General features: G+C 38.5%; 2 protein-coding genes and 1 long non-coding RNA gene across 4 annotated transcripts in view; 1 reads left to right on the top strand and 2 right to left on the bottom strand.

Annotated features, from left to right (window-relative positions):
* LOC110903440 overlaps positions 1-285 on the top strand; it is a 1,410-nt gene extending 1,125 nt beyond the window's left edge. For both annotated transcript variants that reach the window (XR_004864382.1, XR_002571938.2), the window contains one exon: positions 1-285. This exon is cut by the window's left edge. This is a non-coding gene — a long non-coding RNA (uncharacterized LOC110903440).
* Positions 286-40,517: 40,232 nt separating this feature from the next.
* LOC110902060 lies at positions 40,518-41,711 on the bottom strand. The gene has a single exon (XM_022148799.1). The coding sequence runs from the start codon at positions 41,709-41,711 to the stop codon at positions 40,518-40,520; it is 1,194 nt and encodes a 397-aa protein (XP_022004491.1).
* Positions 41,712-46,353: 4,642 nt separating this feature from the next.
* On the bottom strand, positions 46,354-50,049 carry LOC110899908 (leucine-rich repeat receptor-like protein kinase TDR). Its single transcript, XM_022146796.2, has 2 exons — positions 47,192-50,049; positions 46,354-46,951 (listed from the first exon to the last, which is right to left on the bottom strand). Exons 1-2 carry the CDS (start codon positions 49,866-49,868, stop codon positions 46,548-46,550), a joined length of 3,081 nt encoding a protein of 1,026 aa, XP_022002488.1. The 5' UTR covers positions 49,869-50,049; the 3' UTR covers positions 46,354-46,547.
* Positions 50,050-72,089: the final 22,040 nt, after the last annotated feature.

Raw genomic sequence — 72,089 nt, 5'->3', positions numbered from 1 at the left:
TATACACTCCACAAATGGCCATGTAATACCCTTTTCGCCCACTTATTTGATGACCATGAACACAATGCTAGTCATATCTCATGAAGATTGTAGAGGTTCATGAATGCAAGTGGGTTTGTTGTTGTAAGTGCTACTAGGAATGATGCGGGTTCCATTGCAATTGCTACATCATTTGTAGATACCTTTTGTTTAGAAGTTCTGTAGCTTTAATACTCTAATTGAGAACTTATGTATGAATTTTGATATGTTATTATTAATATCATTTGTGTTTTAAGTTTTTTCATGTATAATGTTCTTTTTATTTAACAAAATAATTAAAATAAAATGGATATTACATGAAAATAGCTGTGACCAAAGATAAGACATAGTCACACTTAAATTTCTAAAATTTCATGTGGCTTTATATAACCATGAGTCACATCATCTCCACTTTGATTTTTCTTTGTGTGACGGAATGATACCGGATGTCATGGGAAACAAAATAAGTGTGGCTGAAAGTTAGACAATAGCCACATTTAAAATTACAAAATTTTAGGTGGCTATACATAATCATTAGCCACATGATCGTCACTTTATTTTATTTTGTGTGACTAAATGATAGCAAATGTAATGGAGAAAAAAAAATATGTGACCAAAGATTAAAAGTCACGCTCAAAATTACAAGTTCATGTGGCTATACATAATCATTAGCCACATAATCCTCAGTTTGTTATATTTTGTGTGACAAAATGATAGCATATGTCATGGAAGAAAAAAAATATGTGTGACCAAAGGTTAGAGTATTGCCACACTTAAAGTTACAAAATTTTAAGTGGCTATATATAACCATTAGCCACACAATCGTTACATTGTTTTATTTTGTGTGACGAAATGATAGCAAATGTCATGGAAGAAAAAAAATATGTGTGACCAAAAGTTAGAATATAGCCACACTTAAAGTTACAAAATTTTATGTGGCTATATATAACCATTAGCCTCACAATCATCCTTTTGTTTTATTTTGTGTGACAGAAGGATAGCATATGTCATGGAAGAAAAAAAATATGTGTTACCAAAGGTTAGACAATAGCCATAATTAACAAAATATGTGTGACCAAAGGCTATACATAACCATTGGACAGTAGTTTTTAGCCACACTTACATAAAATACATGTGACTATATAATAGCAACAACCACATGTACAATACATTCATGTGACCTTTGCTACCCTTTAGCCACACTTAATGGACAGAACCCTTGATTAGAACTTTTTTGCCACACTTTTATTTAACCGATGTGGCTAAAACAAGTTTCTTTGGTAAATTCATGTGACTATATCACAGAAATTGTCACACAGAAACTTAATTCAAGTGGGTGTCGCTATCATTTAGCCACACTTAGTAGAGGGCATGCCTGATTCCAACAAAAATGTTGATACCCTTTAGCCACATTTTTAATACCTTTAGCCACTAGACAGTGCATGTGGCCGTATGATACCTATGATGACTAGACCTTTGGTCACACTTGACCGGAAAAAAATTGGTGTGGCGAAAGGCATACGGCCACACTTTTTGGTGTGGCCGTAGCCTATTTTTGACGTAGTGTCATATCGCGCCCTAGCATCGAGTTCACTTGCATTGAACCTTGTGAACTTTGACATCTGAAAGAATACACCAGAAGTTAGTACGAAACAAAGAGATTTTTAAAGAAATTGCAAACAGTGGGCTGGACACGGCCCCGTGTCCAGGCCTCTGTAACCCAAAAAGTTCATTTTTCGTCCCGATTCCGAAAACCTGAAAATTTTTAGCCCAATAGCTGCGGTTTCTCCCGAAAATGAAACCCTAAGTGTCGTTTTTCCCAAAACAAACCGTTTACCCTTCCAATTTTGTCTTTTTCGGTTCAAAAACAAGGGTTTGGGGTTTTAGTGGGAAATCGAACGAATCTATCAACAATACATGTTTATTTACTTTCTACTACACTAATCTAAACTACTTTTAACAGATTGCATCAAAAATTTGAAGTTCGATCCGGATGAACACGAAGAACCCTAGATTTTTCCCCAATTTTTGATGTTTTAACTACATGCAAGTAACTAATCTAACTACTAAAGATGATAGAATCATACCTTGATGTTGTTAAACGTGGTAGTGACGTCGGAAATCTGCGGAAAATCGCCTGGAACCAGAGCGTTTTCGGCAATACGGGGCGTGTGGAATGAGGTAACTGTTATGAAAAGAGGGTTTTATCCCGATAGTTGCCTCGACACGGCCCCGTGTCCAGCGGACACGGCCCCGTGCCGAGCAAGGTTTTTTAAATTTTTTTTTATTTTTTTTTCGTGCTCGTGTGTATGCCCCTTTTTTTCCGAAAATGGTTAGAAGACTTACCGGTTTTTTGACATACACTTGCCTATTCGTAACATGTCGGGTATGATGTTGAGCTTATTCGTTAACCGTTTGAAGTGAGATCTCCTCTTCCTCATCCTCAATGGATCCTCGGTAGAGTTTTAGCCGTTGGCCATTGACTTTAAATGGTATCCCATTTCGAGTTTTAATTTCTACTGCACCGTGAGGAAAAACATGGGTGACGGAAAAAGGTCCTGACCACCTAGATTTTAGTTTACCAGGAAATAATCGAAGTCGTGAATTAAACAATAGAACCTGATCTCCTACCCGAAATTCATTAGACTTAATGTATTTATCATGTAAATTTTTCATTCTTTCCTTATAAATTTCGGAGTTAGAATATGCATAATTCCTTAGTTCGTCTAATTCATTCATGTGAGAAAATCGATTTTTACCGGCAGTTTCTAAGTCTAAGTTTACATTTTTTATTGCCCAGTAGGCTCTGTGAGCTATTTCTACTGGCAAGTGACAACTTTTTCCATAGACGAGCTTATATGGGGTTGTGCGTATAGTGGTTTTATAAGCAGTTCGAAAGGCCCATAAAGCATCGTCTAGTTTGTCGGCCCATTCCTTTTTATTTAGTCCTACGGTTTTTTCAAGTATTCGTTTTAAACCTCGGTTAGTCACTTCGGCTTGCCCATTTGTTTGAGGGTGATACGCTGTTGAGACCCGGTGATAGACCCCATACCTTGTTAATATTTTTTTCGAGTTGATGATTGCAAAAATGGGTACCTCTATCACTTATCAAAGCTTTTGGTGTCCCGAAACGAGAAAATAATTTTTTTCAGAAATTTTACCACTACTCTTCCATCATTTGTTGGAAGAGCTTCGGCCTCCGCCCATTTAGACAAATAATCGACTGCCACAAGTATATATTTGTTTCCTTTTGACGGCGGGAAAGGTCCCATGAAATCGAGTCCCCACACATCAAAGATTTCACAAACGAGGATGCCATTTTGAGGCATTTCGTTTTTGGAAGAAATATTACCTGATCTTTGGCAGGCATCACATGTCTTTACAAGGTTTTGCGCATCCTTGTAAATGGTTGGCCAATAAAACCCTGAATCAAATACCTTTCGTGCGGTACTCGCGGTACCATGATGTCCTCCGTATGGACCTTCATGACAATGACGGAGAATTCTTCGTGCTTCATTACCATGGACACACCTTCGGATGAGCTGGTCGGCACACATTTTGAAAAGATAGGGGTCTTCCCAAAAGTAATGCTTTACATCAGCAAAGAATTTCTTTCTTTGATGATGCGGCCATCCTTTGGTGACTATACCGCTGGCTAGGTAATTAGCATAGTCGGCATACCATGGCTCTTGTCTACTCTCCATCATCTCCAAGGATTCTGTGGGAAATTTCTCGTTGATTTGCTCGTCCCTGGTCGTTTCCAAAGCTGGGTCTTCTAGGTGCGAGAGATGATCTGCAGCAGTGTTTTCTGCTCCTCTTTTGTCCTTGATTTCGATGTCGAATTCTTGGATGAGTAGAATCCATCTGATCAAACGGGGTTTTGCGTCTTGTTTCTTGAAGAGGTACCTGATGGCTGCATGGTCTGTATAGACTACAGTTTTAGAAAGAACAAGGTAAGAACGGAATTTGTCAAAAGCAAACACCACTGCTAGTAATTCTTTTTCTGTAGTTGTATAATTTTCTTGTGCATCATTAAGAGTTTTACTAGCATAATAAATTGGGTGAAAATGCTTTTCTTTTCTTTGTCCCAAGACTGCTCCAACAGCAAAGTCACTTGCATCACACATGATTTCGAAAGGAAATTTCCAATCGGGCGCTATCATGATAGGTGCATTGACTAGCATTTCCTTGAGGGTTAGAAATGCTTGATTGCATTCCTTGTCAAAGATGAAGGGTGCATCTTTTTCAAGTAATTTTGTTAGAGGTCTTGAAATTTTTGAAAAGTCCTTGATAAACCTTCTATAAAATCCGGCATGCCCTAAGAAACTTCTGATTGCTCTTACGGAGGATGGTGGAGGTAATCGAGAAATAGTTTCTATTTTTCTTGATCAACTTCCATTCCTTCGCTTGAGATTTTGTGACCGAGTACTATTCCCTCTGTTACCATGAAAATGCATTTTTCCCAGTTAAGGGCGAGGTTAGTTTCCTCACATCGGGATAGCATTCGTTCAAGATTATCGAGGCATTAGTCATATGAGTCTCCAAAGATGGAAAAGTCGTCCATGAAGACTTCCATTGTCTTTTCTATCATATCATGGAAAATGGCTACCATACAACCTTGGAATGTTGCAGGCGCATTACATAGACCGAATGGCATGCGTCGATATGCGAAAGTTCCGTAGGGACATGTGAAAGTTGTTTTCTCTTGGTCTTCAGGTGCTATCGGTATTTTAAAGTAACCTGAAAAACCATCTAAGAAACAATAAAATTTATGACCGGATAGTCGTTCTAACATTTGATCAATGAAAGGCAAAGGAAAGTGGTCTTTCCTTGTTGCTTCATTCAATCGCCTATAATCTATACAAACTCTCCACCCTGTGACGGTTCTTGTTGGTATTAACTCATTTTTCTCATTAGTTATTACCGTCATACCTCCTTTCTTTGGGACTACTTGGACGGGACTTACCCACGGACTATCGGAGATAGGGTAGATTAGTCCGGCGTCAAGCAGCTTGATGACTTCATTTTTAACCACTTCTTGCACATTAGGATTTACTCTTCGTTGTGGTTGAATTACTGTTTTGTAGTCATCATTCATTAAAATTTTGTGTGTGCACATGGAAGGGCTTATTCCTTTAATATCTACAAGTTTCCAAGCGATCGCATTTTTGTGTTTTTTAAGTAGATTAACTAATTTCTCTTTTTCTATGTTACTTAATTTAGAAGAAATAATTACAGGTAAACTACCATCTTTGCCTAGAAAAGCATATTCCAAACCTTTAGGAAGTTCTTTGAGCTCAATGGGTGGGTCTTTAGAAGACACCTTATTTTGTGGCTCATCTAGATTAAGAACCTTAAAGGTTTGTTCTATGGCTATCTCTTCTTCGACAAAGTGGTCATCTTCTTTAGTTGTATCGGGTGGTTCAGCTTCATCTTCAATTAGGGGGTCATTATTGCCAAAAGGATATTTCATTGAACGCTCAAGATCTATGCTCCTTTTGAATGCCCCTAACTGAAGAGGTAGATTGTTGAATTTCCGGTTTTTCAAAGCTTTATGAGTTTGTACAAAAGGTTTTCCCAAGACTAGAGGGGCGTCATCAAGGATGACGAAGTCGGTTGGGATCACCATTTGATTTGTGTGAACCAAAACATCTTCAACTACACCGATTGATCTTATCACTTTTCGATCGGATAGAAAAATGGGTATTTGAAGTGGAGTAAAGTCACTAATACTTAATTTTTCAAAAATGTAGTTAGGCATTATGTTAACACAAAGATCTTTATCAATGGTGATATTACTAATAAATGAATTTTGAAAGAAACATGGAACCGGTGTAACGTTAATTTCAAAAGGATCTTCTTTTATTAGCGAAGTTTGATCATTAGTTAACTTAACACTCACTATTTCTTTGATTTTAGCACTAGTGTTTAACTCTTTTAAAAACTTGGCATGAGGGGTTATTAAACAATGATTTTCGAAAGTAGGTGACAAGAGATCAATTTCTTCAAAATTAGACTCTTCTTGTAATTTAACGTTATCGGACTCACCTTTTTCATTGTTTAACCCATGTGCTAGTTTTTCACTTTCTTGTTCTTCCATTTTTACATTTTCAACTATCTCTACGTTATTATTACAATTTAATTCTTCTCTTGCGCGGGATTCCTCTTCCCTTGCGCGAGATTCTTTCATGTAACGTTCGATAGTTTTAATGTGTTCCAATATCCTATTGGTCACTTTGGTGAGAGAAAAAGAATTTGGATCCTCTAAGCTTGAATCCGGCTGTTCGATCCTTGGCTCCTCATAGTACTCATATGAAGTAGATGGTTCACACCATTGTTCTTCATTGTAAGTATATGATGGATAAGGGTCGAAACTTTGTTCTTTATAGTACTCATATGAGGTGGGTTGTTCACGCCATGGTTCCTCATAATAAGAGTATGAAGGTGGTGGCTCATATCTTGAATCTTCAAAGTATGAGTACGAAGGTTCATACCTTGGTTCATCAAAATATGAGTATGAGGGAGGAGGTTCATACCTTTGGTCTTCATAGGATGTATATGAAGTTGATGGCTCGTACCTGGGCTCCTCATAATGGTTGTATGAATTGGATGGTTGATATGAGTTATTATATTGAACCGAGCGTGTGTTACGACAATTAGTGCAATAATTACCCCTATAATCATCCTCATCATAGGTGTAGTTGTAACCTCTTGAGTATTGATCCATAAGAACCACTCAACAGACCGCAACTGAGTCTCGGGACCAGAAAACAAAAATAAAATGGAAACAGAAGCTGGACACGGCCCCGTGTCTGGTGAGCACGGGGGCGTGTTGAGTGAGCACGGCCCCGTGTTCAGACTCTGTATCTGGGTATCTAACTAAAAATATGCAGCACGGGGGCGTGTTCAGCGAGCACGGCCCCGTGTTCAGGCTACTGTAAATGCAAACTAAACTAAAATGCAGAAAAATGTGCGCGCGTTTTAAAAAAGTTTTGAAAAACTGATTAGGCCGTTGATTCCTAACTTTCTTAAAATCCTTGCATCCCCGGCAACGGCGCCAAAAACTTGATGCGTGTGTAGTGTAATATATTTTTAATATATAATTAAGCCCTTTTTACACCTTTAGCCAAGTTTTAAATTTATAAAACACGATATTCACTAACACTAAACACACATATGGGCAAGTGCACCCATCGTGGACGTAGTATAGTGTTGGTAAGATACCGAGGTCGTCCAAGGACACAAGAGCTTTTAATACCGGTTTATCCTCAACATCTAATCAAATCAAAAAGTGAGAGAAATGTTTTTAAACTAAGAAAATAAAAACTAACTAAATGCTGAAAAATAAAATAAAAATAAAAACAGATAGACAAGATGAATCACTTGGATCCGACTCGTGTATTAGTATAACCTTTGATTATTTTCGCACTTTTGCACTTGTTTAAGAGATTATCTTAGTTATTGTAGTAGGCCCCTCTTTTGAAGGCGACGTTACCCTCAACCCAGTAGTTTGAGTCAGCAAGGATACAATCCTAAAGGGTTGGATTATTGGAAGATAATGAATTAAGTTATTAATGCAAATTATGGTAGGCCCCGCTTTTGGCGGTGACGTTACCCTCGGCTAAGTAGTCTGAGTCAGCAGGGATACAGTCCTAAATAGCCGGGTTATAGTATTAATAGTAGTTAACTTATGAGGGGGTCAAAGAGTTTGGATCCCCGCCATCCAATACCTATGGGCATTGAAGGAGATCCTACTAAATTTGACCCAGGTCCCAAGCAGGACCTCTAAACGCTGAACAAGGGCAAGACCCTTACCAAACCGTTCCCTTAACCCCCGACCAGGTAGCCAACATACCTCCATATAGACCGTGGAGATATGAATGGTGAAAATCTTTTATTTTATATAGACAGTAAAATAATGCCAAGACACCACGGACAAACGATAAGGAAAGATCACCTTCAACATAAGCAACTAGTTATTAAAGTCATTAATACAAAACCAAATAAAAAGTGCAAAAGATTAAAAATAAAAAATATTATACTAAACACTTGTCTTCACCAAGTGATGTAAGAGACTTAGGCAAACATGGCCTTGATTGTCAAGAACTCTTACTATCAATCTTGGATCCCGAGACGACTCACACACTCTACGATGGACAATGGATGATGGTGGTGGATGATGGTGTTATGGTAGTGGTGGGTGGTGGATGAAGTGTGAGAGAGGTGGTGTGCCAAGGGATGAGATGGAATGAAACCAAGCACTCCTATTTATAGGCTGAACAGAAGGCTGGGCACGGCCCCGTGTCCGCTGGACACGCCTCGTGCCCGTCTGACACTCTCTCTCCTCATTAATTGTAATTCGCAATTACAATTAATGCGCCTGCTGTACTTTCACCACGCCCCCGTGCTCACTGGACACGGCCCCGTGGTGGGCAATAGAAGCTTCTACAAGTTTGTCTTTTCTGCTGCTTCTTGGGCACGGCCCCGTGCTGGCTGAGCACGGGGCATGTTCAGACTTCTGTTTTCTCTTCTTTGCTTTGGGGGATGTCGTTGAGGGTTCGGGCAGTCTACTTTTATTCCTTTTCTTGTATTTATGCTAGAATTAGTTGTCTTTTTGCTTCTTTTATGAATTTGAGCTCATTTCATCCTGAAAATACAAAAGGAAGACAAAAACACTCTTTTTCCAACATTAGTACTTAAAAAGGGTTAGTTTTATGCCTTAATTGATGTAATTTATATGTTGCATTTTACACACGTCACCCGACCAGGTAGCCAACATATCTCCATATAGACCGTGGAGATATGAATGGTGAAAATCTTTTATTTTATATAGACAGTAAAATAATGCCAAGACACCACGGACAAACGATAAGGAAGAATCACCTTTAACATAAGAAACTAGTTATTAAAGTCATTAATACATAACCAAATAAAAAGTGCGAAAAGATTAAAAATAAAAAGTATTACACTAAACACTTGTCTTCACCAAGTGATGTAAGAGACTTAGGCAAACATGGCCTTTGATTGTCAAGAACTCTTACGATCAATCTTGGATCCCGAGACGACTCACACACTCTATGATGGACAATGGATGATGGTGGTGGATGATGGTGTTGTCACACCCCAACCGATGGCGGAAACATCGAGATGAGACGTACAAACTGTTCAAAGACATCATAACACTAGTGGTGACAATAATTAAAGTTTATTTCATTGATATTCATAAGTTTCATACAATACATAGAAAAGTTCAAATACATAACATAGATTTGGAAATTTAAATAGTTGATGGGTTTCTAAGCCATCCTAGTCTTTTCTTGTTTTTTTTTCTTGGATCCTCAACCTGCAGTATGCATTTAAAATACAATCAACAAATAATTGCTGGCGAGTATACAGGTTTGATATAGCATAATAGAGTTAATAGTTTATCAAATCTAATCCATGTGAACAACTGATATTCAATTAACTGTCATACTCGTAACGATGAAATCCACATGTCCAAACCATAGTTACGCAATTAACATAGCCTAACCCTCGAAAGGGTGGTAATAGAGTTAATAGATTAAACCTAACAATACCCGTATATACGGGAGGGGCGTTACAACCTACAGCGCTGCCATTGTTAGGGGAGGCTTGCAAAGTTAATGAACATGTAGCCATAGATGTTAACATCAGCACAACATAGATAATCAATGATCAAGTAGTTTCACAATAGTATGGATAGATTGTGCAATGAAAGTGTTTATCATTGTGTTTTTGATATAGGAAAATGCATACTACACCCAAAAGTGTGAAAAGAAAATGGGTCAAGTATACTCACCTTAGGTTGCGTTGCGTATATTGGAAAAAGATAATAGAATCAGGGATTTTCCAAGAAGATCGTGCACAAGAGAATTACCCTATTAATTTGAGGATTTGATTAATTATTTGGGAATTTATAGAATAATTTAGATAATAAGACATAAATAATACAAAATTCCTAAAGTGTTGGAACAATAAAATAAATAGGAATTTAAATAGATAAATAATTATTTTAACTATCTAAAATAATTACCACAACATTAGTTAATAATCTTATAAACAAATAACTTATTTATAAAGTTTCTAGTTTATAAAACAAATAAATAAATCTGAAAATAAAATAAATAAAATTTCTAGATTTTTATTAAATAAACAATAATTCTGATTTAAAGAATATAAATCCTGAAATTAATAAATATGATCAAATAATAATTAAATAGTAATTCAGAATTAATTTATAATTTAAACAATATTTAAAATAAATATTCTGAATTAATAAAAACAATATATCTGATTTTTATGATAATAATTCTGAAATACATAAATAATTCTGATTTATAGATTCTGAAAATAAATAAATAACCTGATTTTAAAATATAATTCTGAAATAAAATTCTGATAAAAAATATACAAAAATATGATTTCTAAATATTATTAAATAATAATTCTGATTTGTAAATTCTGAAATAAATAAATAGATAAAATCTGATTTTATTAAATTTCAGAAATAAATTCCGAAATAAATAAATAAATAAAATCTTATTTTATTAAATTTCAGAAATAAATTCTGAAATAAATAAATAAATAAAATCTGATTTTATTAAATTTCAGAAATAAATTCTGAAATAAATAAATAAATAAAAACTGATTTTTAATAAATCTGATTTTATAAAACTGAAATAATTAAATAAAAATTCTGAAATATAATATATCTAATTTCTAAATAATTATCACTGATTTTATATAAATTTTCAGAACTAATAAACATAAACCTGATTTTAATAAATTTCTGATTTAAATAAATCAGAAAATAATATATCTGATTATATGTATTTATATACTATAATTCTGATTTATATAATAATATTAATATTAATAACAATATAATAGTATTAATAATAATAATAATAATAATAATAATAATAATAATAATAACAATAATATTAATAATAATAATAATATATACAGTAAAGAGAATGATCGGAAAAACGAAACGAGTCGGACAGAAGGTTTACCGGTGTGACGACGACCAGACGGTGTCTGATGGTCCCGGCGGCACGGTGGTGGCTCCGTGGTTACGGTGCGGTGGACTTCCGGCGAAGAGAAGGTTTCCGGCGGCGTGAACGAAGTCGAACGATCGGGTTTGTTTCGTTTTGTTTCGGGTTGATTCGAGTTGCGAAGGAACAAGATTACAGGATGAAGCATGTATTTATAGGGAGTTGCAGGTCGGTTACGGAGATGAGGGGTTGCCGGAATTTAAACGTAGAAGACGAAGAAGAACAGTCCTTCGGCGGTTTTTTTTTTATTTGAATTTAGTATTAAATGCTGTGTTAAATATAATACAATCCAAGATTAATCACAACTGAGCATGCAGCCCAGTTGGTTGGATGCCCGTGTTTGGGAACAAGAGGTCCCGAGTTCGAGTCTGTTCCCACGCGGTTCCACCCCTTTTTTGTTAACTATTAGACTAACTAACTGGGTTAGGCTGCCCTTTAATAAAACTAACCAGGTTAGGCTGATTTAACCTGGTTTTTACTAACGGGGTTAGATTCGCTAACGGAATTGCTTAAAAATCAATAAAAATTTAGAAAATAATTATTTATTTAATTTAAATTGTTATTTTATTCATTTAAAATAATAATAAAATAATAGGATAATCAAATTTAACCCAAACTTCAATATTTTTACCGAATTAGCGTATAAATTCCCAATTTTGTACGGTTTAGGGTAATCTCTTGGCAACGATGAATTAAAGAGTCGAAATTAAGATGGAATTCCTCTGTTTTTACGTGTTTAACATAGTTTCAACGTGTTTAACATAGTTTCAACGTGTTTAACATAGTTTCAACGTGTTTAACATAGTTTCATAGTTTCAATGATTCTTAGTATTCAAACACAAAATATGGATAAAATCATGCAATTTCATTATGATTTCAAGTCTCGAGTACAATTTTGGAATTTGAATCAAGTACAACAAAGGTACAACTTACAAAAGTAGAAAGTACAAGTAGACTTTCCAAAAATGGAAAGTTTGAAAATACGAAATGTTACAGGTGTTGTGATGGTGGTGGGTGGTGGGTGAAGTGTGAGAGAGGTGGTGTGCCAAGGGATGAGTTGCAAGTGAACTAAGCACTCCTATTTATAGGCTGAACAGAAGCTCGGGCACGGCCCCGTGTCCATTCTCCTCTCTTTCTTCATTAATTGCAGTTTGTCTGCATTAGTTGACCACGCCCCCGTGTCCGCTGAGCACGACCCCGTGTGCAGAAGCATATCTGTACTATCAAGATTTGCCTGGATTTCGCGAATCTTATAGTTGACCACGGCCCCGTGGTGGGCGATGGAAGCTTCTACAACTTTGTCTTTTCTGCTGACACTTGGGCACGCCCCCGTGCTTAGTGAGCACGGGGCGTGTTCAGCCTTCTGTTCTTTTGTTTTGCTTGGGAAGATGTTGTCCGAGGGTCGGACATGCCACGTTTGTTCCTTTTCTTGTATTTGTGTTAGATTTAGCTGCCTTTTTGCTTCTTTTGTTTATTTGAGCTCATTTAATCCTGAAAATACAAAAGGAAGACAAAAGTACACTTTTTCCAACATTAGTACTAAAAAAAGGTTAGTTTTATGCCACAATTGATGTAATTTATATGTTGCATTTTGTTCACATCATTACCATATTATTAGCCTCAACCGAGAAATTATATATTCCTACGGTAAGCATTATTATGACTAATATATAGATTGAACCGAATTATTTGTGAATGACTTGTGAGATCTTTTCTTCTTTCATGATTCCGGTTCAAGTCACCCCGTTGATTTTCATGACTTATCACCTACATTGAAAACACCAAAAATATTAGCTTTTGCTAGGTGAGGACTCATAATATGATTTTGTATCAAACATAACGGAGTATTCAATGCTCATAATGCCCAACGAAACAATATCGAGCCACCACTTCATTATCTCGAGTCACGCATTTCGTGACTTTCTCCATTCTAATTTGGGCGCTCTTTTTTTTATATCTCATGTATGTCCCTGCTAATATAGAATCAAGGAAACTTCAAAGTAAATCATTATCAAACCGCTTCCGTCAATATAAATAAATGGTAAACTGCCACATATCTATGTTGTAATTCGTTAGACAATATATACGATTATCAACAATCATTATTACCTAACATACTCTTAATAATTCATACATGTATTCATAACATACTCAAATACGTTATATAGTTTTAACGACACAAGTGTCATTCATTCATAAGCACTACTAAATGAACACATGTTTTTGCACATATAGTTTACAACACCCGTGACTTTTTAATTTAGCATACGCATCCATATTCAAGGAATCACTCACTTCAACTCATGTAAATATATATAACTACATAGAGGTTTAAAACAACAACATAATCACATCCGAATTCCCTAAGATTATGCAAGTACTATAAAATTTATGATGTTCACTCAACTTTACACAGCTGTAGTAATTCAGTATTTTCCCCTCTTTGTATTGAGTATTTCACTTCAAACGAAAACTCTTATTAACGGTGACCCCGAGACCTTTCCGTGGATATAAAATACACCCCGAACGGACATTCGGTTGATTTTCTATGAATTTTTAAAGACTAGCAAAAATCTGGAAATAAGCTGAATTTTCAGCATTTGGGTATCTCGACTCATCAACATTGTGTACTCTTTCTTGATGGGTTAAAACCCCCAAAACATCACTAAAACAATACGTTATTGTTAAGTTAAACCATATTCAATAAGTTGTATTAAGCCACCTTAACTAATAAAACTAAAGTCAACAATAAGTCTATTTAAATCAATACGACTCCAAACACATTCGAGTCACTCACCTTCGCCCGTAGGAGTGTTGTTGCTTTATCATTCGTTTGACCCGTTGCAATCCAAACTTTTTGTCACCTATCTTGACAACAAATCAAACTTTCTGGATTTTTAATACCACGAAAAATCGGGATGTTACACCCCTCCCCCAGATTTTTAAACGGTCATAACTTTCTGGTACGTTATTTTTTTTTAAATTACACCATAAAACGAGTATTTTATTCTCTTTAATTTGAGAATAACATTTTAGTAGTTCTTTTTAATAAAAAAAATTGATATGTTACATGATTAACAATGTCTAAGGGTGAGTAAAAACTGAATCGTTAACCGAAACCGACCAAAATCAACCAAAAATTGAGTTAACTGAATACTGGTTAACTGAAACCCGAATTAACCAAAAACGGTTATCAACTTTTTTGTACCATTCATATTTTCATATATTTCTAGCTTCTATACCATTAGTTCATGTATTTCGTAGGGTAAATTACACTTTTCGTCCTTTATGTTTGTACCGGATAGCCTTTAACTTCAATAATTACGTTCACAATCTTTTATATGCAAAACCCGTTACACTCTACGTCCTTTAGTACTAACCAGGTTAAAATTTTCAGTTAAGTTTATTCGCTTAAGGGTAATTTGGTCAATTCATGTTTTTATTTAAGTGTTTAATAAATAAAACCAAAAAAATTGCATATACACTACATCTTCCCCAATTTCCTAACCCTAAAACCCTAACCACCACATCTTGCCAGCACCACCTCATCCTGCCGCCACCACCACCACATCCTATCGCCACCACTCCGGCCACACCCACCTGAAAATTCACTAGCACGATTCCTGAAAATTTTGGCAACAATTTAGCATTAAAACACCACAATCTCTATTTCAATCACCTCGAGGGACGTGTCCCCGACACCAAACTCTTCAAAAACTCTAGCGCGGTCGGATTGCTTGGAACTTGGAAGTCCGTCTCTATGTGTTCCCAACGACACCAAATCTTGTGCTTTCTCAACCCAACCCAACCCAACCCAATCAAATCATTCCTATCAAATATCGAGAAAAACGGTATTTATTTTCGCGATACCACCAGGATCTCTAGCTTTGCTTCTTGTCTTAATTTTGGGAGTTTATGTTATTGTCATGTTCAAAAACTGAAAGATAAGGAATCTGGTGAACCAGAATACACCTGATGCGTGTGTAGCGTTATATGTTTTTAGTTAATATTTTAAGCCATTTTTAACACTTTAGACAAGTTTTAAATTTATAAAACACGATATTCTACTAACACTAAACACACATATGGGCAAGTTCACCCATCGTAAGCGTAGTATAGCATTGGTAAGATACCGAGGTCATCCAAGGAGACAAGAGCTTTTAGTACCGGTTTATCCTCAACGTCTAATCAAATCAACATTTTAGAAAAGGTTTTAAACATGAAAATAAAAACTAAAAATGCTGAAAACTAAAAGAAAATAAAAACAGATAGATAAGATGAATCACTTGGATCCGACTCGCCTTTAGTGTAACCTTTGATGATTTCCGCACTTTTGCACTTTTTAAGAGATTATCTTAGTTATAGTAGTAGGCCCCTCTTTTGAAGGTGACGTTACCCTCAACCCAGTAGTTTGAGTCAGCAAGGATACAATCCTAAAGGGTCGGAATATTGAAAGATAATTAATTAAGTTATTAATGCGTAATGCGGTAGGCCCCTCTTTTGAAGGTGACGTTACCCTCGGCAAAGTGGTTTGAGTCAGCAGGGATACAATCCCATGTAGCGGGGTTAATGTATTAATAGTAGTTTACATATGAGGGGATCAAGCCATTCGCACCCCCGCCATCCAATACCAGTGGATATTGAAGGAGGTCCTAGTAAGCTTGACCCAGGCCCTTGCAAGATCTATACACTGAACAGGGCAAGAACCTTACCAAACCATTCCTTTAACCCCCGACCAGGTAGCCAACATATCTCTATATAAACCGTAGAGATATGAATGGTGAAAATCTTTTATTTTATATAGACAGTAAAATAATGCCAAGACACCGTGGACAAATGATAAGGAAGTTTCACCTTCAACATAAGAAACTAGTTATTAATGTCATTATTACAAAACCAAATAAAAAGTGTGAAAAGATTAAAAATCAAAAGTATTACACTAAATGCTTGTCTTCACCAAGTGATGTAAGAGACTTAGGCAAACATGGCCTTTGATTGTCAAGAACTCTTAATATCAATCTTGGATCCCGAGACTACTACACACACTCTAAGATGGATGATGGATGATGGATGATGGTGGTGGATTTGGGTTGTAGTGGTGGTGGAGTGTGGGTGAAATGGGAGAGAGGTGGTTTGCCAAGGGATGCCTTTGAAGGGAACCAAGCACCTCTATTTATAGCCTGCACAGATGCCCGGACACGGCCCCGTGTCCATTGGGCACGACCCCGTGTCCATTCTCTTTCTCTTTCTTCATTAATTGCAATTTGCCTGCATTAGCTGGACACGGGGACGTGTGCAGAAGCGCATCTGTACTATCAAGATTTGCAAGATTCTGCAAATCTTAGCGTTGACCACAGCCCGTGTGGAGCTGGGCAGGCCCCTCGTGCTGGGAATAGAAGCTTGTACAACTTTGTCTTTTCTGTAGACACTTGGCCACGCCCCCGTGTCCGCTGGGCATGGGGCGGTGGTCAGCCTTCCGTTTCTTTGTTTTTGCTTAGGAAGATGTTGTCGAGGGGTCGGGCATGCCACGTTTATTCCTTTTCTTGTATTTAGGTTAGATTTTGCTGCATATTTGTTCCTTTTGTTCATTTATGCTCATTTAATCCTGAAAATACAAAAGGAAGACAAAAGTATACTTTTTCCAACATTAGTACTAAAAAAGGGTTAGTTTTATGCCTCAATTGATGTATTTTATATGTTGCATTTTACACACATCAAATACCCCCACACTTGAATCTTTGCTTGTCCTCAAGCAAAACTCTTTATAATGTGGCTTACACTCCCAAATGGAATGGGTAGAAGAGAAGTTTTGGGCTTGTCTTAAGTGTCGGGAATCCGAGATCTTTTATTAGGCTATATTTTTACGTTATTTACAATCCTATTCGTTATGATTTATTTAGAACATTTTACAAGAGAAATTACTTAATTGGGCATAACATGCCTCTTTAAAATTCCATTTATATACAAGTTCACATGCTTCACGGGAGATCACTCAACACTCGGTCGAAGATGTATTTTTGTGAAACACTCGAGACCGACATGGAACTTACTTCTACCATATGCTTGCCAAGCAATCAATCCTTCTCCTTTTTAACTATAAACCTTTGTAAATATCAAGAGGACTTGGGGAAGGGTTAGGCTTGGGTTAAAGGTAGGTGGTTTTGGGTTAGTGGTTAGTAAAAAGCGTAAAAAGCGTCGGTCGTCGTAAAACTTTTTGTTTTTGTGACTTTTATTCAAACAAAGCATTTTCAAACAAAGTTTTTTTGAGGAACTTGTTTGTTTTATTGCTAGACTTTTATTTTGTACGGGATGTCACATGAAGACCGAGCTTTTTACTAAAATAAAGGGTTTAAAAATAAAAAGGGTTTTGGTGGGCAAATGTGTTTGTTTTGTGGGTTTAGAAACGAAAAGGTTTAGGCTCAAAGGGGTTAACTAAGGGGATTTTGGGTAGATGATAAAAAAATGAAAAATAATGGTGTTGAAAAGAAAAATGGTTAGTCCTAATGCCTCCATCATTTACTTACTTGGGTTTAAGTTGGTAAGGACCGGGAATGTATCGTCATGGCAAGTTCTAGACTCGTAAGAACCAAGCGGTTATTCACACAAGAAACGAAAAATGAGCATTTAATTTAAAGATGTATGCTTTTATGCTCAATAAAGGCTCAAAACTCACTTTTTGTGGGAAAGGGTATATAATGTGATCGAGTATATATAATCAAATTTTAACTAGATTTGTCATGCCGTTTCATAATTTTCTTATGTTGGTTCTTTTTATCACGACGCTATCGGTTGTAAATTTGTAAAAATATAACCTTTTTAGAACTTGTTATTCCCAAATTAAACCAACACAAGTAAAAAAATGAAAAGTTTTTGAAAAAATTTGGGGTGATTAGCGGTTCCAATAGAGTTTTGTGTAAGGCTTGTTATTTAGGACTTGCAAAATTCAAGGTTTTAGCACCCCCCCCCCCCAATTAAATTACACATTGTCCTCAATGTGTCCCAAAAATAAGTTTTTAGGTTGAGTGAATGTGTAAAAAGGTGTTTAAAAACAAAAATTTATGTTACTGGATGTCTGGGCACGGGCCCGTGTTGGTCCGGGCACGGCCTCGTGTTCAGATCACCAGTATCATAGTTTACAAAAGGTTGGGCACGGGGGCGTGTTCAGTGAACATGGCCCCGTGTCCAGTTACCTGAACTGAGCGTTTTCTGCAGAACCTCGGGCACGGGGCGTGTTGGACTGAGCAAAGCCCCGTGCTAAACTTGCTATAATGAAGAAAAAATTGTCGGGAGGCTCTGTTTTTGTGCATGGGGTGTGGGTTCAAGTTTCCCTTAGTAACCTCCACCATTCCGAGTGTGTTTTATCCATTACAACATCATCCAAACACCATTTAATACTTAAAATCATCATTCATTGAAAATAACAAATTACAAAAGATCCTAGAAAATTAAAATTAAAGCTAAAAAATGAAAAACTTAAAAGTTCCTAAGATAGATAGGTCAAGTGATGCAGGAAATCATTCTAAGGAGTTCTACTCTTATTGTAGGAATATCAAAAACCTGGAAATAGCTTTCCTGTATTTAAAGGCGTCGTAGAACTCGTAACCAAGGGATGTCCCTTAGATGTCGTTGAGCCATTCCTCTATCTCCCTTGGGAAGAAGAAGGCGGGCTCATTTTCCACAACATTTTGTGGAAGAGGTACGACGGCAACCGGGACCCCATGTAATATGTCTTGAAGGGGTTCCGCGTGCATGACACACCACTCGGCCGGTATGATGACTTCCGGCACCACATTCCACTCCCTTTGTGTAATGATTGGCACCAAAGGAGGATAAGCGAGAATATTCAACCTTTGGTGCAAAAGGTTGACTTCTCGAAGACATCCCTCTAGTCCCACCATCAAATGATTGATACGGTCGACCAAAGCTTCCTCTACCCCCGTCATTTCATCGATGGCCTCTCTCAAGGCATATACGTAGTTGACGAGAGAGTCTTCTACCGATGACCTTCTTCCTCGTCGGTCATTCCTGGAGTGTGATGAAGATGTTCTGCTATTTCTGCTCGACATTCTAGGAAAACAAACCTAAAGAAACTTCAAATTAATGAAACAGTATCTCAGCCACGGCCCCGTGCTCGCTGAACACGGCCCCGTGGACATCTCTCTGCAGGTTTTTGAAACAAGGAATCTTGAAGCTTTAAATTATTTTTCTGAGTTTTGAAGCATTTTTAAACAGAAATAACTTAAAACGGTATTGTAAACTTATTTTTGACAAGATTCCTTGAATAAAAACCTAACAAATATCACAATAAAGCTTGAAAACCTGGAGATTTCAAACTATAATGGAGGTTTTGAGGAGAAAATGAAGAAGAAGGCAATGGACAAAAGTAGAAAAGACAAGATGTCTGTTGAGAACCTTCTTTAGAATATACCTTTTGTGGTATATGTGAAGATCCCACCAGATCTTTGTCTTTGGAATGGACCCAAGAGTGCAAGAATCTTGCTGTATTTATAGAAAACGACAGCACGCTGGACACAGCCCCGTGTCGGCTGGACACGGCCCCGTGTGCAGACAAAATTCTGACACTTTTTGTCCGTATTCTGACCAAAAGTCAGACGGGAATCTTTAGGTGGACACGGGGGCGTGCTGACCTGGACACGGCCCCGTGGCTTGAGCTTTTATGAAGTTTTGTCTATTTTTAAGGAATTTATCCGGATCGGGTGGTTCCTTATTGGACGGAACAGCACCGAAGTGCCTGAGGTACCTAAGTTGCCCTAGCTTTAGACAAGAACGCAAGAGGTTATCGGAAAGGGTGATTCCTAAGCTAAATACCGGTGGGCAAGACCAACCTTTATTTCCCTTATCCGGGCTCTCATTAAAGAAGGTATATGTCGAGTCGCTCAGGTCTATGTATGCATCGGAAATCGATGGGGAGTTCTTCACGGCAAAATCGACACAGGGACGACTATCGCTCAAGTCCTCACGAGAGTTAGAGGTGATTTCGGGAGCAATGATGTTGTTATAATCCGAATGCGATCTCAATAATTCTCCTTGATCGTTGTCTTGAGATGAATTAGATATTTCCATCTCAAGTTCTTTTATCCATTGGAGAATTAGTTCTTCCATTGAAATGATTCTTCAAGAATCATTTCATCTAGAAGGGATGATTGAGAGCATTTGAGGGAGGGATAGGGATTATTTTTACTTTCGCTCATCTTAAGGCTACAGGAAAACGATGGGTCTATATAGTGGGGAATGTAATTTAAAAAATAACATTTTAAATCTTCATGAGTTCCGCCACATATTTGACACCACGTACCATAAGAGGAGCGAAAGTAAAAAAGATCAGTATCACTCATGTTTGCGTCAGAAATTACCAAGCGTCGGGATCTTACGGTTCTGTTTTCAGTATCTGAAACTTGGGCACGGGGGCGTGTTTAGTGGGCACGGCCCTATGTTCAGCTACTGTCTGACTTAAAACAGGATTGCCAATACCAAAGATTGGGCACGGGGGCGTGTTCAGCGGGCACGACCCCGTGCTGAGCTCTGCAGAAACTGAAAAATTAAGAAAAATCCTAAAAAACAGAAAAATAAGAAAAACAATTAGGTCGTTGATTCCTAGTTTTCTTAAAATCCTTGTGTCCCCGGCAACGGCGCCAGAAACTTTATGCGTGTGTAGCGTCATATGTTTCTAGTTAATATTTTAAGCCCTTTTTAACACTTTATTCAAGTTTTAAATTTATAAAACACGATATTCTACTAACACTAAATATACATATGGGCAAGTGCACCCATCATGAGCGTAGTATAGCGTTGGTAAGATACCGAGGTCGTCCAAGGACACAAGAGCTTTTAGTACCGGTTTATCCTCAACGTCTAATCAAATCAAAATTTTAGAAAATGTTTTAACATAAAAATAAAAACTAAAAATGATGAAAAATAAAATAAAATAAAAACAGATAGACAAGATGAATCACTTGGATCCGACTCGCCTTTAGTGTAACCTTTGATAATTTCCGCACTTTTGCACTTTTTAAGAGATTATCTTACTTATAGTAGTAGGCCCCTCTTTTGAAGGTGACGTTACCCTCAACCCAGTAGTTTGAGTCAACAAGGATACAATCCTAAAGGGTCGGAATATTGAAAGATAATTAATTAAGTTATTAATACGTAATGTGGTAAGCCCCTCTTTTGAAGGTGACGTTACCCTCGGCTAAGTGGTTTGAGTCAGCAGGGATACACTCCCAAGTAGCCGGGTTAATGTATTAATAGTAGTTTACATATGAGGGGATCAAGCCATTCGCACCCCCGCCATCCAATACCAGTGGGTATTGAAGGAGGTCCTAGTAAGGTTGACCCAGGTCCTTGCAGGATCTATACACTGAACAAGGCAAGAACCTTACCAAACCATTCCCTTAACCCCCGACCAGGTAGCCAACATATCTCTATATAGATCCTAGAGATATGAATGGTGAAAATCTTTTATTTTATATTGACAGTAAAATAATGCCAAGACACCACAGACAAATGGTAAGGAAGTTTCACCTTCAACATAAGAAACTAGTTATTAAAGTCATTAATACAAAACCAAATAAAAAGTGCGAAAAGATTAAAAATCAAAAGTATTACACTAAATGTTTGTCTTCACCAAGTGATGTAAGAGACTTAGGCAAACATGGCCTTTGATTGTCAAGAACTCTTACTATCAATCTTGGATCCCGAGACTACTACACACACTCTAAGATGGATGACGGATGATGGTGGTGGATGTGGGTTGTAGTGGTGGTGGAGTGTGGGTGAAGTGGGAGTGAGGTGGTTTGCCAAGGGATGCCTTTGAAGTGAACCAAGCACCTCTATTTATAGCCTGCACAGACGCCCGGACACGGCCCCGTGTCCGTTGGGCACAGCCCGTGTCCATTCTCTTTCTCTTTCTTCATTAATTGCAATTTGCCTGCATTAGCTTCACACGCCCCCGTGTCCGCTGGGCACGGCCCCATGTGCAGAAGCGTATCTGTACTATCAAGATTTGCAAGATTCTGCGAATCTTAGCGTTGATCACAGCCCGTGTGGAGTTGGGCAGGCCCCCGTTCTGGGAATAGAAGCTTCTACAACTTTTTCTTTTCTGCAGACACTTGGCCACGCCCCCGTGTCCGCTGGGCACAGGGCCGTGGTCAGCCTTCTGTGTCTTTGTTTTTGCTTGGGAAGATGCTGTCGAGGGGTCGGGCATGCCACGTTTATTCCTTTTCTTGTATTTAGGTTAGATTTTGCTGCGTATTTGTTCCTTTTGTTCATTTATGCTCATTTAATCCTGAAAATACAAAAGGAAGATAAAAGCATACTTTTTCCAACATTAGTACTAAAAAGGGTTAGTTTTATGGCTCAATTGATGTATTTTATATGTTGCATTTTACACACATCACACCCGAGGGTTTCCTCTCAAAAGATTTGATAGAAAAGAACTGGAGGGTGCTACTGATGGATTCAGTGAAAGTAATATTTTGGGAACAGGCAATTTAAGCACAATGTACAAGGATAAACTAGCAGAAGGAAGGTTGATAACAGTAAAAACTTTGAATTTTGCAGAGGTTTCAGCAGAATTTGATAAGAGTTTCTTCCAAGAAATGAGCACATTAGCAAAACCGAGGCATAGAAATCTAGTGAAAGTGGTTGGTTATACATGGGAGAGTGGGAAATTAAAGGCTTTGGCTCTTGAATACATGGAAAATGGTAATCTGGATAAGATTATACATGACAATGGGATCGATCGAAAAAGATTTGATCTTTCTGAGAGAGTTGTTGTTCTTGTTTCAGTTTCAAGAGGACTGGTTTGTTTACATTCTGGATATGATTTCCCCATAGTTCATTGTGATATAAAGCCGTCTAATATTCTTTTGGATGAAAAATGGGATGCTCATGTTAGCGACTTCGGGACAGCTCGGATACTAGGAGTGGTGGGTGTAGCCGGAGTGGTGGCGGTAGGATGTGGTGGTGGCGGCGGCAGGATGAGGTGGTGGTGGCAAGATGTGGTGGTTAGGGTTTTAGGGTTAGGAAATTTGGGAAGATGAAGTGTATATGCATTTTTTTGGTTTTATTTATTAAACACTTAAATAAAAACATGAATTGACCAAGATACCCTGAAGTGTATAAACTTAACAGAAAATTTTAACCTGGTTAGTACTAAAGGACGTTGAGTGTAACGGGTTTTGCAAATAAAGGATTGTGATTGTAATTATTTAAGTTAAAGGCTATCCGTTGCAATCCAGTACAAACATAAAAAACGAAAAGTGTAATTTACCCTATTTCATATTTATACCCCCATTTTATGTATTATATCTCCATTTCATATACCTATGCATCTATTTCATGTATTTATACCTAAATATCATGTATTTCTAATCAATAGTTTTAGCTCAAGTTTGGTTTTGGCTATTAACCGGAATTAAATGAATTAAACAAAAAAACTGTCAATCTAACCGAATAAACCAAACCGATTAACTGAAAACTGATTGGTTAATAAACTGATTTGTAACAACTCCCCCACTTTCTTTCTTCTCCATTGCAGATCTAGATTCAGGAGGAAGAAGAAGGTGTGATTCTCGCTATTTTAGAGAAAGCGGTCAAATCACTCCAACGGTGATTCCATGTTTCTTCACATATAGGGCTGTAAACGAACCGAACAAACTCGAACTAGGCCTTGTTCGTGTTCGTTCGTTAAGGAAATAAATGTGTTCACGAACGGTTCATGAACACTTATCGAACGAGATTTTATGTTCCTGTTTGTTCATTATGGAAATGAGCATGTTCGCGAACGGTTCACAAACACAAATGAACACAAATAAATTTGGCGAACGCGACAAAGGATAAAGATAGATGGCCCAGAGAGTAGCACTCGAACTTGAATCCCTTATTGTGGAACAGATGTTGATCGTATTCGTGGATGTAAATAATGAGAAATGAAAGGGAAATGATGCATAAAGAAGGTGAAAGTGGGTTTCTTAGTTTAATTGTTAGGGAAATAAAATAAATAAAAGTTTAATAATATAAAAAGTACAAATAAAATATAATAAAGTACAAAAATCTTCAATTAAGACACAAACATACGAACATAAACGAACGCAAATCAACGAATGTTCACGAACACGTTCACCAAACCTTACCAAACGTTCACGAACACAATCGAACGAACGAGACCTCTGTTCATGTTCGTTCATTTAACTAATCGAATGAAATTTCTTGTTCATGTTCGTTCGTTTATTAAACGAACGAACATAAACGAACTTCCCGTCGAACGGTTCACAAACTGTTCGCTGAACATTCGGTTCGTTTACAGCCCTATTCACATAGTATAGCTAAATTTAATCACACCGCAAAAAGTTTATACATATACTTTCTTACTCATAGCATTTTTTTTGAACGGTGACTTTCTTTTTGAGTGACCTAATGTCACACCGCCTAAACGGCGGCACTAGCCAAGATTTGCCTAGACTACGCTGTCTTAACCGGGCCTGCGCTTGGTTGGTTAGACTTGGTTACGACGTTCCCCCGGAAACCGTACTGCCTCCACACGAGATGCTTCGCTGAAGTAACAGCCAGATGAAAACAGGGGTGCGGCTCATGATCAAACCCCCCTCGGTGGGTTTGTTACAATCATTGCCCAATATGCACCCCAATATGACACAAGTAGGAATTGAACTTGAGTCTCCATTAAAAACCAAAGTCTCCAACCACTAGGCCACAAGTGGGGGATTTCTTACTCATAGCTTTATACACTCATAGTCGCTCGTAAGTAACTTGAGTTATTCTTCCTCCCTTGTTAACTTCCAAAAGTCAACATATTCACATCATGTAGCCACTTCTCAATATTGGTTCTTAGGACTCATATATCAACACTTTAATATCTTTACCGGTGGTTTTAAGCGCTGTATCCCAATTCTTGGCCAGATGACCCGCTAGATAGTCTTAAAACATTGTTTCACTCTAGTGGGTTATACACCTTACTCCAACTTTCAAGATTCTGTTAGTTGCATAAGTTAACATCCCTTAAGTTCAACTTTAAACATTTAGACTAGCCTTAACAATAAATATGTTAAAAGGAATATATGAACATATATAATTATGTTTATTTTTTATCATCTTCAATTTAATATCTAATTTATTTTTTAATTTTTATGTTTTACATTTTTTGTTGTTATTGACATATTGGATGGGCTTATAAAATGGACATGGACATGGGCTAAGGAGTGTAGCTGCTTTGGGCTAAAGACTCAAGTTTTGGGCTGAAGACTAAAGATGTTCGTGGGCCTTGAAGACTGTCTTGAAGACTTGAAGAGACCGGGTATCATTCCGGGTTGTTCGCATAATGAGCATGGGCCTGGGTCTAGTATATAAAGACTCTTCAATTATTAGTCATTCACTCTCTATATTTACCGAGTTCACTTTGTTTCTCTCTAGGCGAAATAGGGGTTTGTGATTTTGATTCATCCTGAATCAAGATCTGTTGTATTTCCTGTTAGTTTCTAGAGCAGATTATCACATTGATAATATGTTGAGAGTTGGAGTGATTGTTATTGTATTCTTAGAGTTGTTTTAGTTGTCTGTTATAAATATTGGGAATAAAAGATTTGGTTTGGGTACAATCTTGTTCTAATCTTGTATAATCCATGTGTTTTGACAAGATATCATAGTTAGTCAATTATTTTTGTCTTTTAAAGGAAACCCACCAAAACTCATGTTTAAAACATAGCAAATCCTTAATTAGGTCAAATTTTCCTAAAATCCATCACCATTTGGTAGGCCTGGCCGAACTTGTTTTTTTTTTGAAGGTTAACTTTCATTGAAAACACAAAGGCACCCTATTCCAAGAAGGAATAGGAACCCGAAAACGAGTACATTTACATTACATTACAATTACACCATTTCTCCCAATCTAGATTTCCCCGACGCGTCCTGTATTTATACCAAAGAAAACCCAAAGCTTTGACGTCGGATATAATATCCGTCACTTTGACATCTTTATTTGAAAAAATCTTCTCATTTCGTGCTTTCCATAGTCTCCAGCTCGTGATAATGATAATGCCTTGTAAAACGATCTTCTTTTCACCACTAATACCATAAATCTCAAATGCCCAAACAATGTCTTTAACAGAAAACGCAAACATCGTAGGAACATGGCACCACAAAGAAATACCATGCCACACCCCCGCCGCGATAGCACATCCCGTTAGAATATGATCCATAGACTCTATACCATCATCACACAAGACGCACATATCATCATGAACCATAATGTTCCTCTTTTGCAACGCAATCTTAGTAGGAAGACGATCTAGAAAAGCTCGCCACATAAAAATATTGCATTTAGCCGGGACCCATTTACACCACTTAAAACCGAATCTCTCTTCATTACCTTTACCGCGAAGCCACCTTTTTGCCGAAGCAACCGAAAACTGATCAAATTTACTATCGTTCCAGCACCATTCATCCTTCCGCTCTGAAAAAGAAGTCTCGGCCAATCGGTTTTCCAGGTCCTGTCGAAGATCCTCCTCCTCCAAAGAGTCAAGAGCCCTTTCCAGCGCCACTTAATCACAATGCCTTGATCTGTGCGTTCACACCGGTTGAAAATGAAGCACTTCTTGTCTGTCTCCAATGCAAACAAACTCGGATAACAATCTTTTAAAGGAGCTTGGCAAAGCCAATGATCAAGCCAGAACCGAAGATCATTACCATCTCCCAGCCGGCCCTTTAACAGCCGAACTTGTCATCAATGGTTATGTTCTACGATTAATACCACCCAAGGAGATGCTTTTAACCTTTTTTTTAAAAGAGACTTTCATAAACCAACAGCCGAACCCGAAGACCAGGCCGGACCAAACAACAAACAAAGCTACATAATTACAAATTTACACCAATCATTCCACACTATGGAATGAAGAGACGACCTATGCTTCAACCAAAAGAAACCCACTGATCTAACTTCGCTGAAAACCTCTTCCATGTTAGCCCGAATACCTGAGAAAAACATCTTGTTCCTAGCCAGCCAAAGGCACCAACAAGCCGTGATGATAATACCTTGCACAATATTCTTTTCCACCGAACGCAGCCTACCGTACTTGTGGATTTCTAACAGGTCTTTAACCGACAAAGCGAAAATATTCGGAATGCGACACCATCGACTCACCTTTTGCCAAAGTAAAGAGGCAAACTGACAAGAGATGAAAAGATGATCGACAGTTTCATCTTCAAAGCCGCACAAAGGACATACTTCGACATCCGCCAATATACCTCTCACCACAAGAGCGTCATAAGAAGGAATACGGTTCAATTCCAATCTCCAAACAAAAATATTACATTTCAACGACACCCACTTACACCAGTCCAGCACGAAACAATTCGGGACGAGACTTCCGCGGATCAGAAGGTTCTTGACCGACTTCACAGAAAAACTGCCTATAGCATCACCCTTCCACATCCATTTGTCCCTACCAACCCCAAGCGAAACCGATGAAATCTTACCCGAAAGATCAGCCAGTTCAGTAATCTCAGCTGCCGTGTCGAGATCATGATGCTTTTAACCTACTAACATCAAGTTTTATCCATTACTTTTTAGCATATAACATTGCTTCTCTAGATTACCAAAACTCCTTACCTTTGAACATCATTTATAGTCTTTAACTTGTTTCCTTCAATTATTCATATTACACCACTATGTTTTCCTTATCCATTTTACACCACTATGTTTTCCTTATAGACAAAAGTTTATATCAATTATGAACGGTTTCGCTAATAAGCTAATAAAGAAACACAGATTCACTGTCGGGGTGATTGTGACCGTTTTCTCTGAGAGGATGGAGAATCACACCTTGTTCTTTCTCTTAAACCTAGATCTGCAATGGAGAAGAGAGAAAAGTGGGGATGTAGAGCTACAAAAATTGTGGCGGCTCCAACTTGTCTGCCCTAATAATGAGGTGAACACCTTTTTATATAGTTGACATGGGCCTCCCCTAACCTCAATGGGCCAAGACCGGTTAAGGGTTATATCTACAAGTCCCCAGCCCATTGTAGCATAAACTACATCGAATGGGCCTCACTTTGGGTTAGTAAGCAATAATAATAACTGAAGACTCAAAAACCAGTCTGTCCGACTTGGTAGAGTTAAAACTTCAGATGACCAAGCAATGAACCTGCAAGATCACAAGGAAACAACACACCGTTAGCCTCGTCATAGGGAGGGGGGCCTCTCTGTGACCAAGCTCGGGCGTGAGAATAAGTAATTGTGAGGAGAAAGTAGGTCAGGGAGAGAGAGAGAGGAGAGTTTAGGGTGAGAGAATAGCAGTTACCCGTTTTTGGAGGTTTGAGTAGGGTATTTATAGTCTTTGGGTGTGCTGATGTGGCAAGTTAGTTAGGGTCGGACTAGTCACTATCATGGCAGTTATGCTTGTGGGGCCCAGTTTGTTATGGCGTATCACTATATTCGTTCGTTTCGTTTGTGGCTAAGGATCGGTCCGACCTTGTGTATTATGGCTCGGCTTTATGTCTGAAGATGATTCGGTCCGACTAAGGACGTATCCTCATCAAGTCCCCCTAGTTCGTAGTGTTTGTTTAGCAAAAACTTCGAACTATTTGTCGGGGTGTTTTGAGGTCCGGGGTTTTCGTTGGCGGTTTTTATCGATTTCAAAATTTTAAATTGGGCGGTGACCTAGGTTTGGTGACCGTCGGTTTACTTTAGTTTTTCCCTCTTGACGTGACGCTTGATGCACGTCAGTTATCATAACGTGTCATCTTTCTATTGGATTTCTTTGAGGCGGTGTACTTCACCTATAAAAAGGGGCGAGAAAACGACTTTTTGTTTTCACTTTTTATCTCATCTTCTTTACCTCCCCTTCTTCTTCTTCTTTGAGGTGAAATCGATTCGTTCAAACAGGTCAGTATCCTTCTCACTTACCATGGCGAATAAAAGCAACCTGTCTGGCTGCTTTAACATTTTGACTCAAAAAGGTTTAGACTGGTACACAGATAGCTATGCGATTCCCGCATCGTTACACCCTGTTCTTCCGAAAAAGAATACGCCTATCTACCCTTTCGTTCATGGCAAGATAGGGATTTATACTCGTCTTTTTGACTACTGCAACTATCGTCTTCCTCTGACGAAGTTCTTGGTCGGAGTTTTGCTGTTCCATGAGGTTCACCTAACTCAGATGAACCCTTTTGGCCTTGCCAAGGTGTGTCATTTTGAGTTGGCTTGTCGTGGTTTGGGGTCCGATCCGGATTTGGATGTGTTCCGGGCTTTTTACAAGGTGAACCGGTCCGGCAACTGGTATACTTTTGAAGTCAGAGATAAGAATTCTTGCTATTACACGTGGATTACAACAAGTATTAAAGACTGGAAGGATCACTTTTTCTTGGTTGATGACCGGTGCGTTCCGGAGTTCATGACATGGAGGTTGAAGAAGTCGAAACTCCCGTCTCCTCTTCCCGAAGACTTCGAATATAATACAAAGTTGTATGCTGATTTGATTAAGGAGGCCGGACGCATACAGAAATATCCTGAACACATCCTTGTCATGGGGCGGATCAGCACGATTTGGGCCGAACCGGAGTGGTATCCTACCCTCCGATGGAACAAAGAGGGTCAGTTGTGCGGTGCTTTCCGTATTTACGTTGATTGTTTTATTTCTCTTTTCTCGTTTGATATTTCTGTTGGGTAATAGATATTATTCACCGTTTGTCTTCTTGTGCAGCTATGGGCTTAAAAGAAGCTTTACGGTTGAAATCTTTCGACTCCAAGGAGCTAGACATTCGAGCTACCAAAACTCCGAAAGGTGATCCTCCGTATTTGCACCTTGTGCATGAAAATCTTTATCCGATTCGTGAGCCCGAAGCTCCTGGTGATCAGGGTGGTTCGGCGGCTCGAGATGATTTGGCGGCTTAAGGTGGTTCGGGTTCTGCCCCCGTAGCGAGGGTGCTGAATGTTGCTCCGGTTCAGGCGATAGTTACGGTTGATGATGCTAAGGCACGTAAAACCAGTTCAATAGGGACGAAGGGTTCTGGTTCTAAATTTGTGATCGAGGATGAAGGGGTCCATCTTTCCGTTGGGGATGCCGAGACGCATGTTAGTGGTGAAAAAGGAGGTGATGGCAGGAATGAGGACGAGGATGACGAAGGAGATGAGAGAGAACGCCCTCAGGTTAGCCTAAAAAGAAAACGGGCTGCTTTGACCAAAGCTGATCCGAAGCCCAAGCAAGTGAAGAGGAAGAAGGCAGAATTCAAGACTATTACACTTGACGATGATGACCAAGTTACCGAGTTCTCTACTGCCGGAGGCATACTGGAAAATTTAGATGCCCATCTCCACGGGGGTCGCACTCCACGGGATCACCTGTTAAAAACTTCATTAAGTCCGTTGTCTTTTGGCGGAGGTGGTGTTAGGGTTGTTAGTGACATACGTACGTCCGATTCCAAGAAAACCGAACCTTCTCCTTCGGGTAAGTTCACTACGAGGGTCGCATCTAATGTATCTAGGCCGAGCCCTTCGCCAGTTGGTGGTGGGGACAGTGCCTCTTCTTCTCCTTTATGGTATGACACTGAAGCTGTGTTCTTATCCCGGGAGTTAGGTTCGGGTGGTATTGAAGACATGGATTCGGCTCACGCGTTGGAAAAGTACGTACCAGAGTGGTCACTGGTGAACAAAGACAGGATTGTGGCCGCTCTTACAGCCAAGATGTCTTTATTTCATTTAGGAACCCCTGCCGAACATTCTCACTACCGCAAGATGAGCGGGCCAGAGCTTGGGAATGCCTTGATGCTGAACCAGGCTCAATCGAATTCTCTGGTGGTAGAGACATATAAGCGCTGGGTTGAATCGGAGTCGTCGTGTCACAAGCTTAAGCGTGAAATCGCTAATTTAAAGAGTGAGAGTGAGGTTCGATCAAAGACGAAACAGGAGCTGGTTTCCCTTCGATCTCAAGTTGAACGTTTGAAAGGACAAGTTTTGGAGGCGAAATAGGTCAATAAATCTTCCCAAGCTTCGGCCGCATCTGCCCATGAGGCTCGGGATAAAACTCTCCAGGACTTGGAAGCTTTTAAGGAAAAATTCGCCGATTTGGAGAAAAAACAAGTTAGCTCGGAGGAGAGGCATGCAGCGGAATTGAAAGAGATGCAAACGTCGTACGATCAGCTCCTGGCCGATTACCATCGCTTGATAACTGGTACGTTTTTCGGACTACTTTTGTATATATATTCTTTATCTTACCGAATTTTTACCTCTTCTTCAGCGAAAGGTGAACTTGAGAGAGCTCGTGATAGGGCCGTCGAGTCACATAAAACAGTGATTGATGAAGCAAAGGGAATGTTATCCTGCTGCGATACCGAGATGGTTGAGCTTTATGCCCAGATGTCGGAGCTTATGCTTATGAAGCAATGGTTTCTGACGGAGGGAGTTGCTTGGGTTGTCAAGTTGGTTCAGAAGAGTCCCAAGCTGGAGAAGGTCGATGCTGATCTTGTTAACAGCGTTAATGTGGTAGGGGCGAACGAGGGAATCAAACAGGGCTTCAAGGCAGCCCACGATTCGGTTCGCTCTGTTGAAGAAGTTCCCGGTTATGATGAAGGAGCTCAGGCCACACTGGATGCTGCGGTAAAAGCCTTTGATGAACTCGAGATCTCCGTTCTTGGAAAGGTTGCGGATTTGATAGACAAGCCTTTGCACGTCATTCAACAAAGGAGCAAACTTCCTATTGTTGAAGAGGATGACGATGTAATTGAAGTTTAGTACTTTTACTATGTAATCGTACAATGTTTCCTTTTCTTTTTAGGCATGTCATTAATACAATCTTATTTTGTCTAGAATATTTTGATCGACATGTTTTTTGCATAGGGTCGTAACTTTCTGATAATTTAGACATTCATTCCTGGCTACTTAGTTTTTAGTTTGTGTCACGACCCCCGACCCCCTCTAGCCGGAATCGGTGCCATGAGCAGTCCAGTGGTACCGGTGATTATTTTGAAAAACATTGCAGCGGAAATTTCATCAGGACCGTGAGTTAGGAAAAATATCAGAGTTTAGAAACACCGGATTTTATTTAAAAAGATGGAATAAATTCCATGTTTTACAAAGGTAGCTTTTAATAAAAGCAATATTTCTTAATTTGAAAATAAGCCACTTCTTGAAGTCCTTCAGTGTCGGATCCAATCCTTACTCCAATCTATTGTAATTACCTGAAACGCGTTTTAAAAAGATTTTGTCAGCGGGAAATACTGAGTGAATTATTCATTTTACTGAAAACGACACATCTGTTATAATTTACAGTATTAAGAGTTTTTACATATGTTTATTATCAACCAACATTCAAGAATAGGTATTTGTCACAGACCAGCTCTGTGACTGTGGTCATATCACCATTGGCTGTCCCAATGAGTGACGTATGTCACATTTAGGCTCGCCCACCTAATGGGAAGGAAACAATAATAACAATATTGTGCACAATACCCCACATACCGGCTGTAATTTGGTGATTACATAACTTAATCACTGTAATTATAACTTTGAAAAATGGTTTGGAGTATTGTAAAACATTTAACAGCTCACAAACGGTGAGAAAAGAGTTTATAAAAGAAGAATAACTCACTAATCATCATGCAGGATTGAGTTAACAAACTTCTTGATTCTACTTTTCCCGATAATTAAGCATGTACTTTATTATTCTGGATCTTCTGATGATTTAATAGTTTGTTTGATTGTAAGGGTGTAGTTGGGAGTGTTTTTGGTGGTTTAACAGAATAGAATACGTATTGGTGTAAAACCCAAATCAAACCTTAACGGTAGTCATGAGATTCGAACCTTAACGAATTTCACAAAACCGGGTTAATGATCAATACAGCTTTTACGATAACTCACGAGATCAAATTCTCCAAATAAATGACAAAGTGCAATACTTCAACTCATTTATCGTATTAACGACAAACGACAAAGTATAATACTTCAACTCATTTATCGAATTATCGACAAACGACAAAGTATAATGCTTCAACTCATTTATCGAATTATCGACAAACGACAAAGCATAACCCAATGTGGGCGGCACTTAGACATTCTTTGGATATATTGATTGCTCGGAAAATGAATCGTAATAGCGATCGAGTTATTACCCTGTTATTGCGGCAGAATTTCGAGATTAGGTGGGTTTTTGTAGTATTTCGACGATATCTGGGTGTATGAATTGAATTTTACCGTCGAACCAACGCAGGAAATCAAGTGCCAAACTCCTCTATTTATACTGGAAAAACGGCGCGCTCGCGTGTCACGACAGGGAAACCTGGTCCTGGCGCGTGGCGCGAGAGGTCACTTTTAATATGGTGTTGCCACGCGTCTCAGTAGCTTGGGTGAGTCGACGGTTTGTTAAAATTCAATTTCTATCGAAAACAGTTTGGATAATACTAACTAGGAAATACCCCCCCTGAGTTTTAGGGGCCCTGATCCTGATTCCGATTGTTCTGAAAATTTTAGGGGTCATGCAGTATCACTTGGGGGTCTCAATTAGGGTTTCCTATTGGACAAAATATAATAAGAAATAATAGTTTTGGTGAGAGTTGTTACATCCTCCCCACCTTAATAAAAATCTCGTCCTCGAGATTTGAACTATGATATTTTCTTGGGGTTATGTTTCTTCTTTTAATTAAGAGGAATAATGTAGCGTGGAATGGAATCAAATGATATTCTGAGGGGTATGAAAATTTAAAAATGATTTATAGAAACAATTGGTTTTAATATTCGAAATGAACTTACTTTGATCAATTGAGGGAGATTCTGAATGGATAGATATTTATTTGTGAATGGAAGTATGGAAAATGATTTGTTAATGATTATCCGAAAATCAATATCGTTTACTTAAATGGTACTGAACAACAGGATTTAGTGTATTGTAATCTGAGTACATAATTGTACCAAGAATATGACAAATCAAACGAATGACTCATGAATAGGGTTTAACACAGGTTACAGCTCTATTCGGATGCTACAAAGTGTTTGTAATGATTGAAAGAAATGATGACCGAATAAATTCACCGTTTTTGAAATTGTGAGTTTCAAGGAAGCGAATCTAGATATTTCAAAAGATGAAATGTTCAAACGAATGAGATGAAATGGTATAGTTTTTCAAGGTGATTGGGTTCAAGCCAAAAGATATATGATCTATAGATTCTTAAAATGAATGTGAAGAACTTTTTGGAATTAGTAAAATTCTTTGTCAGAAGAAAACTTACCTTGATTGGTACCTAAAGAAAATTTAAGATTGACCGGTTCAAAATGAAATGAAAACATGAAAATGATTCGTCAAATATTGAATTATGATATGAGAAAATCAATGTGCTGAGATGGGTGATTTATAAGAATACATGAAAAGACAAATGAAGTTAGAGTATTTTTGTTTTAATACACAATTGTATTTAGATGATTTTAATCAAAATATTTGATTTAAAGATAGGTGATATTTTGATTTACTAAATACCTTTTCCTTTTATGTTATCATAAAGTAGAATAATACATAAATATAGATAGGTTTAAAATATCAAAAACCCGTAATAGTTTTGATAAAATTATGATATATGTTTTATAAATAGGTTTACCCAATATTCTAGAATTCATGATTATTATTTTTAAAATCAAGTATGTTTACTATAAGATTAGGGTATCATGAAAGTAGAAATGTTTATTTTAATATCGAGCATACTTAAATATTGGTTTGCGTAAATGACATTTGATATTTTAATATGTATATATTATAAAAGAATATTTCTATAAGTATTTAATAGTTGTGAAATATTAATTAAGATGATCATTTATTTATAATATGTTTTGTTCATGAATGCTTAGACAATTATTTAGATAATTTTGTTCGTCCCTTTAATTATTTTTATGAAAATATATTTTCTCTTTACAGTACGAAGTATATATATTTCTATATATAATATAAAAATATTTTTACATGTAATTGAAATTTACTAACTAAGTATGATGACTTAATTTATATATAGTAAATAGTTATTATCATGGTTGGATATTGGTTAGTGCTGCCTTGTTTAAGCATAGGTGATCAGTCCATGCCTAACTAAGGCTAGGCTATCCAATACCTGTCTTTGACAATAACCCTAGTATTTTAAAATAATACTAACACTATCACTATTAATATTATTACTAATAATAAAATTAATATAAATTACCAATAATAAATAACTAAATAAAACTAAAATGAGAGTATATCTCAAACATAATTTTATATGTAAAATATAAATTCTGCACCTCAATGGTTTTAACAAGAATTTTAAATATAGTAATACTATATTATAAATTAGGTAATTACTTATGTAAGTTTCCATATAAATTAAATAAAATTTATATTTTAAATTTATATAATGTTTTTCGATCAATGATGATAATAAATATCACGAAAGGCTCGATTGATGCTGTAAGAACTATTAAGAGATACACGGAAATAGGACATGAAATGGGGTATCCTTATCTTAGCACATAATTGTGTTAAGATTGTTTGTATAGAATAAATCAACAAAGCGGATTCAAAATAAGTAAATAACTAAATAATTAATCCGAGATTAGCGCAAGCTTCAGATTTTGTGAAAACGTCACCACAAGGTGATCGTGATTTAAAGAAAATGATTCAATGAAGTTGAAGACCAACCAGCATGTTATAGTTCAAGAAAATTGAGGTGCTTGTTGGGATTATTTTGAATATGATGGCTTCAATTCATCATATGGGACTTTGAATGGAATATGTATTGCGAGCAAGTTAACTGATTTTGAATAAACCGAGTTTGAATAAGAAAGTTCGAACATGATCACAATAAAACCATGTATACCTTTCAAAAGAAAATCGAGTTTTTTCAAGAAACTCATTGCTTTGATATTAGAGAGTCATTGCTTTGTAAAAACGTGGTTTACAATGCAAAGATCAAGTATAGTGAAATGATATTTGAACTTTTGATAAAACAACAAATTGGAATGTTGCCCTCCTATGGTTTTTATAACTCAAATGAACCATATGCGCAACAAACAGTGCATGTGTAACGTGTGGATTTACCAAGAAATGAAATGGATCAATATTTGTTGCTATGAAAGAAATCCTCATGGTATGATTATCAGTAAAAGAAGTGGAAAACACGAGAGTCAACTCTTTATAGGCAGAAGTCAGAATTGCAATGAAAGAAATATAAGAACTTCTTTATCTGGAATTTCGTGTGATAACTATTGTTAAATGACATTTTCAGAGAATGCCGAATGAAGGGAAATGAAATAGGGAATTTGCAAAATTATATGACTTCTTTTATAGTGCTAATAATTATGACTCAGGTTAGACTATGCACCGATGTTTGTGAAATATTGTACCTCACCGAGATTTTGATCGGTTGTAAGATCATGTGGCAAAATACCGCTTTTTGATTAGTAGTACTTTCACCGACGGAACTAATATTGGTGTCATCGTGCCTAATTTATATTTTTCAAAGGTCTTGCCTTGGAAGTTGTGTGTGATAAACTTTGACTGTGGACGTATAATTTTAAGTTTCATGTGTTTTCTTGTGCATTAGCACAACTTGACATGCTTCTTACTTGCGTTCATAATTTATGGCGTTAATAATTTATGGTAACGTATTGGTAATTCTTATATTTTTGATGGTGTCCCAACTTAATGGGTTTCCATTTATTATTGTTGCTCGAGTTACAAGGTAGATGATCAAACAAAATAATGTTTGATATCGATATAGGTAAGAGATTCTTGATAAAAGATTCTAAATTTATTATTGACACATATACTTGTGCTTTATCCCTAATTATCAATTGTTATGGCTTTTGAAATTTCTTATAGATATACATATCTATATAATCATATATTTTACATGCTGTAATATACATACCCTTTATAAGGTTAATGTATTTAACAGATTCTTATTTCCAAAAACAAGTCTGATATCAGGCCATGATACTTATTTAGGGAAATCTTGTCACTTGTTTGACATTTTATATACCCCATCTTACCCGGTTCGCGCCGGAGAGGTAATCTCAGTATATCCGGACAAGCTGGAGAGTCTGCTACTCTATACCCAGTTTTGCTGGAGAAAATTTTCTATTTCCCATAAATAGGATCTTTTCAAGATTTTAAAAGTGTCTCTTTTATTAGGACTTTTATCCAGAATCAAGGAAATTTGTATTCCCATAACATATCTTATTCTAGACCAAATAATATCAATAAGCAAGAATAAATAGCAATTAAGGGCTATTGCCTGCTAACCGTCATTCTTATGACATACCAGTATTCATTACATTATACTTATATAAGTAATTTACCTTAAAGTTTATTTTAAGGCAAAATTCTTAAGTTCAAGTCTAAATATCATTCAGAATGTTATCAGATAATATTAAGTTTCTAACTTTCCGTTTAAGCTTAGGTATTATTATTATAACACCTACTTGCTCTTAAACAAGTGGCTTAGTTTATACTAAGGCATCTTTTCTTATGTTCATGTCTAAATTCTATCAGATGTGCTACCAGTTAATAGCAATCTCCTAACTTTTTTATTTAAGTATTGTTATCACAACACTTATAGGCTTAAAGCAGTGGCTTAGCTCTGATACCACCTTCTGTCACGACCCCCGACCCCCTCTAGCCGGAATCGGTGCCGTGAGCAGTCCAGTGGTACCGGTGATTATTTTGAAAAACATTGCAGAGGAAATTTCATCAGGACCGTGAGTTAGGAAAAATATCAGAGTTTAGAAACACCGGATTTTATTTAAAAAGATGGAATAAATTCCATGTTTTACAAAGGTAGCTTTTAATAAAAGCAATATTTCTTAATTTGAAAATAAGCCACTTCTTGAAGTCCTTCAGTGTCGGATCCATTCCTTACTCCAATCTATTGTAATTACCTGAAACACGTTTTAAAAAGATTTTGTCAGCGGGAAATACTGAGTGAATTATTCATTTTACTGAAAACGACACATTTGTTATAATTTACAGTATTAAGAGTTTTTACATATGTTTATTATCAACCAACATTCAAGAATAGGTATTTGTCACAGACCAGCTCTGTGACTGTGGTCATATCACCATTGGCTGTCCCAATGAGTGACGTATGTCACATTTAGGCTCGCCCACCTAATGTGAAGGAAACAATAATAACAATATTGTGCACAATACCCCACATACCGGCTGTAATTTGGTGATTACATAACTTAATCACTGTAATTATAACTTTGAAAAATGGTTTGGAGTATTGTAAAACATTTAACAGCTCACAAACGGTGAGAAAAGAGTTTATAAAAGAAGAATAACTCACTAGTCATCATGCAGGATTGAGTTAACAAACTTCTTGATTCTACTTTTCCCGATAATTAAGCATGTACTTTATTATTCTGGATCTTCTGATGATTTAATAGTTTGTTTGATTGTAAGGGTGTAGTTGGGAGTGTTTTTGGTGGTTTAACAGAATAGAATACGTATTGGTGTAAAACCCAAATCAAACCTTAACGGTAGTCATGAGATTCGAACCTTAACGAATTTCACAAAACCGGGTTAATGATCAATACAGCTTTTACGATAACTCACGAGATCAAATTCTCCAAATAAATGACAAAGTGCAATACTTCAACTCATTTATCGTATTAACGACAAACGACAAAGTATAATACTTCAACTCATTTATCGAATTATCGACAAACGACAAAGTATAATGCTTCAACTCATTTATCGAATTATCGACAAACGACAAAGCATAACCCAATGTGGGCGGCACTTAGACATTCTTTGGATATATTGATTGCTCGGAAAATGAATCGTAATAGCGATCGAGTTATTACCCTGTTATTGCGGCAGAATTTCGAGATTAGGTGGGTTTTTGTAGTATTTCGACGATATCTGGGTGTATGAATTGAATTTTACCGTCGAACCAACGCAGGAAATCAAGTGCCAAACTCCTCTATTTATACTGGAAAAACGGCGCGCTCGCGTGTCACGACAGGGAAACCTGGTCCTGGCGCGTGGCGCGAGAGGTCACTTTTAATATGGTGTTGCCACGCGTCTCAGTAGCTTGGGTGAGTCGACGGTTTGTTAAAATTCAATTTCTATCGAAAACAGTTTGGATAATACTAACTAGGAAATACCCCCCCCCCCTGAGTTTTAGGGGCCCTGATCCTGATTCCGATTGTTCTGAAAATTTTAGGGGTCATGCAGTATCACTTGGGGGTCTCAATTAGGGTTTCCTATTGGACAAAATATAATAAGAAATAATAGTTTTGGTGAGAGTTGTTACAGTTTGCGTCCAAACTTTTTACTACTTGCCCAGGATTTGTTTCTCAATTCACTTAGGTGACTGAGTTTAAGTAAGTTTTAGCGATCGCACCGAATTGGGGGCGCTTCGCCTGCTTAATAGATTTTAATATTTTTAGAACTATTTAAGCCTTCTCGATCGGCGCGAGGCATGGGTCGAGGCCCGTTTGTGCACATTTTTTGATATCGTTCGAACTTACACGAATGTTACGCCTTTCATTTATGAAAGTAAAGATCGCTTTATTTGATTATCTTAATCATAGATCTGGGGAAAAACCCTCCCGGTTACATGGAAATTATAAAGTTCGTTCGGGGAAAACCCTCCCGGTTACAAGGAAATTTAAAATAACATTAAGAAAACAGTGATCCTTTTTTTAGCCGTACTTGGCTGTTTACATGAAACATTTCTTTAGGTGCACCCCGTTCCATGTCCTGGGGGTTGGGGTTTCGTCTATTTTTTCCAACAAGTACGAGCCCTTTTCACTGGCTTCTTTGACTCGGTACGGCCCTTCCCATTTCGGGGTTAATTTGCCAGGGGCTTCGGCACGGCTTGCATCATTGTTTTAGAGCACAAAATCTCCGATTTTGAATTTGTAGAGCTTGGTGCGAGCGTTGTAGTACTTCTCGATTTTCTTTTTGTATCGGGCTTCCTTGACCGCCGTGATGTTCTGACGCTCTTCTAATAGATCGAGATTAGATCGAAGCTCCTGCTCGTTCTCCTCCCAATTTTTGCATCTTTGATTCGGGAGTCCGATCTCTGCAGGGATTACAGCCTCGGTGACGTACGTAAGGCTGAAAGGCGTCTCCCCATTGCTAGTCTTGTGCAACGTTCGGTGGGCCCATAGGACATTTGGCAATTCATCCGCCCAACCTTTGCCTTCATACCCCAGTCTTCTTTTTATCCCATTAACAATTCTTTGATTTATCTGCTCGACTTGCCCGTTCCCCTAGGGGTGAGCAACCGAGGAAAAGACTTGGTTTATCTTCAGACTTTCACACCAGCGCTTGAATGGGTTCTCCGCAAATTGTTTTGCGTTGTCGCTCACAATGTAGAGTGGCAGGCCGAAACGGCACACAATTTGCTCCCAGAAAAATCTCGTTACATTGTAACCGGAGATAACTGTAAATGGCCGAGCCTCCACCCATTTGTGAAGTAGTCTACTGCGACCAACAAATACTGAGCACTCCCGCTTGATCGTGGAAAGGGGCCGACTATGTCGACGCCCCACTTCTGGAAAGGCCATGTTGCGGTTACTGGTATCATTTCGTTCTTAGCCCGAAGGCTTATCGGTGCATGCCTTTGACACTCATTACATTGCTGAAGCTCTTTGACCGCACTCTCGTGCATCCCGGGCCAGTAATACCCTGCGTTTTTGACCTTGGTCACTATCATTTTTGGTCCGGCGTGAATGCCGCAGATGCCATAATGTATTTCCCTGATGATGTAACTTGCTTGCTCCGGGTCAAGACATTTCAGCAATGGTCCGAGAAAGGTCTTTCGATACAAGCCTCCGTCCTGCATCTGATACTGTAGGGAGTTGATTTGAATCTTTCTTGCTTCTGCTTTATCGACTGGTAAGACGTCGTGTACTAGATAGTTGATAATAGGCGTCATCCATGTTTGGGTCGGAGCTTCTACTTGCATAACATGGGGGGTAGCAATCGAAGGTGTGGTTAACACTTCTACCCTTACTTCCTTTGCCAGGTGACTGAATGACACGGATGCCAATTTGCTTAATGCGTCAGCCTTTTTGTTTTTACTTCGAGGGACGTGCTCGACTTTGCATGATTCGAACAATGCCATAATTTGCTTTACCTGTTCGAGGTATTCGATCATGTTGGCTTCCCTTGCTTCGTACTCCCCGTTCACCTGATTTGCCACGAGTAATGAGTCTACATGAGCTTCGACGTTTTTTGCTCCGACTTTGACCGCCAGACGTAACCCTGCCAACAAGGCCTCGTACTCGGCTTCGTTATTGGAGCTTTTGAACTCTAATCGGAGCGCATACGTCATATCCACGCCTTCCAGATCGGTGAGAATTAAACCTGCCCCTGACCCTTCGGAACTCGAAGCTCCGTCTGTGTATAGGGTCCATGGTTTGCTTGGAGCTTTTTCGATTTCTTCGACGACTTTTTCTTCCGGCATTTCTACTAGGAAATCAGCTATCACTTGCCCTTTCAAGGGTCCCTTGGTTCTGAAGGTAATATTGAACGCACCCAGCTCGATTGCCCACTTTGCCATACGACCCGAAACTTCGGGTCTTCGGAGAACATGTTGGATTCTTTGATCCATTCGTACCTCGATTGGGTGAGCCTGAAACTATCGACGAAGCCTTCTTGAAGCATGAACCAGCGCTAGGGCTAGCTTTTCCAGGCTTAAGTACCTTGTCTCATAATCTTTCAATGTTCGGCTCACATAATAAATGGGGATTTGCGCCCCGGTTCGGTGAGCAACAAGTACTGCACTAATGGCTCCATATGACGCAGCCAGGTAAACCGTCAACACTTCGTCTTTTTCTGGTACAGTGAGCGTTGGTAAAGCACCGAGGCAAGCTTTAAGCTCTTCGAAAGCTCGTGCGGCTTCTTCGGTCCATTTGAACTCCGATCTAAAGCTTTTTCTGAGCACATCCATGAATGGGAGAGATCTGTCTGCTGCTTTTGATAGGAACCGATGGAGAGCGGCTAATCGTCCATTTAAGGACTGAATTTCTTTAACCGACATCGGAGCTTTCATTGTAAGAACAACATCAATCTTGTCTGGGTTGGCCCGTAAACCTCTTGATCCGACCATGACCCCGAGGAACTTTCCTTCTTCCACTCCGAACGTACATTTTTTGGGGTTTAGCTTCATGTTAATGCTTCGGAGCCGGGTAAAGGTTTCGAGTATATCCTTCAGCATGGTAGCTTCGTCATGACTCTTGATCACTATATCATCGATGTACACTTCTAAGTTCCGTTCGATCTGTTCTTTGAAGGCTTTGTTCATTAGACGCTGGTATGTAGCTCCGGCGTTTTTTAACCCGAATGGCATCTTAGTGAAGCAATAGACTCCTTCGTTGGTAACAAACGCTGTCTTGTCTTCGTCCTCAATTGCCATTTGTATCTGGTGGTACCCTTTGTAAGCATCTAGGAAGCATTTTAACCTGAACGTGGCGACGGAGTCGATCTTCTCGTTGATTTCTGGTAATGGAAAACAATCCTTGGGGCATGCATCATTTAGGTCAGTGAAATCGATGCACATTCGCCAGGAGTTATCCTTTTTACGTACCATGACTGGGTTCGATACCCATGTTTGATACCGGACTTCTCGAATGATTCCGGCGTCCAGGAGACTCTTCACATCCTTCGCAATTGCCTTGGCTCGATCCGGTGCCATATGCCTTTTTCTTTGTGCTATTGGCTTGATTGACTCCTTTACATTCAAGTGGTGCTGGGCCATGGAGCGGGGAACCCCTTGCATGTCAGAGTGCTTCCATGCAAAGACATCAATTGAATTACTCAACAGTTCCCACATGAGTTTCTTTGTTCGTTTTGGGAGCTGGGCACCGATAGCCACCTGCTGTTCAGGATAATCCGGATTGATTGCCCAGAGTTCTGTGGGTACTTCGGACTTTTTGGAGCTTGTTTCTGCCGCATGTCTTACTTCGGCTACAAATGAATTTGACTCTGACAGTGTAGTGGCGACGCCTGCTTCGGTGGGAAATTTAAGGGCACCATGTATTGTAGAAATGATTGCTCCGAGAGCTCGTAACCCGGGTCGCCCGAGTATTATGTTGTGTGAAGAATGAGTTCGGACAACCAGAAAGGTTAATTGTACGGTTCTACTCTTGTTATCGTCTTTGAATGTGGTCGGGAGAGTAATCTGCCCTATCGGACGAACTACCTCTCCTGAGAAACTTATCAGAGGAGTAGACACCTCGATCAACTTCTTTTTTGTTTGGGGATTCAGCTGTTGGAAACATTGTAGATACATTATCTCAAGGGCACTTCCTCCATCCACATAGATCCGCCGGACCAAGTGTCCTGCGATTATGGCTGATATCGTGATTGGTCTGTCTCGAGCATCTTCCGGATCAATCGGAGGGAAGTATGTGGGCTGGTGCATCCATGTTGTCATATGCTGGTTTGACCGTTTTACCCATCTTGGTTTGGTAGACCGGATCATATTGATTCCGGCCTCGGTGTTTGGGTTATCGTTTACTGTCGCGGGCTTCTTCCCATCCTTTACCTCTTTTACCAGATGAGAAAGTTTACCGGACCGTACGGCTTTTTCAATCTCTTGTTTTAATGCCCAACATTCATCAGTTGTATGCCCTTTGTCTCGGTGGTACTCGCAGTACTTCTTGGAGTGCTTATCCGAAGTGGGTCGCTGCTTTGATGGTGTAGGAAACCGAGTGGTTTCCGTACTGAGGATTTCGCTCGGCGACTTTGTTAGCTCGGAGAAAGTGTTGAATCGCACTTTTCCTGTCCGGAAGCTGCTTCGATCGGATTTTTGATACGGACCGCGGCTTCTGTTCCAATTGTTGTTTCTATCTTTTGGTGGTGATGCGTTCCTTCTCCATGACGTGGTTCGAGCTTTAGAATTTCTAGCGGTTGTTTCGTTCGGCTGACCACAGGCACTCTTCCCCCGAACAAAAGCTCGAGCTTGTTCCATAAGTATCTCCATAGTTTTTGGGAGATCTTCATGGAGCTTTTCCACCAACTGATTGTTCCGTACCCCATGACAAAATCCAGAGACCCGGAGCTGGCCGACTGCTCCGCTTATTTGCATGCTCTCTCGGTTGAAGCGATCTATGAAGTCTTCTACGGACTCTCCGCCGCGGCGCTTTATGTGGTGTACCTCAGTAATGTCTTTCTTGCAGCGACGCTGCTGGCAAAAGTTTTGCAGGAATATACGCCGAAAATCCTCAAAATGATCAATCGACCCTTCTAGAAACCCATCGAACCATACTCTGGCTGATCCAGTGAGAGTTTGAGCGAACATGTGACACCGGGCCGACATGGGCCATTGTTCGACCTTAGCTGCTCCGGCAAACGCAAACATGTGGTCGTCCGGATCGGACGTACCATCATAAAATTTCAAAGTGGGGGGCATTTTCAACTTAGCCGGGAGTGGGGCATTAACAATCCGCATCGTGAACTTTGACTGAGAAGTCATAGATGTGGGATGATACGGCATGATCAGCTCCTGATCCTGAGGGTTTAAGCCCATAGATCCCTGGCGAAACAGGTCGTTAAGACCGTCATTCATTGGAGCATTTGTAAACGAGGAGAATTGTGCAACACATGTAATGGGAGTAGGGATTACAGAACTTACCGTGGATCCAGAGGTGAGAGCGCCGATAGAAACGGGATTGCCTCCTGGATACACGCTGCTGAACAAGTTCGTGCGGAGACTCTGCAACATCTCTTCTCGCTGCTGTTGCTGCTGCTGTTGTAGCTGTCGTAACAAATCGGCGTTCCGTAATAGGAAGGCATTGTCGAAAACTGGTAACGGTGTTGCATCTGGAGCGGTAACCGAGAGTGTTGTGACAGAGCTCGCGATTACGGAACTTGCAGCTGGAGGTACTGATACTGAACCGGCTGAGACCGCTGCAGCAACTGCTGTTGGAGCAGTTGTGGAGGAGACGTTTCCTTCCCAGATGTCGTTAAACGACGGGAAGGTATTTGCAGGAGCGGCTGTTGTGGGTTCCATGACTTAGAAGAAACAGGTTTAGCAAAATGACTTGAGTGAATCCGAGGGGATGGCGCCACTGGAGACTCAAAAACCAGTCTGTCCGACTTGGTAGAGTTAAAACTTCAGATGACCAAGCAATGAACCTGCAAGATCACAAGGAAACAACACATCGTTAGCCTCGTCACAGGGAGGGGGGCCTCTCTGTGACCAAGCTCGGGCGTGAGAATAAGTATTTGTGAGGAGAAAGTAGGTCAGGGAGAGAGAGAGAGGAGAGTTTAGGGTGAGAGAATAGCAGTTACCCGTTTTTGGAGGTTTGAGTATGGTATTTATAGTCTTTGGGTGTGTTGATGTGGCAAGTTAGTTAGGGTCGGACCAGTCACTGTCATGGCAGTTATGCTCGTGGGGCCCAGTTTGTTATGGCGTATCACTATATTCGTTCGTTCCGTTTGTGGCTAAGGATCGGTCCGACCTTGTGTATTATAGCTCGGCTTTATGTCTGAAGATGATTCGGTCCGACTAAGGACGTATCCTCATCAATAATAATAATATATATTATAATAAAATGCAATAAGTAATGGAAATGTACGATCATTTGGGTCATCAACTCACATCAAGTATCGATTTAAACCCAAATTAAATCAATGAACACTTAATATAACCTCAAACTTCTTTATTGTCTATATCAGATAACCCTGTTACACACTCTTAACATATCCAAACTCAATGAACTTCAAAATTCATCTAATTTACATTCAATATGCTCAAAATGCGTTGTTGCATTTGAAGTCCAGCGTTCATTATATTCACTTATCAATTATGTGAACGAGCAATATAGGATGTTTTAACTGATATAAATACAATTTAAAAAAAAAACAAACACTTTTTTAGCAAGAAACAAATAATATATCTGAATCCTTGTAGCAAAATTCATCATTTAATCGCATGGTGGCTGCATTAGACAAAAGTATACTTTTCAAAACAGAGAAAAAAATATAATGTTCAAATATGAATAGTAAAATAATAATAGTTTTTATTTAAATTTAAAATCCCAACCTTTAATATACAAAAAAACAAAAAAAAAACAATTTTTTTTGTACAAAAAAAATATAAACAAGTATAGACAAATTAAAAATAACATACGATAAAAGTTGATTTGATTTAACTTTTTGGAAACGTAGATATATGTTCAAACTTTGCTTCCAATTCAGATTTTACTTTTTATTATATACAAATAAACAATAAAAAAGGCAAATCATCATAAAACAAAGCCCATTTTACCTTAAAATACTAGTGCTTCATTCTTTTCTCAGTTTACAATCAGACACAATTTGTTCATTGATAGTCCAAAAATAAAAAGAGAAATAAAACTAAAATTAAAAAAAACAAGGAACACTTCTATAGTCTATACCAATCCCCACCACTTAGAACCAAAAGAAAAGGATCTATTAACATTCAAACAACACTAGACTTTTGTGCCTGAGGTTTTCCACCACTGTTGATAACTAATCTGCCACTACTATCCGGTGACTTCCTCTTGGGTTTAGCTTCAAGCAACATTGTCACTACATCTCTCATAGACGGCCGGTCAGTCGGGTTTCGACTTGTACATAACATTGCGACCTTCAACACGAGCAGCATTTCTTCCCTCACCGAACTACATGAACCACCCGCGTTTTCATCCAACACCTCCTTTGTACCCTCTTTGGTCTTGACCTTTGACCTCACCCAATCAACGATGCTATTTCCGTCCCCGAATTCTGAATCTACCGATCTCTTTCCGCTAAGGAGCTCCATTAACAACACCCCGTAGCTGTATATGTCACTTTTCTCATCGACTTGTAAAGTATAAGCATATTCTGCATAATTTAAATTTAAATGTATTATAAGTTTAGTGTAAAACCAGGGGGTCAAAAGGGTCTGCTAATCTCCAAGTCACCAGAACTCGTAACATTTTTTTAAGAATAACATACGTGTAATATTCTAGGATATGATAATTTACAAATGTTAAATGCATATACATGAAATTGTCCTAACAATGCTCTTAGTGTAATATTCTAGGAATATGATAATTTACAAATGTTAAATGTATACCATACCTGGGGCGATGTAGCCATAGGAACCTGCAATCACTGACATCGACTCGTCGCAATGGATGAGCTTGGCTACCCCAAAGTCAGCCACCCGCGCCTCCATCTCACCATCCAACAGAATGTTGCTAGGTTTCAAATCACGATGAACAACCACTGGATCACAATCGTGGTGGAGGTAGCAAATCCCCTGAGCCACCCCTAACGCGATCTTGTATCTTGTGAACCAATCCCCGACCAAATTGTCACATTTGTTCTTCCCGTGCAACAAATCATCTAAACTGCCATTAGGCATGTACTCATAGAGCAACATAGTACATTCTTTGTTGCTGCAGCATCCTAACAACCTTACTATGTTCCTATGCCTCACATTACCCAATACCTCCACCTCGGCCAACACGCCTTTCCTCCGTCGGATCGTCTCCTTGTTCTTTCCCCGCAGCTTTTTCACCGCTATGATCTCGCCACCTGGCATTTCTGTTTTGTACACGGTTCCTGTAGACCCCGTCCCTATGATCTTACCTGTCATAGATAAACTCTCAACCACATCATCCGCGGTAAAATTTAACCGTTGGAAAGCAGTTAATTTCCACGGCCGCGTCTCCGCTTCTTCCGCCACGAACCCTTTATGATAATTCGCTCGGAAGAACCGAATTCCGGCCACAAGAATAAACAAACCGACGCCAAACGCTGCGGCCATAATCCACATGATTGCACCCGTAGACTTCTTCGACTGAATCCGTTTCACTTCGGGTTCAGCTTCGGCCCCACATGGTTTGTTAATAACTCTACCACAAAGTCCTTCATTTCCGGTGAACGACGACGGATGCAGGCTCGAAAACGCGATCCCCGACGAAGGCACGGGTCCCGTGAGCTGATTATACGAAACATTGAACGCTTCGAGCGTACGACAGTTACCAAAAGTCGAAGGAATGGTACCAGTGAGCAGATTATGCGATAGATCAACTTCGGTTATCGACGGAAGCGATGAAATCTCCATCGGAATAACGCTTGAAATCGAATTATCTCGTAGATTCAACGTAAGTAGCTTCACACAATGATCAATATCCAAAGGTATTCCACCACTCAAATTGTTACCTTCCAGTTCAATTTTGTAAAGCTTTCTACAACTTCCAAATTTCGGAATTCTGCCTTTGATCTTACTAAAACTCGCTGAAAATATCTGTAAACTCGGCGAATTCCATATGTTTTCCGGCAACTCGTCTTCGAATGAATTTTCAGATACATTCAAGTACTCCAGATTAGGAGCATTGGACAAATCAGCCGGAAACGGTCCGGTGAAACTGTTTTTACTCATCTCCATGAACGAGATGTTAGGTAAACTACCAAATCCGAAGGGAATAGACCCGTTTAAACCGTTGTTATGGATACGAAACCGGTACAAAGAAGTGCATTTCGCTAGAGACTGCGGAAGCGGACCCGAAAACTTGTTCGAAAACAGAAGTAATTTCGTTAACGTGTTGCCGAGACAGAGATTCGGAGGGATTGGACCGGAGAGATAGTTTGAAGAAACGTCGAGTCTTTGTAACTTTGAATTCATACCGAGTTTTTGTGGTAACGATCCGGTGAGTGAATTGTTCCAGAGAAACAGATATTCGAGCATCGGAAGCTCGCCTACACCTTCCGGAATGCTTCCGGATAAGTTGTTGTTCATTAGACTTAATCTTTTTATATTTTTGAGCGATGAGATTTCCTCCGGTATGCTACCGGAAAGGCTGTTATCAGACAAATCTAAAATCTCAACGGATTCTAATTTTCCGATATCCGCCGGAATTTCACCGTGAAAATTGTTTTTGAAAATATACAACGTTTGAAGCTTTGTCAGGTTTGTAACACCAATCGGAAATTCTCCGGAAAGATTATTGTTTGACATGTCAAGAAATGACAGATTGGAAAACGAAGCGAACTGAACCGGAACCTCGCCGGAGAATGCGTTGTATCCGATTTCCAAATGCTCTAACGACGTTAACCGGCCTAATGTTGCCGGAATTTGACCAGTGAGAGCGTTACCGGCGAGTTGTAAGAACTTTAACCGCTGGAATCCACCGTAACTGTGAGGAATTTCACCATCGAAATAGCTTCCACCGAGGTTTAAATGTTCGAGATACCTTAACCGAACAAACTCCGTTGGCAATGGGCCTACGAAGCTGTTACTGTAAGCATCAAAGAATGTTAGAAACTTCAGTTTCGAAATTCCCGGAGGAAAACTCGAACTGAAAACGTTATGGTTGATATCGAGAGTTTGAAGAAAAGGTAGTTCGAATATTGCAGTTGGAAAAGGACCAGTGAATTGGTTCCCACTGATGTTTAAAAACCGTAAACCGGTTAAGTATCGGATATTCTTTGGAATTGTTCCGGATACATTTCGGTTAGAGATGTCCAACGAATGAATTTGGCGTGTTCCGGGGTCACACGTGACCCCGGACCACGCACACCAAAACGAGTCCGGGACAGAGACTGGACCAGTCCCTGCCCTGGACTCGGACTGAGACTGTGACACCTCCCATTCATGAAATGAATTTAGAGGGTCTTTCAAAGATGCTTTTAGTGAGAGAAGTGCAACAAGCTCTGACTGAAGAGCAGATGCGGTGGATAAGAATAACATGAAGAAGAAGAAGAACAGGAAAGAAGGCGGCGGAGGAGGGTGGCGGTGAGGGTGGTCCATGATGATTGAAATGGTGGCAGTGAATTGTGGGAGAAAAGGTAGTGGATTTAAGGGAGGGGAGGGTATGAAGTGGTGCTTTTTAGGAGTGGTGAGTGCAGAGGATGTTTCATGATGATTGTGCTGTTGAGTGGGGTTTGTTTGGTGTGAAGAAAGGAGAAGAAGCAGAGGCCACGCTCTTAAACCGGTATGTCTTCTTTCTTTGCTTGCTTATTATCACTTACTTCTGTTCATTCACACCTTGCTTTTTCCCTCTTACTTTTTCTTTTGAATTTTATTTTTATTTTTTTCTTTTTCTTTTTCACTCACATGAACCAACCAGTATATATAAGATTTTATATATGATAAGCATGTATTAACTTGATTTTTTTATTTAGTGTAAAATAAATACATTTGTATTTTTTATTTAGTGTAAAATAAATACATTTGTATCTTTTTATGAAACTAATTAATCAGTTATATAATTCCGTACCCTACTTTTTCTTTATGTTTTTACTAGAAGCACGTTCGTTTCAAAATCAATAATTATCTTGAGAAGTAAATGAATCGTATAATGAAATTGTAACTTTTGTTTTAAGTGTGATATATTATTATACATGTCGGTTAGATATTTGTCAACGTCGCGATCTTTTTCGCTCTCACTAGATTATTATTATTGCGCTATGTATAACAATATTATATGATTTCCATAGTTGTTAACATAATATTGTTTCTGAATATAATAAGTTTCTCTTTGATATTTCAGCAAAACATTGATTTAAAAATTATTCTATATAATATATTAAAGATTTGTTACATTTGTGTATATATGCCAGAAGGATAAAAAGTTTAAGCATATAATTTTGTTGTTGACTTTTTGTTAACAGGGAATTGAGGAGTTGGATGACCGAAAGTTGCATGCAAACTGCAAAAAAGAAGGAAGGTAAGAAGAGAAAACATGTGATGGAATATGGAAATATGAAATGAAATGCAACCGTCTCGTAATTTATGTTACTTTTTAAATACGTTTATATTTATATCATATTCTAAGATTTTGTCTTTAACTTGCCATATATTCCGCCGTATAAAATCATTCCTTTTGTACCTTTAACTAGTTTTTTCCTCGTCCGTGTTGTGAGACACTAAGCCGAATATTCCTCTCTTGTAATATGTACATCTGTGTTTCAGTTACTTGTACAAATTACTCATAACACGATCTCAAAAAAAAAAAAAAGTTATATCAAGTCAAACAATTAAAACAAAACACTACCATACTTTTACTAAAGAAAAATTAAAACGATGAAAAAACTACCGCTTGACACAAATAAAAATTACACCAAGCCAACCAATTAAAACAAAATACCACCATAGTTTTATCAAAAAAAAAAAAAACCTAAAACGATGGCATGTCTGTAATTTTACACCGAGGCAAAATCGTAATTTGACAGAGAAAAATATGGCAAAACTATATTTTTAGCTGAGAGAAAAATCGTAATTTGACTGAGAGGGGAAAAAACAAAAACAATGAGAAAACTGTAAATTTAAACATGCAAAATCATAATTTGGCTTGACCAAAGGGGCCTAACACAATTCCCCTGCATGTGTTTTGTAACTAAAAAACGATGACATGTCTGTAATTTTACACCAGAGTAAAATCGTAATTTGACATAGAAAAAAATGGCAAAACTATTTTTTTTAGTTGAGGGCAAAATTGTAATTTGGCTAGGAGGGGGAAAAGACAAAACCAATGACAAAATTGTAAATTTAAATGAGACAAAATCATAATTTGACTGAACCATTGGGTTGTCTGGCACTATTCCCCTACACGTGTTCTGTATTTATATAAAATTAGTTGTTTTTTTCTTTTTTTGAAAAATTAAACTTCTTCACTGAAACACATACTGTAATACGTTACATACGTATTTTTTTCTTTTCTAAATTGAGCTAAACATAAACTTAGAAGATGTTATACTTTTTTTTTTCTTTTTCTATTTATCATCGTCATCATGCTGTGTCTTTTTAACTTAAATGCTTTATAATTTTTATTTAAAAGTATGATTTTTAGTGAAGTTCTCAAAATAAGAAAACGATGAAATATAAATACCCAAATCATACAAAACGTACAAATAAGATGAAAAGATAAAAAAGATATGATTACATTTTCGTAACTATTTACTCGTAGAGTAATTATCAAAATTATCCTATAAATAATCTTGTTGGGTAATTTTGTAAATGATCTTTTAGAGTAATTTTGTAGAGTATTATGATTACTCCACAAATGATCTTGCAAGGTAATTTTGTTCTCGTATGGTAATTTTGATTTTGTATGGTAATTTTGTAAGGTATCATGATTACTCTACAAATGATCTTGTAGAGTAATTTTGATCTTCTGGGTTAATTTTGAATTGTATGTTATTTGATAAAACTGTAGAGTAGTTTTGATAATTAGGGTGTAAGGGGTGCTCACCTAAGAGGTGAGTCCCCTCTCTTACGCCCAACCAATCAATCAGTGCCACGTCAACTCCCCTCTTAAACTCCCCTAACACCCCATTTTGATGGCGGCACTCCCCTCTTAGGGGAGTTGGGTTTTTTTTTTTTTTTTTTTTTTTTTTTTTTGTAAAATTATGCATGATTACAAATTTAAAAAATATTAATAAAAATAAAAATTAAATAAAAGACATTTCATTAAATTAAAAAAAAATACATTCAAACTAGAAAAAAAATACATTCAAACTAGAAAAATATAAAAACAAGAAGTGGGTGTGGTTTGAGAGTATAAAAAATAAGAAGTGGGTGTGGTTTGAGAGTATAAAAAAATAGTGAAGTGGGTGTGGTTATTTATATTTATATTTGTTTAAAAAGTGAATTTTTTTTTAAAGTCGACCGTTTAAACGGCCGTTCATCAATATGCGTGCCATTTCAAAGCGGTGAACAAGTGCCGCAACCACCCCCCGATTCGGGTCCCCGCACCGTTGGCGGCGGTGTTCCCGATCGGTGGATGTGGTCACCGATGAGGTCCCCGCTGTACGCCCCGGACACCCTTACTCTATAAGATTATTTTACAACATTATCAAAAAGATCAAAATTACCTTACAAGATTATTTGTAAAGTAATTTTGATAATTACCATACGAGTAAATAATTACGTAAATGTCACCACGTTTTTTTAACCTTTTCTTGTTTTTCTTACGTTTTGTATGATAAGACTCTTTGTAAGTAAATTTAACTCAAAATAAACTCGTATTTTACGTGTTAGTGTCATTATAATAATTAAAAAATATATCATGATATCCACCACCATAGTACCTTTTCAAAAAATTAAAAAAATTACAAAAAAGTTGCAACTCCGCTTGTTACGCTATAACTTGCATCTTCACTTGTTATGCCATCCATATTTATTATAAATCGTTATGCTATCCATATTTATTATAAATCATGGTTCAACATTCATGGAGCATGAAAAAGACTCAGCAATATTGGTCTTAATTAAAAAAATTATACCCATCTTTATTATTTTCAACCTCTTGGTTAAATAAGTTATAACCATCTTTATTATTTTATACATCTTGGTTAACTAAGTTATACTCATCCTAATTACGAATAAATTTATAATATTGCAACTATTAATCTTTGAAAGGCACATGGAAATTTGCTTCAAATCGTCATCAAAAGAAATGTTGCTGACCGTGTGTATTTATCATGATATCCTATGAATTTTATACTTAAGTATAAAATTTACAAGAGTCCATTTAAAATTTGCCGTTCAAAAAAATAAAAAAAAATAAAAAAATACAAGAGTCCATTTAAATATTAGAAAAAAAATGGTAATTGTGATCTAATCACATGTAATGGCAAATCGTCATCGAAAGAAATGTTGCTAACCGTGTATATTTATCATGATATCCTATGAATAAATAAAATACTCCACACAATGTGTTGATGTGTATTTCTAATAATCCAAGTTTAAAATATACAAAAGACCTTTGAAATATTAGAAAAAAAAAATTGGTAATTGTAATCTAATCACATGTAATGGTAAGTAGCAAGTTTGTCAAACACATGAAATGGGTGCAAAATTGTGATAGTATAAGTAGGTGTCATAAGAACATGTATAGTGGAAGGGTGAAATAATGTCTTCACTCTAGGGTATTTTACGTTATGTGGCGGTCCAGTCAGTAGAGGGGCGTTATTAGGCGTTTTCTAAAATGGGTGTAGTAGGGATGGGGCATTATTGGGGCATTAGATAAAATAAAGAAAAAAAACCTAAAAGATCTTATTGGACAAGGAGGTGAAAGATGAAAGATGATTGGAAGATGAAAGTGGGGGAAGGCGTTTTTAAAACAACGCCAAATGGGCTTTTTTTTTTTTTTTTAAATAACGCCCTATGTAATGGGGCATGGGCGTTTCCGGGTGTTTTTTTAAAAAAAAAAAACGCCCCACTACACATGGTCTAAGGGAGTAGCATATAAGGGCACGGGCTCGGTTGAATCCATACTAATTTTTTTTAGTGTTTATATAGGTGTATTTTGACATCGCGTCTGTAGAAAATTCGCCATTGAATCCGTAGAATCCTTTAAATCGAACCCTGGAAAATTTTCAAAGCCATAGGAAAAAAATTCTAGCTACGCCCCTGAGTGTCACCAAGGGCATAGCTACATAAAAGGGTACTGGTTCAGCCGAATCCATACCAAAACTTTTTTAGTGTTTATATAGGTGTATTTTGACACCGCACCTATAGAAATTTTGCTATCAAACCCGTAGAATCCTTTAAATCGAACCCTGGGAAATTTCCAAAGCCGTAGGAAAAAATTTTCTGGATACGCGCCCCCGGGTGTCACCAAGGACGTAGCTACATAAAGGGTATTGATTCAGCCGAATCCGTATCAAAATAAATTTAGTGTTTATATAGGTGTATTTTGATATCGCATTTATAGAAATTTTGCCATCGAAACCATAGAATCATTTAAATCGAACCCTGTAAAATTTTTGAACCCGTGGGTAATTTTTTGCACTTATAGAAATTCAGCCGAATCTGTACCAAAATAAATGTATAAACTAAAAATCTAAATAAAACTGAGTGAACTAAATGCTTATTATGATAAAGGTACTTGAGATGAATCACTCCTACAAACTCAAAATGGGAACTGCAATTAAGTAATAGTTTCATTATCTGATACTCTTAATGATTATGGTTGCAAAAGTTGCTACTCACTTCCTCTTTGAAGTTGAGAGTACTCAGGAAGTACTAGGCCAAAGCGAAAAGTACGCGGGGAGTATTCGGCCTAAACGAAGAGTACTCGGACTTTGGCAGCCTACCTTGTAGCGGTTACTCGGGGAGTACTCGGCATCCGTGACCTTGTTTTAGAACAGTGATAAGCACCAAAGGGGTAATGCTTTAGCGGTAACTAGATAACTTTCTTTCTGGGGGAGGTCGTCAGTTCGAGTCTTGTTCGTGACAAAACGTCATGCGCAAATCAAAGGTTTTACCATAGTGGGCCATCGAGTTTTCCTTGGAATTGGTGACGGACCGGATAACTAACGTTGTCTGCGATGGCGGGCGTGGGTGGCTTTTTGCCTACGGGTGCACTGTCACACCCCCAAAATCCCACCTGCGGAGTACTACCGCTTGGAGGCGTGACTGACCAGGATCCAGCCACCAATCATACTGAACAAGCATATAAACAGTTATAAAAGTTTAACCAATACGATTGGTGTTTCAAAACAAACAAGTTAAGTTGCAAGCGGAAGCGTGAGTTTAAAGTTATAACATAAGTTCAAATGTTTTCAAATAGAACGTGGCACGCAGCAGTCTGTGTCCCACAACGACTCTCCTCCATGCAAGCTCCAGCAGAGTACCTATGGTCCTGCAAAGCATGTAGTAACGAGTCAACAACTAGTTGAGTGAGTTCACAGTTGGGTGTTCGTTTTAGTTGTTTCGAAAACAGTTTCCTTTAACTGGCATCCTGCCGTGGGGGTTACCCCATAGTTTAAAACGTGACATGTTCATTCCCAGTTACTCTGGCATTCCAGCCGTGGGGGCTACCCCATGATAGTTATCAGGCATTTCGGCCGTGGGGGCTACCCCATTCGTACACTAGACTCGTTACCATATCGACTGCTGACTGTAGTCATGTTTATGTGCCCTGAAAACATCAATGTCTATCATCATTGACGTGCCCCAGATCCATTAGTTCACGCCCGTCCTCTGCGGCACGGTGTGAGGTTTGTCAGACCTAAATGGCGCTATCTAACTAATGACCCGCTCGCCATTGGCCCGGCGATTAAGTCGATACAAAAAGGAGGGACTTCGTGATAGAGTTTTAGTCTAGTACGAGTTATCCGTCCATCCGGACGAGGAATCACATTCCTGAACCATAGCCGTCCTACCCAAGGAGGACGAGGAACCCACGTTCCTTAACCCCGTTCCCAACCCAGGGAATCCCATGCTTTGTAAAGGGTGTGAACTCACCTTGGTTTGCTCGGTAGTAACACAGAAAGGTCAATCAATTTGCAGGTAATCAAATAGGTCCTATCACAGATATTTTTCGTATCAGATTCAAGCCAGCAGTGCACGTATGTTCAACACGTATTGTACACAGGTAATAATCATGGCAACACGTTTAACATTAACAGTTCGCAGTTAACAGTCAAACACAACCCAAAGTCTAAGTGTGAAGCCCTAACAGTTGGGCTCATGATAACAGGCCCAAACAACACGTCAACAGTAACACAGAAGTCCATAAGTCCGGCCCACTAACTTAGGCCCATAACTAAGCAAGCCCACTAAGGGGTCTCGAGTCGCAACCGGACTCGCAAACGTGGTTTCGAGTTGTGCTGTTATGTTGGTCATGGGTGGTTGCGAGTCGCAACCGTGGTCTCGGCTGATCATGCTAAGGTTTCGAGTCGCAACCTGTGTCGTAACTATGGTCTCGGTTCATCATGCTGTGGTTGCGAGTCGCAACAGGACTCGTAACCTCTGTCGCAACTGGCGGTCTCGACTTGTAATGTTGTGGTTGCGAGTCGCAACCAGGGGTTTCGACTCCCCAACAGTTGCTGATTCTGCACAGTTGTACTATCCAATAACATTCCAATTGCATGCACCCTATTTGTGTACTATCCACTTAAACATGTTTTCTTGTCTAAACATTCATGAATTCAGATCAAACAAGCAGGATTTCAAATATTTAACCCACATTCAAAGCATATTCAACAAGTTCTTCATGTTCTTCAAACATTCAAGCATATTCATAACATATTCAACCTTTGTTCAAGCATATTATGCATTCTTCCTAATTATACACGAACAACTATCAAACACTTGGACTTAATACCACAATCCGGTTCTATACTTAACCGATAATATGACAAACATATACCGATTTCATGCTCAACAAGACTAGTGATTCGATCTTCACTTAAACACCAAGCACTATCCATCCGAAATCAAGCATATTAACCGGTTATCTCATTGTACACATTAGAATCATCATATACATCAAGAACATCATGTAAACACTAATATCCAAACACAATAAACATCATCCTTTGTTCAACAAGTAGTTATTTCCTTTCAAGTAACATTTTTATCATAAACAATCATTTCTTGTGCAACAACTTAGCAAACAACCCTAATGTCATAATCATCAATCCAAGCACAAACACAATAAGAATCACTAACCGGTTAAGAGGTAGGAAAGGTGAACTCCAAGTGTCGATTTCCAAGCTTGAGCCGAAATCCTAGTGCTAACCGATTGGGTCCGAAAATGATGTGTGTTTGTGTTCTTAGGGTTTTAGTGAGAGGGAAAGTATGAGAGTGTGGGTGTGTGTAGTCCAAGGAAATGGTGAGTGTGGTCATGAGTGTAGTATTTATACTAGTTCTTCATGATCCACCCAAAAGGGCTTACCAAAACCGGTTAGAGGAGGTCACGGCCCAAAGGCCCAAATCGGTCACTATTCACTCGAGACCTCATGGTCTCGAGTCGGGTCCTTGTCGTCTCGAGTTGGGTTCTCGGTTCACGTAATATACATACATATATACCATACGTACAAGCAAGCACATAGTCACATAAAATGATCACTTATGTTATTACATTAACAAGTTACTAGTCACGAAATGTTTCAAGCAAGTTACATCGAGATACAAGAAAGGTTCTAAATTTCGAGTTGTCACATGCACCCTGGTGACCGGGCTTCGTTGGACGTTAAAAAAACAAAGTGACTCATAATTGTCATGTTGCAAAGTAACTCGAAAATACAAATTAATCTATGTAACTATCAATTATGAATCTCCATTTAGTTGCATTAAGGGGCTGTTTGTTTACCTCTTAATGAGCCTCTTAATGGTTAGACCTCTTACTGGTTCAGCACTTAATGGTTCAGACTGTTTGTTTCATGAGCAGATGTTTGAATGGTTCAGACATTTGCCCCTGAATGGTTAAACATTATACAGAGTCTGAATGGTTAAGACCTTTAATCTGAATTGGTTAGACATTTGCCTCTGAACGGTTAAGCATTATACAGGCCCTTAATGGTTCAGACCTCTTACTGGTTTAGCACTTAATGGTTTAGATCTCTTACTGGTTCAGCATTTAACCATTCAGATGTTGCCAATTAGTCCCTAACTCTTACCTTACCTCCGACTATTGGAAAACCAACTAAGAGTACTCATGTTGTTAGTCCCCTTTGATTAGTAAACTCGATACACTTTATTATCATGAGCTAAATGTTCGAAGGTTGTTTTGATAGGGTTTGTACTTGAACGCTGGGTTTATTGGCTAGTTCGGGACTTCATCAGGGACGAATGCACAGGGACGAATGCACCATTGGTCTAGAGTTGCCCAACCATGCCTATTTGACGAATGCACCACTAGCCGAGAGTTGTTGATTTCCCGATGAGTCCAAGTCAAGACAAAACCAGCGGCTCTTGTAGATAGTGGGATGAATCGGTTTATCCTCATGCACCGGGGATGCCATACGGGGCATAGAGGATAATCTCGTGACAAGTGGTATCAAAGCATGTCGATCATCGAATACATTGGAAGGTGACCTATCCCATATGTGTTTAAATCAAATGAGTATGGTTACGCAATGGTGGTGGGAGTAGATCGAATGGGGAATGCTTCAACGATGGTATTTGTAAGCAAGTCATGAATGACGAGCATGCACGAGGGCGTGAATGAAATGGTGGTAGGAGAGATCGAATGGGGAATGCTTGGGTTCACTGTCTAGTTCGGGACTTCATCTAGGACGGCCTCAACGGATTGTAAAATATGTGTGCCTAGTTGTTTGTATCTGACGAACGCACCGCTGGTCGAGAGTTGTTGTCATTTTCTTGATGAGCCCAAGGTAGGACGCAACTAGTGACCCTTATCAAGAGAGAGATGGATTCGCTTATCTCCGGACTTCGAAAGGTAACCTCGTGCCATTACGCTCTAACAAATTAATCTCGAGCACTCTCGGGGCATCCACTGGACCAAACGGAGTACTCCGAGAGTAACCGAGTCCACCACCAATTCCGGGAAAAACCCGATAACCCATCAGTCTGTAGGCACGACGGTGGAATTACCAGTAAAACTCGTTTGGCTCAAGGATCGGACCCAGGTTTGCCTGTGTCTCCTATTATTGCTCACCAGTGTCTCACTCTGCACCAAATGAGAGTCGAACCTGCATCCCTTAAGAGAAATACAAAGCTTTCACCACTTGATATAAAGATCATTGACGAGTGTTAGAGTTATTGTATATTGCATTACAATTCTTCTTTGATTAATATCCAGTTCTTTGATTCAACTTAGGCGGTCCGCATGATCCAAATCTAGGTGGTTTGTATTTGTCATAATATAGCATTATTTTTTATAACAAATCACCATAAATTAGTACTAAGTGGTTAATATCCGGTAACGATGTTAAGTCGTATAAATGTAACTCGCATCAATAACACTAATTGAATACGTACTTCTATACAAATTGAATGATCGAGAGTTATATAGTCGAGAACACCCATCTCGTAACATATCACAGATTATCTTGAAAAACATATTTTAGAAGAAAAAAATGTATCAAATCAATAATCTTGACTATGAAACATAAACTATTTACACATATTCTTACGTGAAGATCATATATATGTTTCCTAATGAATCATATATTAAATCAGTTATTCAAATCTTGGAAGACAAAAGAATCAAATGTTAACGAAATTTTCGGTGTATTCATACCTACTATAAAGTGTAAAGATCAAATACAACTGAGTCTTAACGTATAAAATACTCTTAACGTAAGAATTGAAGAAGAGAATTTTTTTGAGTTTTATTTACTACTATTTAAGAATGATATTTAATTGTAGAATGTAAAAAAAATCGTGATTTTATAGTAGTAGAGTAATTATAATTATCCTAATAGTGTAAAATCAGGATTTGTTTTTGAATTCTGGAACTAAAATACATGCTTAATAAGATATGAAAAAAATTTAAAAATTCCTCCTTCATTTCTCACGTTAAGGGTATTTGGTATGTTGAACACCTATAGGTTAAATGCTACTTTAAGATACTTATGTCTTCTTAAAACATCCATCACATTTGCAATATTAAGCCATAAAAAATCATCAAGTGGAAGATGAAACTATAACAATCCTTCTAAAATATTTCCGACATCCTTAAAATATTTATAACATCCCTATACGCTTTTAAAATGTACCCCGTATACGAAAACCGGTCCCGAATATCTTTAATTTGATAAAATTGAAAAAAAAAACAAAAGTATCGCTCGCGGGCCGCGAAGACTCGTTCTTCATCTTACGCGGGCCGCGACAGCTATTCACCAGGGCGCAGCCCGGTGCAGCCACGTGTCTCGCCATCCATGGAACCTACCCCATGACCAGGCCAAGCTAGGCCCTACTGTGCCTACGTTGCGGGGTGCGAAAGCCCCCTTGTATATCCTCCGCGGGCCGCGAGGGAGCCGAGATCAGCTCCTATAAATTGGGAGCATCGGCCTTCAGTTTCCGTCGCTCTTTCACACGAATTCTCTCTCAAATTTCTGTAGTGTAGACACTATAATCGGGTATTATACCCACTAAAATAGCAAAGCTTTGCCTCGTTATAAGTATTTTAACCCCCGGTTACGTATTAGATACGCTGCCCGATTGATCTAGTGCTCCGTAACGGCTGTTAAGGCTCTGCCCGACGTAGTCGTTGGAGTTCTGTCTTAGAGAGGGTATAACTAATGTAAATATTGGGTTATTATACTAACGCGTGTGCATTGTTTAATTAATAGATTATAACCCGGAAAATCACAGGAAAAACCCTAAAGTTGCAATGTGAGTAATCTTCTTTTCTGTAAACCTTTTTGCAAACTGTTTTTACAAAACCTTAAATATTTTACAATGTGATTAACAGTGATTGAGTCTTTATAATTCTTTAATTACTGTCGGTATGTTGGGGTTTTGTATACAAAATGTGGAATACGTTACCATTGGACAACGAGATAGCCAATGTGTAATATGACCCACCAGTCAGGATTGACAGTCCTGAATGAGTAATTGTGTAGATGTAAACATTGTAATCGCTCTCAATACTGTTAAATGATAAAACTCTTCTTGATTAAATTGAGATTCACTCACCAGTATTTCCTACTGACAAAATGTTTTTAAACGCGTTTCAGGTAACAAAATGTGAAAGCCAAATAGAAGCCAGCTGGACAGCACTGAAGGCTTGGAAAAGTGGCTATAAAAGTTACCTAAATAAAGAAGATGTTTTTATTTAATAAAATAGGGTTTACCCCTATAAAATGTTTGTAATGGAAACTTGGGAATTTCCCATGTGTTTAATATTATAAAAATGTGGTATTTAACTCTGATAACATATTTCCTAACTACGTTCCGGATGAAATTTCCGCTGCCAATTAATGATAAACACCGATACCACTGATACTGGCCGCGACCGCCTGTTCCCGGGTAATTAGGGGACGAGGGTTGCGACAGAAACGCCAGAAAAATGCAATAATCAACCAACAACAACACATCGTGGCTTGTTTGCCAGCGTTTATCCAATACGAGTAAATAAAATTAACATGCTATATTATTATCAAATATTTAAATGACATCGTATATGTTTTGGTTAAAAATCTGTTTAAGGATAATGTAATCAAAGTTATTTGTGAGGTAGAGTGCTTGAATGAATGAACAAATAATATACGATAAATAAAGCTAATGCACGATGATTTATACGAGGAAAAGCCATTGATCACTAGTAGATCGCCGGCACAAAAATCTCGGGTGGTGAAAACTATCAACCACCAACTATATTAAACACTGAAAATGATTACAACCCCGGATGTTGATCAAGTGTGGTACAACGATTGTATGACTGCTAAGAGTGTTTGAATGTAAGCTTTTTGCTTGTAGTCTGTGTATGCGAATTTGAGATTGTTCCTAATAACACTTGATCGACTCCTTTAAAAATAAAGATAATAAAAAATGCGAAAATCATGCTAGTTTACGTTCACTTCCCATGACCGTTGTGGAATAAACACGTGCATCCCCCATAACGAATTCTTAGCGAGATTGCAGCTTTGACTCAGTCCACCACGTTGCTATCCTGCATATAAACATAAGAAAATATTGAGAACAATTGTTAGAAACTATAAGAACTAATAAGGATCCTTGATCCATTGAGACTCTGCCCTATCCGCTAAGGACAACTTATCCATATGACGCCTCAGAATATGAGATTAATCATAATTAAAATCTAGTCCCTAACAGTATATTTCTATATGATAAAGCATACATGAAAGTTGACTATCAAGATTTTATAGAATTAGTGGTTAGTCACTTGCACATGACACCTGCAGGTATATTTCATACTTTTGCATAACTTTCTTACCTTAGATTTGGTATAGCCTTCTTACCTTAGCCGCTAGGCGGGCATAGCTAATGAACCTTAACAAAACTCATTAATTTTTTTTTATCGTGGGCCTGAGTAACTTACACACCATTTAATATATACTTATGTTCACTATAGGACTTGAATCCTCAACCTCATACGAGGGAACATATTTCTATTACACCTTGATATTGCTAAACTACAAATCTTTTAGTTCTTCCCGTTTAATTGCATTCATAAATTATTATAACTTTAATCAATATATTTTTAGTGATTTTTTCTTATATTTTATAATGTGTGATATGTAATTGTTTCATGATTTCTTCGTTTCTTATAATACTAATTACATATGTAATAAAATGTAACACCCCAAAACCCGAATGTTTATATTGTTGTATGTTCCTATAGGACATATCATGAAATAAGTAACTAGGCTATTAACCTAGTTGAAGAAACACGGTTTCACCGCCAAGATGATTAGACCGCTTTCTCTCAGGGGGTGAAGAATCACTCCTTGTTCTTCCTCTTGAACCTAGATCTGCAATGGAGAAGAGAAGAAAGTGGAGCTGTAGAGATTGCCGGTAGGAGAAGATTCCCCTGTTTCCAGCTACAAAAAGTGTGGCGGCTCCATATCCTCTGCCCTAATAATGAGGTGAACACCTCTTTATATAGGGGATATGGGCCTCCCCTAACCTTAATGGGCCAAGCCCAGTTAGGGGTTATCTCTACAAGCCCCAGCCCAAAGTAGTGTAAACTACATCGCGTTGGGCCTCGTGGTTGGGTTAGTAAGCAACCATGATAAATAATTAATATAAAAGCAACAAGTAACGGCAGTCCGACCGCTCGGGTCGGGTTTAGTACCGTACCCCATCAAGTCCCCCAGTCTAGTGCTGCTCCCGTGTGCAAGCGTGGTAGGAGCAGTGTTGCAGAAATCAGCCTAGGCGACCGATTAATCGGCGCCTAGGCGCTAGGCGGCCACTTACTGCCTAATTTTGAGCTAGTCAGTCAATTAATCGGCCATGGTCAAAGTCGGTCCTAGGCGGTTAAAAATCGGATTAATCGGACTATATTAATCGGTCAAAATCGGTCCTAGGTGGTCAAAATTGGTCAAAATCGGTCAAAATCAGTCAAAATCGAATCATACTATCTGAAAATTGCAGTATTTATGTGAATTTTGAAGTATTATTTTTTTATTATTGGGTATATATATATAATTTTGAAAAAAATACATATAAAAATCCCATTCTGATTAATCCCGATTAATCCCTAGGCGGTACCTCATCGCCCGACTAGCGCCTAGCGCCTTCTACAACATTGGGTAGGAGTACTAGACTTGTTAGGAGTGCTCGAAAGTAAAGATTGAGTTTTAGGCTTACCTGTCGCTCGGGTGCGGGAAAGTTGTTGGCCATGTTTGTTACGTCTGTCTTTCGATGTGAGTAGAGACAATGGAGCGGTGAATATTACATGATACTGGTTGGGCAAACCTGGCGCATGCTGATTGGTTGCAGGCAGTTGCTTTTTGTACTGGCGCATTACCATGAGCTTGTCCTGGTTGCGCATACGTGGTTAGGTCTTGTGCACGAGTCTTGGAATTGGCTGAGTTTTTGACGGTTGAGTGTGGTTAGGGCCCAACGTGTGTATGACTGATGTAGCATTTGGGATCCTACCCTTTCAGGTCCCCCTAGTCCAGTGTTGCTCCCACGCACGGATGGCAAGTGGGTGGAATTCTGGACTAGATGAGTGTCTTCTCTTCGGATGATTTTTGAGTGTGGCCCAGCTTTAGCAGTACGCACACAGTCGTGTAGCTACTCTAAAATATTCACCTTTAGGTGACTTCGCATGGTGCGCGTGTCTTAGGCCATGAAGCATACATATACATATAGTTTTTGAATCCGTGTAAATTGTTGTCTACAATATTTGCACGTGTTGATCCACTTTGAGGAGGTTATCGCGAATGAGAATTGGCATAAAGTTGCGTCAGGATAATGAAGTGGAAACCCGAGCCTGCGCTGATCCTTCGGTTTGCCACAACAACGATGTGGCATAAAGCATGGAGATGTGGCTTGTCTTGAAGATTGTAGGTGTAGGCGAAACTTTATTTAAGCCAATGTGTTTTTGCGTATACCCAAAGTGGTGCGTACATTTGTAGCACGGTTTACATTTTGTAAGCGTTTTCATATATGGCTAAGCATGCGCGCACAGGCGACATACACGCTCGTATGTAAAGCAGCAGGCTCATATGGAGGCTGAGACGCTCGTATGTATAACAATAAACTCGTATGTAGACCGACGTGCTGATATGTAAAGGAGCAAGCGTGCGTGGCGACTTACGTACTCGTATGTAAAGGAGCTTGCGCGCGTGGCGTCTTACGTGCTCGTATGTAAAGGAGCAAACGCGCGTGGCGACTTATGTACTCGTAAGTAAAGGAGCATGCGCGAGGCGACTTATGTACTCGTAAGTAAAGGAGCATGCGCGATGCGACTTACGTACTAGTATGTAAAGGAGCTTGCGCGCGTGGCGTCTTACGTGCTCGTATGTAAAGGAGCAAGCGCGAGGCGACTTATGTACTCGTAAGTAAAGGAGCATGCGCGAGGCGACTTATGTACTCATAAGTAAAGGAGCATGCGCGAGGCGACTTATGTACTCGTAAGTAAAGTAGCATGCGTGAGGCGACTTATGTGCTCGTATGTAGAGGAGCATGCGCGCTAGCGCATGTGTGCTCGCTCTTAAGTAAGGGAGCATGCGCGCGTGGTGACTTACGTGCTCGTATGTAATGCGTCCCCAAACCTGCAAAAGTCATTATCAAATGCTGGTGTATCATGAGACGCCCAGTCTTTTATTAGTATTTCTCGAACTTAAAATAAGTTGACAAGATATATTGTAATAAAGAGTCTGGCATATGGAACGCACTATACCGAAACTTTGTCCTTAGGATGTGTTTATTCTATGCATATCATATTCCAAAATATGGGAAAGCAATTATGAACCTCGAAATAGTGTTACACCATGCAAGTTTCCCCGTTTGTTGCTGCTAAATAATGTTAGTAGCAATGTCCTAATTGTATATGCAATTTAGCAACGAATGTGATAATCATATAAAGTATATCTTATATGATACGTATATCCCATAATTGCTTAAACGTAATGAAGATATATTCATGTTTTTTGTTTAATATGCTACCCAATGTTTGTAAATTCCATCTCAGTTGAGATAATTGTAGGAACTACTTTTGCAAACCACGACATCATGGCGTGTCTGTATTTTATTAATTGAATTGAATAATTTATCTTTAAAGACACGCTTGTAGTATGTGACTTAACAAAAGTATCTGTATATTTTATTCAATTAACAAATGCAGTCACCCTAGCCAAAAATCAATTAATACACTAGAAAAGTGTGGTTCTGAGTGATATGGATAGCTCTAAAACACAACATGCTTGCTGTGTGAGATGCGTTCAGCATTATAGGGGCCATCCAATCTTTTAAAGGTAACGAATGTTCAAGTTACTCAAACATAAAGGACCAAATTTGGAAAATCTGAATTTGCGTAGATCAAAGCACGTGTATGTATGATCATCAAAGTTTTAAGTTTGAAAAGTCACCATTTTTATCCTATTCCAATATAGTAGTTTGCAATAGCTTTGAAGCTTTAATCTACTCTCCATAATATAAGGTTCTAAATACCAGCAACGAAATGGGTTGCGCGACAGCGGGCAAACACTCCGGTAGACCATGCCTCACACCCTGACGAGCCGTGAGGCGAACGGTGTGCACTATATAGGAAAGAGTTTGGTGGTTGAGTGCCAATCGGAATACATTAGGGCGGTCTAAACTCATGCGCCGCCGAAGCCGAGCCCATATTTGATGATTTAAAGAAGATACGCCAATATCAAAGTTCAATATATATTTAATATATATAAGTATACTGAAGATCATATTTTTTACAATCTTCTATGCACATGTTAAAATTCTTAGTAAAGTAGAAAAATAGTTTGTAAAAACTTATATGTACATGGCGACTCTCGTCCCTTTATCTAAATGCTTCAGTGAGAAGACATTGAGAAGACATGTAGTTGCTCCTTGCGCGGAGGTTGTTCGCCGTGTGCGGGGTGTAGAGTATATCCGGCGCGCGAGCCAGCAGAACTTGTTCGCCGCGCGCAAGGTGTAGAGCATGCACAACACGCGAGTTGGCGGAACTTGTTCGCCGCGCATAAGGTGTAGAACGTTAGCATATCCGGCGCGCGAGTTGGCAGAACTTGTTCGCCGCGCGCAAGAGTAGAGCATGAGCATGCCTGGTGCGCGAATAAGCGGAACTTGTTCGCCGCGCGCAAGGTGTAGAGCATGTCCACCGCGCAAGTTAGCGGAGCTTGTTCGCCATGCGCGAGATGCAGAGCATGTCTACATTTGCGCGGGTAACGGGGTGGATGTCTGCCATGCGTGAAGGCATTCCCACTCACGCCCTTCTCAAGGAGAAACATGGTTTTGCGGAGGTTTTGTAAAACGAAAATTGTTATTCTTATAACTTAATTTCTGTAGATATAAGCATGTGCCAGTGCACGTATCTCCTGTGCACGTATCTGACATCTCATTAGCTGTTTGTTTGCCCTTTACAGCTGTAAAGGTTTTGAGAATTGTCGTATTGCGATGATGTTTTTTTATTAAATAATAATTTAAAATAACACACTTCACTGAACTTGTTACAGCTGTATATATTTCCTTTAAAAAGGATGGATGACAGCTATTGCAACCTTTGTTATCTAATATTTAAGAATAATTCAAAATAATAAAAGGCTGAAAGAACTCTCTTTTCCCAGCACCAAATTCAAAGCCATTAATCACCTATTCTATGAGCTCTTTATAGTCACCGAATATTAAGTTAATAGAGCACTTGGGATTTTCAGAGGTGATGTAAAAGAACTCGACAATTTGTTTTCTTTTGTAAAATCACTTTGCCAGCCAACAAAACTCTTCCTCATGGCTTGTCATTTTCATTTTTTTTTGCTTTGAAAAAGTTTGCATCAAATAGAGTAGAGTAGATAACTTACTTGATTCGATGTATAAATGAGGTTAAAACTCGTTAATGGAGGCATAGGAGTCCCTTTGGAGCTGTGACTGTGTATACTCACCAAACAAATGTAGATCTGTTTGATTTTAAAACAACAAATCTTGTGTGAGTCTGGTGACTAAACACCACAGATCTGAAGTGTGAGTCTGGTGACTAAACACCACAGATCTGAAAGTTTGGGTAGAAGAGAATGAGTTATGATTCTGTGATTTAGATTTTGAACCGGTGGGCGCCAATGAAGAAACACGGTTTCACCGCCGAGATGATTGGACCGCTTTCTCTCAAGGGGTGAAGAATCACTCCTTGTTCTTCCTCTTGAACCTAGATCTGCAATGGAGAAGAGAAGAAAGTGGAGCTGTAGAGATTGCTGCTAGGAGAAGATTCCCTTGTTTCCAGCTACAAAAAGTGTGGCGGCTCCATATCCTCTGCCCTAATAATGAGGTGAACACCTCTTTATATAGGGGATATGGGCCTCCCCTAACCTCAATGGGGCAGGCCCAGTTAGGGGTTATCTCTACAAGCCCCAGCCCAAAGTAGTGTAAACTACATCGCGTTGGGCCTTGCGGTTGGGTTAGTAAGCAACCATGATAAATAATTAATATAAAAGCAACAAGTAACGGCAGTCCGACCGCTCGGGTCGGGTTTAGTACCGTACCCCATCACTAGTTAAATAGGTAGTCAAAACTACTAAATAACTAAAGTTTGTGCCAATTATGTTTAATTAACAAACACGAGGGACTAAAGTGGGTTAAAACGAAAGTTGAAATATTAAAAGTAAATATAACACACACAAACACACATTCGTGTGTGTGTTCTGGATCGTTCAGGAGCTCCCCAAAGAAGCCAAACCCTAGCTCAATCTTAAATGATCAATTGAAGGGTAAATCGAAGCTCAAATTCATGAATAAACGTGGATTAATGATCACCATCACAAGGGGATCATAAGGTATGTCTCAAAACTAAGATTGGTGATCTTGTATGAAGTGGGTTATGTTTTAATCCGTGAATTGGGATGAAATTGAGTATGGGTATGTGTTAGTATCATGATATAGAACCTAGATTATACATGGTTTAGGTTAATTTGATGATTAGAGGTGAAACCCATTTGTTTTGGTAAGAATGATGACTTGAATGATCATCCATGTTTAATTAATCATGATTGTTGATGTATTATGATGGATAGGATGGATTCTTGTTAGAGGAATTGAAAGAAATATGATGATAATATGTTTGAATGTTTATGTGTGAATGATATATGTTTATTAGTAGGAGGATTTGATGAATTATGTATGAAATTAGAAGATTGTGCATGAATTAGTTGTACCTTATGTTTAGAAGGTTGTACACACACCAAGGGTATGATGAAATTAGAGATAATTAAGCTTAGATCACTGTAAGTGATTAACAATGTAGTTATGAAGTGGGTTTTGTACAATATGATGATATGTTATTATTAATGATGTTTGAAATCACATACGTGTGTAAATGTTTAAAGGATTTCGGCTAGGATTTGATAGATTAGTATGTTTTGAGTTTGAATGATAATTTCTGAAACGAGATCCGTGTGATGAATGATGAACAAGCTAACTATCTTAAGAATGATATATGATAGTTGATGCTTGATTAGCGACATGGAAGCTTGGCAAAGAAGCGGGTCAAACGGGACTTATGTGCACGGGAAGCATATTTGATGAGAGGTAAGTAAGCTTACACCCCTTTTTGTAGAATATCTATTTGTTGTATTGATTACGAACATGGTAAGTAAATATGTCAAGAATGATGTTCCGACAAGTATTCGATACGGGTCGGAATATGTGGGTATGATAAGAAATTAAAGTTGATGTTTAAAAAGGGTAAAATGGACATTTGGATCTAACGGGTCAAATGGTGGAGATGTCACCATTTGGCGTTATCGGCTAATGAATTGTTTTGTCAAGTATTATGAATTCACAGAATGAATAGCGAAAGGATCTCGTTGTTATCATCTAACAATTTGGTGGATGAAGTATTAAACGGATCTTAGCTTTGATCCGAGCAAGGTATGTATGTTTAGAGTTGTAGTTAAGTGATAGGATTGGTTGAATGTGCAATGAAGTCCTTTGTTGTAAAGGATGGAGCGAAGTTGACAAAAATGCCCTTGATAGGTATATCGGGCAAACGACTTTAAAAGTTGTTTAGAAACAAGCCATTCGATTAAATGATTACTTGGGACAAGTATGAAAGCGGAAAGTGTGATCTTTGCAAGTCAAAGTTCTTAAAAATGCGTAAATACCCTTAACGGGTCAAAATAAGTTTTAAGTGGAAATGGGCTGGGATGTTGTAAGAAACTCGTGATTGGAACCTTATATGATAGACGACGTTGAAATTATAAGGCTCATGAGAAATTGAGGTTAAATAAACAGTTTATTTTGATAAATGCATGAACGGGTCAAACTTAGTAAAAAGGTGATAAGTCGATAGCTTTAAAGTCTAGAATTTTGTTAATCCGGATATCGGATGTTAACTCCATGTGATGGAGAATTAAATTACGATCACGTAGGAAAAAGAATCGAGTAAAACGGATCAAAAACGAGAACGTTATGCCCGTTTCTGTAAAACTGAGTTATGCTGGGAATATGCAGCAACAGCTACGAACATTCTGTTAAGGGGGGGGGGGGTGGCGCGACGCGACGGCGAAGGCCATAGGCCTTCGTGCGACGCCACGAGCTCCAGAATATTGGAAAAAATTTAATTGTATATGCAACGCGAACCCGTTTAGACCGTTTTTAAACACTTATATACTAAGTATGATTAATTTATTTCATGTTTTAGGAAAGGTAGGTATGTATATGTGTATCTATTTACGCAAATAGGAACATATGGGCGTATGTACGTATGTAGATGTGTATGAACATATGTACTATGTAGGTATGTATGTCTGTATGTATGAATTTATGCAAGTAGGTATATATGAGCGTATGCAAGTATGTAGTCATGTATGAAGGTATCTACGTATGTAAATATGTGAGTGTGCACATATGCAATCAGGTATGCATGGATTTTTGCAAGTTTTCAATACTATACAGTATTAACGCTATTAATAGTGCACCTCGCGAATGAAGTGTAATGCAGGTACACTATTGAAGTTTCACCAGGATTGATGTTTACATGGAAAGCTTGTATGTAGAGGAATATCAGAATGAGAAGTATACGAGTATGAATCTGGGTATGTTTATAATGTGTGCTAACGTAATGAACGTATGTGGTGAGTACAAGTTGTACGAGACACGAAGGATCATCGAGGAGTAGAGATCAAGGACCGAGTCACAAGATAGATTGTACGGGGAAAGTTGGTGAATGTAATATAGTAAAAAAAAATAGGTTATGAATTTACTTAGTAAACGAGTTCGATTGATGTAATCATTGGAAAAGTGTTACCTTAAAATGAACTTCAAGTAAGTTGAGATATTTATAATGAAAGAAATTTTACGGTATGAAATTCCGCTGCGACTTTTGGTCAAATACGAATTAGGGTCTTACAAGTTGGTATCAGAGCCCTGTTTTGAGAGAATCAAGCACCAGAAGGTAAGTACTTGAACTCAAACCTGTGTGCTCTTGTGATAAGGAGCCTGTACAATCTAAGACTCAATCAAGATCCAAGGGTAGAAGCGAATGTAAGTATGCGCTTATGCATGTGAACAAAGGAACTAACGATTTTGTATGTGCAAGGTAAGCATAAATGTTTGAAGAAGATGGCCCGTATATACAGAATAGGATGAATACTAAGGCTGGCATGGATGCAAATATGCTAATGAACCCCAGGTACACACTATTAATATGTATGGGTACCAATGTTAAAAGAAAAAGGAAGAAATCTCCTTGGGAGGGCAATTATTAAATGAAAGACAATGATATGGTCTTTGGGAAATTTTAGAGATTTGCACGAAACTGAAACCCATTTCTCAGACATAAGGCGATAATTACACGAAGGCATGGAACTAGTATGTGGATTGCGCACCTGGCCAGTACGCAAGAAGCATATGACGTTCGTGAGACTGTGGTAATTATCGCAGGTATGTCCGGTAGAACTGGGTAGCAGGTGGGCGTGCGGGTGAAATGGGTAGTAAGACTCTCGGGAAATTGAGAGTACTACGTAAGAGTGAAAAGTATGAGTGATAAGAATGAAGAATGTTGAATCTGTAAGAAAGTACGGATCAACAATATATGAATGAAATGTTTGAATCCGCGAGACGGATTCAAAGAATGAAAGATGTGAATGCAATGTTAGAATCCGCGAGACGGATTCAAGGAATGAAAGGCATGAA

The sequence above is a fragment of the Helianthus annuus genome, chromosome 8, assembly GCF_002127325.2.
Source record: "Helianthus annuus cultivar XRQ/B chromosome 8, HanXRQr2.0-SUNRISE, whole genome shotgun sequence".
Lineage (NCBI taxonomy): Eukaryota > Viridiplantae > Streptophyta > Magnoliopsida > Asterales > Asteraceae > Helianthus > Helianthus annuus.
The sequence above is the reverse complement of the archived record's forward strand: the minus strand, read 5'-3'. Positions and strand labels throughout refer to the sequence as shown.

Bases quoted from the DNA above. Each gene is read 5' to 3' on its own strand.
- LOC110902060 (XM_022148799.1), bottom strand. From the start codon at position 41,711: ATGGATCAAAGAATCCAACATGTTCTCCGAAGACCCGAAGTTTCGGGT.
- LOC110899908 (XM_022146796.2), bottom strand. From the start codon at position 49,868: ATGGACCACCCTCACCGCCACCCTCCTCCGCCGCCTTCTTTCCTGTTC. The intron at 46,952-47,191 runs GTATGGTATACA...TAAATTATGCAG, and splicing joins CTATGGCTACATCGCCCCAG to AATATGCTTATACTTTACAA.